The sequence below is a fragment of the Anopheles marshallii genome, chromosome 3 (genome assembly GCF_943734725.1).
Source record: "Anopheles marshallii chromosome 3, idAnoMarsDA_429_01, whole genome shotgun sequence".
In the NCBI taxonomy this organism is placed as follows: domain Eukaryota; kingdom Metazoa; phylum Arthropoda; class Insecta; order Diptera; family Culicidae; genus Anopheles; species Anopheles marshallii.
This window is the reverse complement of record NC_071327.1, coordinates 2,995,729-3,050,666: the sequence shown is the minus strand read 5'-3', so window position 1 is coordinate 3,050,666 and position 54,938 is coordinate 2,995,729. Positions and strand designations below refer to the sequence as shown.

At 46.2% G+C, this 54,938-nt stretch overlaps 12 protein-coding genes across 12 annotated transcripts; 10 read left to right on the top strand and 2 right to left on the bottom strand.

Annotated features, from left to right (window-relative positions):
* Positions 1-2,031: 2,031 nt before the first annotated feature.
* Positions 2,032-4,505, top strand: LOC128714969 (uncharacterized). The gene is made up of 4 exons (XM_053809850.1): positions 2,032-2,116; positions 3,678-3,921; positions 4,005-4,135; positions 4,201-4,505. Exons 1-4 carry the CDS (start codon positions 2,032-2,034, stop codon positions 4,503-4,505), a joined length of 765 nt encoding a protein of 254 aa, XP_053665825.1.
* Positions 4,506-5,935: 1,430 nt separating this feature from the next.
* On the top strand, positions 5,936-6,977 carry LOC128714896 (uncharacterized). Its single transcript, XM_053809777.1, has 4 exons — positions 5,936-6,026; positions 6,119-6,374; positions 6,466-6,596; positions 6,676-6,977. Exons 1-4 carry the CDS (start codon positions 5,936-5,938, stop codon positions 6,975-6,977), a joined length of 780 nt encoding a protein of 259 aa, XP_053665752.1.
* Positions 6,978-10,850: 3,873 nt separating this feature from the next.
* On the top strand, positions 10,851-13,880 carry LOC128716192 (clavesin-1-like). The gene is made up of 4 exons (XM_053811112.1): positions 10,851-11,075; positions 12,188-12,649; positions 13,026-13,205; positions 13,695-13,880. The coding sequence occupies exons 1-4, from the start codon at positions 10,851-10,853 to the stop codon at positions 13,878-13,880; spliced, it is 1,053 nt and encodes a 350-aa protein (XP_053667087.1).
* A 1,212-nt stretch (positions 13,881-15,092) lies between these two features.
* On the top strand, positions 15,093-16,396 carry LOC128711340 (clavesin-1-like). Its single transcript, XM_053806208.1, has 3 exons — positions 15,093-15,326; positions 15,687-16,148; positions 16,211-16,396. The coding sequence occupies exons 1-3, from the start codon at positions 15,093-15,095 to the stop codon at positions 16,394-16,396; spliced, it is 882 nt and encodes a 293-aa protein (XP_053662183.1).
* Positions 16,397-18,580: 2,184 nt separating this feature from the next.
* On the top strand, positions 18,581-19,578 carry LOC128711239 (retinaldehyde-binding protein 1-like). The gene is made up of 3 exons (XM_053806106.1): positions 18,581-18,799; positions 18,865-19,326; positions 19,402-19,578. Exons 1-3 carry the CDS (start codon positions 18,581-18,583, stop codon positions 19,576-19,578), a joined length of 858 nt encoding a protein of 285 aa, XP_053662081.1.
* A 918-nt stretch (positions 19,579-20,496) lies between these two features.
* LOC128714126 (retinaldehyde-binding protein 1-like) lies at positions 20,497-21,541 on the bottom strand. Its single transcript, XM_053809001.1, has 3 exons — positions 21,323-21,541; positions 20,784-21,245; positions 20,497-20,673 (listed from the first exon to the last, which is right to left on the bottom strand). Exons 1-3 carry the CDS (start codon positions 21,539-21,541, stop codon positions 20,497-20,499), a joined length of 858 nt encoding a protein of 285 aa, XP_053664976.1.
* Positions 21,542-24,005: 2,464 nt separating this feature from the next.
* Positions 24,006-27,078, top strand: LOC128714286 (alpha-tocopherol transfer protein-like). The gene is made up of 3 exons (XM_053809162.1): positions 24,006-24,441; positions 26,485-26,940; positions 27,044-27,078. Exons 1-3 carry the CDS (start codon positions 24,006-24,008, stop codon positions 27,076-27,078), a joined length of 927 nt encoding a protein of 308 aa, XP_053665137.1.
* Positions 27,079-28,497: 1,419 nt separating this feature from the next.
* LOC128715085 (retinaldehyde-binding protein 1-like) lies at positions 28,498-29,811 on the bottom strand. Its single transcript, XM_053809968.1, has 6 exons — positions 29,631-29,811; positions 29,439-29,533; positions 29,219-29,372; positions 28,835-29,139; positions 28,608-28,761; positions 28,498-28,541 (listed from the first exon to the last, which is right to left on the bottom strand). The coding sequence occupies exons 1-6, from the start codon at positions 29,809-29,811 to the stop codon at positions 28,498-28,500; spliced, it is 933 nt and encodes a 310-aa protein (XP_053665943.1).
* Positions 29,812-30,955: 1,144 nt separating this feature from the next.
* LOC128712125 (alpha-tocopherol transfer protein-like) lies at positions 30,956-37,267 on the top strand. Its single transcript, XM_053807021.1, has 6 exons — positions 30,956-31,139; positions 33,374-33,468; positions 33,542-33,695; positions 36,629-36,933; positions 37,010-37,160; positions 37,230-37,267. Exons 1-6 carry the CDS (start codon positions 30,956-30,958, stop codon positions 37,265-37,267), a joined length of 927 nt encoding a protein of 308 aa, XP_053662996.1.
* On the top strand, positions 34,560-36,276 carry LOC128712124 (probable cytochrome P450 9f2). The gene has a single exon (XM_053807020.1). The coding sequence runs from the start codon at positions 34,690-34,692 to the stop codon at positions 36,274-36,276; it is 1,587 nt and encodes a 528-aa protein (XP_053662995.1). The 5' UTR covers positions 34,560-34,689.
* Positions 37,268-38,766: 1,499 nt separating the features above from the next.
* On the top strand, positions 38,767-40,362 carry LOC128711894 (probable cytochrome P450 9f2). Its single transcript, XM_053806783.1, has one exon. It carries the CDS (start codon positions 38,767-38,769, stop codon positions 40,360-40,362), a length of 1,596 nt encoding a protein of 531 aa, XP_053662758.1.
* A 13,015-nt stretch (positions 40,363-53,377) lies between these two features.
* On the top strand, positions 53,378-54,190 carry LOC128716191 (uncharacterized). The gene is made up of 2 exons (XM_053811111.1): positions 53,378-53,411; positions 53,472-54,190. The coding sequence occupies exons 1-2, from the start codon at positions 53,378-53,380 to the stop codon at positions 54,188-54,190; spliced, it is 753 nt and encodes a 250-aa protein (XP_053667086.1).
* Positions 54,191-54,938: the final 748 nt, after the last annotated feature.

Genomic DNA, 54,938 nt, shown 5'->3' with positions numbered 1-54,938 from the left:
CAACTACGGTTTATGCCATTCTACTGGAATTAAAATTGTTTAGCTTAATTGCTACACAATTGGTTTATCAGTTCACTGTTACAACATTTTACTGTGAAATTTGAAAGATATATGAATGACTTACCAAGGGATGCATTTTGTTGATCCTTGCACTACAATTCTTTACTTTCTCCATAAACATAACTTTAGAATCCTAAAATTCTAGTGCTTGAACCTCAATTTAATCGAAAAGAGGCCTCTGGTTGTTGGATACTAAACAAGACAGTTGCCTTACCACAGATCTTGGTAAAGTTGAAATGGTACCAACAACATCTTCGACCCTTTTATATCATTAGTTTCTCGTGGTTGATGCTTTATTGTCTTAGATCGGTCTTATCTATGGTATGATTGCCTTTCTCTTGTAGTCTGATATATGATGTTTGAAGATCTTGTGATCTCAGTCATCTTGGAGCCTTGGACGCAGTGTGATAGCTTATTATGAGAGGAACTTTTCATTCAACCAACACGGTTCGATATCTTTTGCTGAAATCCTTGCCAAGATTCCGAAGTCTACAGAAAACAGCATGGGACAAGTTCTTTCTCACTAAATCGCTTCTCATATTGCAAACTTATCTTCACCGGCATTAATATTACTCATTATCCGATAACGTTATTCATTAGTCATAAAGATAAAAATCAAGATAAGTAACAGAACACCGACGAAACGCAATAAATCCAATGATTCACGTTTAATTTTTTAAACCTTGTGTCACGTGCCAGAGCTGCCTGGGAATGATACACGCCGCGTTACCTTCCCAGAAGTCGACACTTTCTTCGAACTGATAAAACGTTCTCCAATTGGGACTGCATCCATCCCTTCCCACCGATAAGATTTCCCCTGTGAGATAATTTAGCGTCACCCTTCCTATTTTAGTGCCTGCACTGCAACTGTTGCATTCACCAACACGACTGCAACTTAAAAGTCACCCCAAGGAAACAAACGATAATGATGCTAGATCGCCCGCCTTTGGCCTTTCGGGCATTGTCTCGAGCGTAACTGTTCCGTGGTGAACCCGTCCCGTCGCATCGCAGCACACGATGGTCCCAGCGGTCAGGAAATGAAAGTCTTCGTGCGGCACGCTTCAACCTCCGGTCGATTCCGGCCGCGGAGGGTGTCATCGTAACAATTTGCACATCAATTTTAATTTGCCCCACGCGTCGCCGTCGAAGCAGTCTGGGGGTGGTGGTGGTGGTGGGAGGAAGGCGTGTGAAGGCGTGGAGAAGAATTTGCCGGGTTCCGTGCTTATCAGCGAGTTGTTGTTTTTTTTTGTTTGGTCTGTCTGACTCATGTTTCCCAGTGTCCCAGGCGGGGTGTCGTTGGAATTCGCTCATGTTTCGTTGCGGTGGAGAGCAGCATAAAGAGAGTTGCCGTGAATTACAGCAGCATCTTTCGCGTGCCAATTCGAGAAGAAAATGGTGCGAAAGCAGAAGAAAGAAAGCACCCACCCACATTCCCACTCGGTTTGGTCGGACAGGGGGCGCTGGGGAAAGCGACGGGTGTGGGGGCCGAGTTGATCGAGTGATCAAGTTGTTCTTTCTCTCCTCGCAGCGGCAAATTCGCGTAGGAAATTGCCTTTTCTCTCCCATTCGCTCTTCTAACAACCATTTTTTTCGCGTTTGGTTGGAATTTATCGTAACATTCTTCTCAATTTCTCTCCCGCTCATAAGGGAGGGTGAAGCTATTTTCCAACCCTCCCGCCAAAGGGGATGGATAGTGGAGTGAAAACATGATATCGCAAAACCGCAGTCCCAGGAGGAAGCCAGGGCGGAAACGGGAAGGAACCGAAAACTAACAACAAACGCAAACTCTCACTCGCTCACGGCTCGGCGCTGAAATGGTCGTTAGTTCTCTTTCCCGTGTGGGTTGTTGCAGTTGGCGGAACGCTCCAGTAGCGGTTAGAACCGAGACCGACAATAGACGATAGCGAAGGTACCGCGATAGGCAGACAGTCAAGGATCGCCTCTGCCGGCAAGAAGATCACACACAAAACCATGGATGACGGTCGTTGGGTACTGCCGTTGACGCTGCTGCTGCTCGTGACCGGTGGCATTCCGGTGTCTGGTGCAAGCTTTAACCGTAAGTGTCCGTACTCGTCGTCTGACCAGTGATCGAAGTGATCGTCCAGCACCCGGAGATTGTCCAATTTCCCAAAGACAAAGGGCTCTCGGCTCGACATGGTGTGAAAAGGGTTATGACCCTGCTTATCCGCAGTACGCGGTGTGTGGTGCGACGAAGTTGCGCGTTCTCGTGTGTGGTGCCACGCTTGCGGTGTTAATTTAATCGCTAAACAAGTTCGCACCGACGGCCCCTTGACCTTGGGTGCCGTTGCTTTGCCAGTACTTCCTGAATGCCTCGAGTGCGCTCAAGATCTCGTCGCGACACCGTAGCAGCACGTGGATTTATGATCCCAACCGACACTTTCAGGTGTTGCTTTTCTCTCCCTGGCTCGAAGTTCGTGGCAAAATGCAGAACAAGCACGGTCGGCAATTTCCGACCGGATTCCGAAACCACTCCCAACGGGGTGAGTTCGGTAGGGTCAACCTGTTCGGGTGAAGGCCGCCAATTTGCGGCTGCAACATAGTGGAAGAATTCCGTCCGCGTGTGCACGAGAGGCGGCGGATGCGAGAAGGTCGAAGAAAGGAGCCGAAGGGGCGGAGAAAGAGACGAGATGTCTCAAAAAGGTGCCCGACGTACGGTGCTGGTATCATCGCGGAAGTATCGCCGTCGGCCACTTCTCGATTCTTACTTGTCGCCTTGCTGACCTTTCAAGAATTCTGCAGCCGAGCAGCCACGTTCTGCCGCATAAGAATGGCACGATTGATGAGGAGAAGCGGTGCCATTCTACCACGCAGTTTAAATATATCCCAAGTGTGTTTTTATTCCTTATCGTGCCAACCAACCAAGGCGTTCATGGAGGCTGTAGTGGAGTAGTGGACGCAAAAATAAAACCTCTGACGTAGTCGCTTCCGGCGCCGTTTGATAAGCGGTTGGAAGACGACACGCATGTTATTAAGCTTGGGTTTAGATGTTTTGTGACCAGAAGTCTAATTGCAACGCAGATTAATGTCTATTGTCTAAGTGTCACTGTGCTGTGCAATGAGCGTCAAATGAGTCGCTAGAACCGTTCCAACGAAGATGTCATCCAACAGCAAACACAACATCTTCCACCGTGCGGTATCGGTATCAAGCGAAGACAACCATCGCGCTCAAGGTTAATTGAAGTGAACGATTAATTGAGCCAGTGGTCGCTGTAATGCGACCGTAAAAATCGGCATCTGCTTGCCGCGCCGGCCTGCCAAGAACATCCAGCTGGAAGCTTCTACTTTCGGCACAACTAATTCAATTAGCCGATCCACCGCACCGCAGAAATGCTCCAAAAGCACCACGAAAATGCGCGAAGATTTACAGTTTCATGCAGGCCAACACCAACGGTCGCGCGCAAAGGGTTTTGCGGTGGTGCGGGATCCGTTAGGTGGCATGATTTATGTGCTGAAGCGACGGCTCGGTTCCGAAAATATAACACCGCACCGGGTAGCGTTTCGAGTGGACTCAGCAAAAATGCTGGCTGAACCGTCGCGGAGTTTGCTGAGTTTCGTTTCCCTTTTTTTGTCTTTTCCGTTTCTTGGTGGACGCTCAGGAATAGGGTACGAAGCGACCGGATGTTCCCGCAACAGTCCCACGCTGAACAAATGTATGGAGCGTGCGATCCAGTACTACATCAGCTACATGTACAGCGGGACGATCAACGATCGGACGACGGTGTCTTCGCTGGATCCGCTTGCCCTGCCCGATGCGACGCTGATCGAAAATGACGATGTCGTGTCTACGTTCACCAACCGCGAAACGACCGGCTTCCGGAACATGTACATCACCGACGTTAGGTAGGGGCAAGGGGTTCTTCTTGGGCGACGGAGCAAAGGGTGGGAAAGGGTCTAAATGAAGGCGAATTTCTCTTCTTTCGCAGATCGGATATAACACGACTAGAGTTCTACTTCAAGTTCCACATCTCCGCCATTGACACGAGGGGTTCCTACCATGCACGGCTCTTGGCGCGTCCCGAAATCGCCGAATGGTCCCAGATGACCTACTCGATACGTACGTTTATCTCTTTAGGCCCGGAATTCTAGAATTTTTCACCACAATTCCACCTTTCCCATCAGGAAACTCCTCGATTCAGCTGCAGCTGAAGGGCTACAACTACGACAGCGACGGTCGGGTGTATCTGAAGGTCAACGTCACCGACTGGAGCCAGCAGATCGGCGACCATACCGTCGGCTTCCGGTGGTTCACGATGAGCGGCAACTACAGCCAGTTTAGCGACCAGTTCGAGCAGATACGCGGCCGCGACATACTGCCCGTGGTCGAGCGGGATCTGATGCACAGCCTGCAGGAACGGTTTCAACGGCTGCTAAACGAGATCTTACGGTTGGCCGCGTTTGAACGGTTCTTCCCCACCGTCTACTAGCGAAAGGCGCACCAGCCCACCTGTGATAAGCTGGACGATATCGTTGTTTTTTTTTTTGTACATACGCTTAGTGGTTACCGGTCGCGGTGTTGAACAATTTTTGTTTTATAATAAACGAACGTAAATACGGACGAACGAGGTGTCGGGATGAAGGTGTCCGTTTGAGAAATTGCGAACGAGCTTGCGCGCAACCGTTACCGTTGTGCAAGCTTTAGTACAAGATCGAGAAGCTGCAAGCAAGATTCCTTTCGTCCATCGAGGGAACTGATTAAATCACGAATATCTTCAACTAAACTGGACCTCATAGAGCTAAAAAAAGGGAAGTTTTAGAAAGCACTCAATATTTCCGACATATTTTTTTAACACTTCTTATCATCCTGCATCTAATTTAGGCACAGCACGCGATCACGCACTTTACACGATCACTTGCACACAACCTGCGTACGCACATTCGCCACATTCGCGTTCTCTTTCACGCATCGTCTGCCACCATCCATGACCTGGGACAATGCGGGTGAAAACGCACGCGCCATCGCTCCACCGCTCCACTCCTCTTCCACATCCTCCCCCTTCTTGCCTTACCGACCGAACACACCGCCAACGGGGCCCGGCTTCATTGAGCCAAATTCTCTCAATGAATTTTGATTGTAAACCGTTCGCTTGGTGCTGAACGTGCGTTTCGGAGCCCCAGACCGGCCAGAACAAAAAATAAAGAAACACCCAAAAACCCGATCCGTGTCCTCGATTGGTGTGAATCGATTGCATTAAACGGAAGATCGATGATCGAACGCTCCCGTGTCCACAGTTGACTGGCAAGTGTGGCAGTGTCAAGTGTAGCTGCAGTGCGGTCCATTGCGTTGCGTCCCAATTGGGCACACGCGGGTATGTCACCGAAGGTTCGCGGCATACTGCGCCATCCCACACAACGCTGCCGACCGTAGCTCGCAGCTCGACCGTGACAGCCCGTGATGCTGCCTGCCTGGCTACACCGCAGGCGCCATTTGTCAAACACAAGTTAATTAAATCAGCGCGAATTTCAATTGATCGAATGTTTCGTTTGTTTTCGTTTCGGGGGTTTTCGCTCGCTGTTGCCGGCTTTCCTCGAATGCCGGACTCGCGGACCTGTCATGGTCGTGGTTGCATGTTTTGCGAGCTGTCACACGACCACGAAAGCCGATCAGCACAGAAAAAAAAACTGGAGCATAAATGTGTGTGTGTGTGCGGGTGGGTGGGTTCGGCAAAAGGAGGCTGCGATGGGTGGCAGTGGAGGATAATTTTTCGCAACAAATTTTAGCGTCGCAACGGTATGTGTCGCGACACTTGTGCTCGATCGATCGTGGCGTGCGGTAGTGCGCAGTCCTCGATCTCTCCGCGGTCAAGATCTCGCGCATCGCACTCGGAACGCATCTCGCCCAGCCAACTCTACCACCATGGTGTCTGCAGTCGAGTACATCTGTACGCTACTTCTACTGACGGCGACCGTTTCCCTCCGGTTGGACGGAGTCGGAGGCGCTCCCATGAGTAAGTAGCGCACGAACAACCACCCGGTCGCCAGTACGATCGCTGATCTATCGGTGAAGATAATCTTAGATCTTCCGCTCTCCGTTGTGCAGGAGCAGGAATTGGCGATGGCGGTGGTACGGAGGGGTGTCGGCGCAATCTGCCCGAGCTGCGGGAGTGTGTCAGCACGGCGGTCCAGCAGTTCGTCAACTTCATGTCCAGTGGGAAGATCTCGCCGAAACACTCGATCACACCGTTCGATCCACTGTATCTGCCCAACATGACCATCTTCCAGGAGAAGCAGGTGAAGGCCGTGTACGTCAACCGATATCTCGTGGGGCTGAAGAATGCCTTCATCCAGGACGTGAGGTGTGTGAGTCTATGTGTTTGAGAAGTGTGTGAGGTGCTTATCAGAAGCAAGACGCCAACTGTATGTACTGCTTCTCCTTCAACATTCTAGCGCCGACTTGGAAAAGCTGGAATTCAACGTGACGACACTCATGCCGGCCCTGGAGATGCTGGGTTTGTTCGCTACGAAAACATTCCAAGACCATCCAGTAACGGAGAACTCCATCCTTACTCTGTCAATCCGTAAGTATCGCTCGTCAAATCTTGCTCGCTTTCTTGTTGCGAAACCTGGTCAACGTGATCACCCTCTCTCTGGAACCAGGCAACACTTTGGTGAACTTCGTGGCCAAAGGTGCACTCTACAGCATGTCGGACGCGAATGGCACGTCCAACAAGTACCTCAGGCTACAGGTCGGCATCAACCAGATCTCGATGGGAAGTTACGTGCTCAGCGGACATCTAGACAACGATCGCCATCTAACCGAGCAGGACAGGTCAGCTGCACCCGCCAAATTTATGCGCTTGATCGGGAAGGACCTTCGAATGCAGTTGGCCAAGCGAATAGAGTACATCGCCAACGAGGCGCTTGCGGTGACACCCTTCGTCAAACTCTTCCCCATCTGACCGATGCTGCGATGGCTGGAGGGGAGGGGGGTTTGGATTGGGGCGCTCCAGTTCGGGTGATGTTGGTGGCTGTTTGGGGATACCATTGGGAGGGACATCAAGACTTGCCTTGTTTTTGCCTGTTTTTATAGCGTTTACGGTGGTGTGTTGAGGGGAGAAATAAATGTTTTAATTGTGAGTACAACATCCCCCCCGTGTGTTCGTGTGCGTGTGGCTATGCGCGTTCGTCTGGTGCTCGAGTGCATGTGTTGGTGTGGTTTTGAATTATAAATCCACCCAGCTCGCTTGCGCAGATTCCTTATCTCTCGCTCGTTCTCCCACCCTTTTGGGCGCTTCACACAAAAGAAGATGACATCGATCAGTAACCGGGCGACATGCTTATTGGATGTCCACACTGACGTTGGAGTATGGCAGCAAGCGTGAATGAAAGAACGGACCCCCTGTCGTGTGCGCGCTGGGTACATCAATTATGACACCCCACACAAAGACCGCGGCAAAGCGAAACAAAAAGGAAAACCCATCGGGCAGATTGTGGGTGCTGACTGTTTGTTGCTGCCTGGGCGGTGGCAGGAGAACGCGAAAGTTTTGATTGAATTCAATCAAAATGGCATTGATGCAGTTCAAAGCCTTTCCAATCGAAGCGCCAGCACTACACCGCCTTCGTCTCCCTTTTTTCCCCCACCCAGCTTTTTACCAGTTGGTTCGGGATTTGATACCCTCGCGGCGGAGGCGATGCGCATTTGCACCAGTGTGCGGCTGTTCTGCAAGTCACAGAAGTGCAACATTCTTCGTCTCCAGGACGGATTTCGGGGTATTCGAAAACGGGCCGTTGGGTTGTCGCTTTCAGCAGCAGACTCCCCTATGCAACGGCGTACTTAAATCACCCTCATCGCGACACGGTGGATGGGTTGGAGGGATACTATTTCCCACCTTTCGATGTGCTTGTGGGCGAACCGGAGAGCGAGATGACCGTGTGCGAACGATGGGTTTTCGGCAGTTCAATGAATCTTCTTGTCGTCTATCGTCGTCTCGACGGCAATTTATGATATGGGCCGGTCGGTGACCTGTGTGTCTACTTGTTTCGAAGCCGCGCGCGTCAAACTCGCTCGATGCTAAATTTGTCTAACATTTGCCCAAATCAACACCAACACTAGCGTGTGCTGACACGGTCCCCGGCAGGACGTGCGGGAACATTATCGCATTAGAGGCACCGCGAATAGGGTAATAGGCTAGTCGACGAACCAGTCCAGTTGTCTCCTATCGTACGGTGGAGGGGTTGTGTTCTTTTTTCTGTCTACTGATGCTAAAATCATCCCCATGCACCGTACCATTGCAAGGTGAGCTGTGCAAAAACCAATCGCTCAACACATTGCGTTGAATAAGCTTCTGTAATTAGCAATTTTCGAGAGTTTTACTTGCAAAACAATTAACGCGACGCCTCTGATTACTTCCGATAACGTAACCGTAGCGAAAAACAATGTTTAAGATAAATTTGGAGGTAAAATAAGCCTTCGAGGTTAAAGCATTAAAAAAGTATTGTTGAATAAAATTAATATTATCAACATTTTTGATGTGCTGAAAAAATGCTGACGTTTTTTAAGGATTACGAAGAGATGAAGGACCCTTTCTTGCATCATCCAACATACTTCTCTTATGCATCTCTCTATGACGCTTGATAACCCACCAAACAGAGCTTAGCTATTACTCAAGAGATTGTCTCATCCATTAAGCCAGAACTTTTAGATATGCAATTGCAACTTTAGGAAGGCAGATTGGACGATTTGTGCTTGATAAAATCTAGCGTGAACGTGTAGAAGGATTATTTTAACTTATCGATTGATATGTCTTTTGAGCCCCTCCTTCATTTAGAGTCACTATATACAGGATGTACGGGGTAATTTTGGCAGTTAAGGAAAGGAAAAAAACTCTTATTTGTACTAATTATACTTCATGGGTTCACATAAAAATATTAAGAAAGGGGGAAACAAAGTGCTCCGGTGGGCTGGTCATGTAATGAGAATGACACCGGACGACACCAGATGCCTTTGTCCAACGAACCACAAATATATGTTTGATAAAGATCAATAAATCAACTGTAGAAGATTGTAGGATATAGATCGGTAGCAGTCACCTATAATACTGCTGATCTAGTAGACAAAGGATGGGTTAAGGTGTATGCAATTGTCAACATAAATTCGTTTTACTTTCAGTAGTCTTCAAGGAGGTTAGTCACTTTATCGTAACACACCTTATGTAACGGAAATAAAATTAGTGGAGAGTGTTAACGTTACTAACGTACCATCCAACGCAAAACACATCCACAAAACACACTTAAGGTTCTGCGCGACGCATTCGATTGTTTTGAACGTGCTGCATTGATTGCATACTTTAGAGCGCACACTTGTTCCTTGTTTGACAGAAGGTCAACGGGAGCTATTTATAGGGTTCCTTTTTTCCCTCCCCAGCTCTGGTTGTTATTGTCGATCATAATACCGATTCGCATCACGCAAACACACACGGAAAGAAGTGTCACTTATTATCACCTCATTTCAAATACTTGCACACCCCCCGAACCGCCATCTTCCGGTTCCACTCGACTGCATAGTGTGCGACGCGGCAACTTCAGAATCCAATCGAGGCAACCATCCTTCTGCGCGCCGTTCAAGCACACTCGAGTGCGGGACCCATTTTACGACCCCAAAACACCTTTTGAACCCGTGCTTGACCGGACGCAAGCAGCCGGAAGGACGGGGGGTGGCTTTGCGTTCTGGGGCAGCTTCCCATCGCGGGAATGACGCATGCGCACGCTTAACCGATACGCACCACTGAAGGGGTTTGTTTTGATCGGTCGGATCGGATGGTTTGAGATGGCGACCGAGTTTTCTAGCAGAGCAAAGAGAAAAGGATACGTAGGATTCCCTCGTTTTGATAAGAGAATGTCAATTAATAACTTAATTAAAAGGCTAAATTCATTAACAATATGAATGGGTTCATCAAACACCTCTATACGATACTGTCATAACAAATCACCGGCACCATGGGGAGCTACGTCAGCTGTGATAATCCAGTTAACGACGCAAAGAAAACTAACGAAGAATACGAGTGGCCCCGACTCGGACAGCTAGGGGCACTAACACGATCGTCCTGGTCACGGGACAGAAAGGGGGGTGGGGGGGTGGATGAAGGGGAACTGCAGTTGCACTCTCCCTTCCCCACCACACCTCTCATTGTAGCAAAAAAAAATGCAATGCGCGTTGCACACTCGTCTAACGAAAGTGATAACGGATCGGGCAGCAGACTCGTTGGCGAAACAAAGGATTCGAACGGGGTTGATGTGTTGCTGTTGCGCGTAACAGGGTGCTAGCACTTGCGGGGGGGAGGTTTTGTAAAAAGTAGTGGGGAAATGAAAAAAAAACACACACCTCGACCTGAAAGTGTACCAGTGAAAATGTAAATAAAACACAAGAAAGCGCACCACTGTACGTCGATTGCGGCTTCGAAGGCTCCCGATTGCGGTGTGATAAAAGCGACTGGATCACTTTTCCCCTCCGGGGATGGTACAAATGGCAAATGGGGAGGGCAGCGAGAAGGGAGGGAGGGGGCACCTTTTGAAGGCAGGAGGCATTAGTCAGAGGAAGTCCTCACGCTTCTTTATGTAATAAAGACTAGAAGCGCACGAGTGTGTCTTCAACGATCATCAGTAGCTGATCGATCGTTCTAGCGGTTGGATGGTGATCCGCTTAAGCCACGACTTAACTATTTCAGGCGTTACGGCTTAATTGCGTGTAAGACACACTTCGTGGGGAGGATAGAAAGTGTGTGTATGCGGATGTGAGCAGAAGTTCAGTGTTAAGTTGCCAAGTGTCGTACAACATGTCGCTCAAACCGTTCGATATTGAGGTGGAACCACCAAGCGAAGATCTGATGGAGATCGCACGCCGGGAACTCAGGGAAACACCGGAAATTCGTAGCTCCGCCGTGGAGGAGTTGAGAGCCCTTCTCAAGGAAGCCAAGGATATGTACTTCAGCGAGGAGGAAGAGTTCCTGCTAATCTTCCTACGCCCTTGCCACTTTTACGCCGAAAGTGCCCTGAAAATGGTGAGTGACGTAGTGGTACCGTTGCGCCCGCAGATGGCAGAAAAACAAAGTGTTAACGATGGACAACAACCGTGCGTTACCAGCGCACTGTCCCCGTGCGAATGGCGATGAGTCAAACGGGGTTTCTTTCTTTGCCCGGGACCGAGGGTTGTGTGACTTATCGATATCGACTAGACGACGAACGTCTCCAGTGTCGCGCCATCACAGCCGATACCCATTGTACTCAGCGCCCGGGGGCCATTGTTTTCATTTCTTTGGCTTGTTTCTCCTCTATAATGGTTTTGTATCACCGAAACGATTTGCTTGCCGGTGGTAGAAACTCTTGTTACCGCTAATGATCTTAGCAATGGGAGAAGTGCAGAGCCAAAAAATAAAAGAGATACATCTTAACATGAGTTTACGTCAGCCAAATTATGAATGTTAATCGACTGAAGGTCAGTGCAATTAGATGAACATTAGGTACGCACCTGCTCAAGAAAGGCTCTTCTCACGACGCGCTTTGACGTATATTGATCAATCTGAACCATTCTCAAAGGTGTGATAATGATTCAATGGGCGAATTCTTTTGAGTAAAATCCCTTCTCTTAGTCCTTATCTCGGTTGCTCTTGGGAGAAAGATGAATTGATTAGATTAGATGTAACATGCCATCGTTGCAAAACTGTTCGGAGTACTCAAGACCTTCGTGAGTTGATTGCCACTATAGAAAATTCGCAAAGAGGTTTCAAACCTCCTCAGCTTTTTTTTTAACATTCTTTCCTCACGTATGGGACTTTGCCTACCAGTAAAGTCCATATCGGCAATTGAACGACGGGGAACGGGCGCAATCAGTTCGTTTGGTTTCACTTTTTAAGATAAGCACTGTGAGTGTTCTCCCCACTGCAGGAGTGGTGCCTCCTGGGAGAAGACTTTGTACGTGTTTTCTTGCTAACTTACGAACCCCCGGTTCTTGAACTTTGGACCAGTGACGTCAGACTAGACGATAGTGATATATCGAGTCCGGGTATGCTTTATGTTCGCCTTTCAATTAATCAATCGCTCAGGCGTTCGCTCTATTGCGTTATCGTGCGCTAGTAGTTGGACTCATTGCACATCTTTTATTCCCCTGAAACAGATGCGTCGTATTGCCGAGTTTAAAAAGACCAACCATCCACTACTACACGCGCTAAAGCCGGAAGAGGAGAAGCTCGCCTTTGTCGACCACAACGTCGTCAACGTCCTGACCAACCGTGACCAAAAGGGTCGCCGTGTGCTGTTGGTAAACTGTGGTGCGGCCTGGGATCCCAAAGCGGTCAGCTCGGAGCAGCTGTTCCGGGTGTTCTTCCTGATACATCTCGTCGCACAGCTCGAACCGGCCACCCAAATCAACGGCATTGTCGTAGTGCTCGACTTTGATGGACTCTCGCTCAAGCAGGTTAAAGCGCTTTCGCCCTCCTTCTCAAGGCGACTGATTACGTTCATTCAGGACGCGATGCCGCTACGCCTGAAAGAGGTACACATCCTCAAGCAGCCGTACATCTTCAATATGGTGTGGGCACTGTTCAAACCATTCATTCGGGAGAAGCTGAAGAGCCGCGTAAGTACTACCACCCTGGGGCTGGGATGCGTCGTAACCTTGCCCGTACTGTTGGTCTCATGACCCAAAATAAAAATACGTTGCCCAACGCATAGTCAGACTTTAGCCGGACAGCAGACAGCTGCGCCATCAGCTGACGATGCTGCCCGTTCCGTTATCATGCAACTTTCGGTTTTATTTTCAATCGGTACCTTCGGCGCGTGTAATCACTGTTAGTAAACACAACCAAATGTTCGATGGCCAACCAATGCGCGGTCATTTTTTGCGTTCTTCCCAAATTTGCATCATCATGCGCATGCTTCCATCACGGGATGTTTCGCAAACCGGAAGATGACCGTTTAATGCTGAACCTACCAATGTTTAACCCGATCTGCAGATCTTCTTCCACGGCATGGACATGCGGAAGCTGCACAAACACATCGATCCGTGCGATCTGCCGGCTAACTATGGTGGTGATCGACCACCGATCAACTACGGTGGCAAGGAATGGTATCCTTGCGTGTACAACTACATCGACCATATAAACGAGTGGAACACGTTCGGGTTTGTGTCGAATGTGCAGTAACTGCTGGAGAGAGACGAAGACACGGTAGAGAAGATGCGATCACTAGGAGTCTAAGCCTGAATAGTACCGATACCCTCCGAATACATTCGAATATTACTAGAGCTACTGAGCATTAATATCTAGGTTAGCGTTTTTGGACAATTCTCCCAACTATACTTAGTGCCTTTACTGACAACTTATTCGCCCAAGTGGTGGAATGATTGGAGGAAGAAGAGCTGCAATGGCTTCAATAGGTTTTGCTTACATTAGGCGTCTTTAATTCCCAAGAGGCCTGCACGCAGAGGTAAGTACCGTCTGTACCTGTGTCTATGTTTCCGTCGTGTGTTGCTGCATGTCATTCACAAGTCTTCGCCTTGCATGTTGCACCGCCGTGCTATCAAATGTGCTACTATCATAATTTGCAATCTAATATGTGTACCCTCCCACCCAAGCGGTCATTACCAGCCGTCTGACCACGTTTCAATCTCGCTTTCTTCGCAGATCTTCTTCCATGGCAACGACTTACACCAGTTCCACCAGTTCATCAGCGTAGATCAACTGCCGGCCGACTACGGTGGTAATATGCCACCGATCGACTACAGCGGACAGGATTGGTATCCGTGCGTGGAAGCACAGATCGATCACATCAACAAGTACCAGCAGTGTGGACTCGTTGAACCACGATGAACCACCCCAGGAGTAGTAGATTTTACATACAGGAGGTTATTTCCAGGTTGTTTGTTTTCTAAATGGGGGAATATTGCACATTGCGAAGGGTTTTGTTTGTAGATTTTAATAAACCTTACGATCACTCTGTTTGACAGTTGACACGCTGACTTTCTTGCGGGTTTTACTAGGTTAAGTGTTAAACGTTCACAAACACAGCTTATTGGTGGTCTTCGAAGGGTTGCAAAACAACTCAATAAATTAAGAGCCCAGTTCCAAAACATCACAACTGTACCGGTGTAAAGGTCAAACGATTGATGTGCTAGCGATAAGGTGGCGGATTAGTGTTAATGTACGGGAGCAGTTAGAACCCCCTTTGCCGCGGGAAATCATTCAGCAGTTCATTGCCATAAGGGCCATGGGCATTTGTTGCTTCCGAGCCGTAAAGAATTCCAATTCCCGTGACGTATCTGATGAGGAAATATTGTGACAAAATCTTACTCAACTACTATTTTGGCCTTGGATCATCTGAGTAGTAGCGATAACGCCGGTATGGCCCACACGGTTAGGGTTGAGCGTAGGAAGTCAACACAACAACATGGCGATGCCGTCAGCAGAGTGGTACAGTTACACCAGCATATCAGCTGTTTCGGTTGACACGTTTCAACAAGCAAACAGCAGCAGGCCTCCACTTATCTTTAAAATACAAATCAAATCGCGAAGAGACTCAGCGCGGCGTCAGGAACACCGGATGGGGTGGATAGAAAAGAACATACAGGAGAAGGGGAAGGGGTATCGGCGATTAAGTAGCCGGCCAGAGGCGATTCTTCCTGTCCGGTTCGATTGTGCCAGCGTAGCGGGTGATGGTGACGCAGAAGCTAAATTTCATTTTTTTTTACTCGAATCAATACCTCCCAAAGACCCCCGAAAAAAAAAACTGCCAACACAAATTGCCAACTTATCGCTGGCTGGGAAGTAGAAATGAGGGGTGATACTGGGAGATACAGCAGGGGGTTTGCAGTGCACGCGCGATTTTGTTGTAATCGATGAGTGTCGGTGCGCAAACACATTCGTGTTGTAGCCGCGGAACGAAGCGGTCCAGATTTTTAGGTGGGCCCGTTGACTGACACCTCGGCGATCAGTTCTTCCCGATCGATTGTGACACTGGAGCACATTGCGTGAAGAAGGATCCGAAAAGTGCCAAACAAAGTGCGCGACACAAACACAAACAGAATGAAGACGATAGCACAGCCACCGTTCGACATAGTCACGGAGCCACCGACCGAGGAGTTGCTGGAAGTGTCCCGGTGTGATTTACGCGAAACGCCTGAGTTGCGGGAGCAGGCGATCCAGCAGTTGCGCGATTTGCTGCACAATGCCACCGACCTGAACTACGCGGACGATGACGACTTCCTGCTAATCTTTCTGCGCCCGTGCCACTTCTATCCGGACAGTGCGCTCAAAATGGTAAGTCAGCGTGTCAGCACACCCGGCCGCGCATTGTTGTTTATGGCTTCACCAGCATTGTAACTCGATCCTTCTTAACGTACTTGTGCGCACTAATCAGTTTCGAAGTCGAGCGATGGCCATGTTCTGCTAGAGCCTTCGCCAGGTTCCAAAAAGGTTATTTTTACCAACCAAAAAAAAACTCCCAGTCCGATAAGCTATTGCATGTTTTGACCGAAAATAAGTGGCTTGATAAGACCTCGGCTGATTAAAGGAAAGGATGGTAAACAGGCCGGCCAGATGCATGCAGTGTCTTATCGAATCGTACGACTGCAGAAACCACGCTAATGGGTGTATTATTTGTCTCGTCCCTCAACACAGATGCGAAGAATAGCCGACTTTAAGAAAACCAACTTCCCTCTGATGCACAACCTGTCGCCGGAGGATGAGAAGCTCTCCTTCCTGGATCACAAGATTGTGAACGTGTTGACGAACCGGGACCGAAAGGGTCGTCGGATATTGATCGTGAGCTGCGGTGCGGTCTGGGACCCGAAGGCCGTCACCGCCGAGAAGCTGTTCCGGATGTTCTATCTGGTGCATCTGGTGGCCCAGCTCGAGCCGGAAACGCAGATTAATGGGGTAGTGATCGTGATGGACTTTGAGGGACTGTCGCTGAAACAGGTGCGTGGTCTATCGCCGTCCTTTTCGAAGCTGTTGCTTACCTTCCTGCAGGAGGCGGTCCCGTTGCGGATGAAGGAGTTCCACATCCTCAAGCAACCGTACATCTTCAACATGGTGTGGACATTGTTCAAACCGTTCATTGGTGATAAGCTCAAGAAGAGGGTAAGTAGACGTCAACCTTGGTTACCTGGAGATCGTTTCTATTGAGCACTTTCCTCACACAGCTCTACTTCCATGGTAATGACATGAAGAAGCTACACAAGCACATCGATCCAGCGGATCTTCCCAAAAACTATGGCGGTACACGACCCGCACTGGACTACAGTTCCCGGGACTGGTATCCTTGCATCGAGAAGTACACCGAGCACATCCACCGATGGAACAACTACGGCTATGCGGCTAGCCCTTGAGCCCCTAAATCCAGCTGATAGACTGCATCTTCATCTGCATCGTTTGTCATCGCATTCCAAAGAGAGGCCAAAAACTACTTACACAAACCCCACCAACACACACACAACCCATCGTGCCATTCGTGGATGGTGGTGCGAAGTTCAATGATTACTGTTCGCGCAGATAAGCAATCGCGCACTTATGTGACGTCGCGACATAAGCCAAGGTGTGATAAGCTCCCTCTTCCTTACCCTAACCAAACTCCCTTTGGAGAGAACCATTCGGTTTTGAAGGACGAATTCGAACAGTCGCCATTTTTTTAACGTTTTAAACGCTTGCCTGATACGTCGGTGTAAGCACATGGGATCAAAACGGGACACTATTAGTGATTAGGAAAAAAACAACATCGGTACGATACGATCGATGCCATCATCGATGCGTGCATGTGGTATTTAGAGCGATTAATCCGGTGCCCCACACATGAACTCGCTTGGCTGTATTTGGGACGGTGTTCTATAGCAATAAAATGGAATCCAATTGTCATCGATTACATAGGCATGAGGTTTTGATTTTTCTTATCACTGCACGGATTAGTTGTGGATCAATGTTTAAATTCCAGTCGGACAACCGAATGGCGGCATTCCATTTCACAATGATGGGGTTTCCCTGCTAAACTGATTGCACTCACTGATACGGTAGGTGGGTGGATTTGATTCACATAAGTTGGCGTCCAGTGTGGTAAATTGCGATCGCATTGAAGGTCTTAATAGGTTTATTTATAACGATATCGAATAAATTCCAAAATTATAATCTTAGCAGAGTTGTTATTACAAACGAATCGGCTTCTGTATGACGTAATGTTATCAAGCTGTATCAATCATTAAAAGCGCCTAAATGTAGGCAATGCGCAATACACCTACATCGAACGTATCGCAATACAGGGTTAGTCACGGTTGTAATATTTTTCCTGCCAACTGATTGAATATTTTATCATTTTAATCACAACACTGCTTATTTCATTGTAAGTAGTGCGAATGATAATATATGAAAAATGAATAATCAATGTACATAGTAACGAATAAACAACATTAAATTAATCAAATATTATGTAGGAAGTATGACATATTTTAGGTGTTTTGCGTTATTTTGAGCAAAACAAGATTTGAATATTTTCTAAACAATAATGTAACTATACTCCACTATAATCTGGTTATGTAACGATCGCATATGTTTTGAGCAAAAGATCGACGAGCACGGTCAGTGCTTATCAGTGTTTCACTCTTTACGTAACTGTAAGTCAGTGTTATACCATGGACTCATTGTTGTGTTTCCTTTTTCTAAACTATAAGCAAAATGAATCTCAATCTGTTTACTTTCAAAGCCATTAACCTAACCGGCAGTAGAACAAAAAGTACTGTTCACAAAACCAAGAATTGGATGCAAAGTGCAATTCTTTGTTGATTTTAGTTCAATCAACAGATGGCATTGTTGAGATTTTTTTCTACCCCTTACTGTGTCAACCAATGCCCCTTCTTCCAGTGAGCGGCATCAGAATGCGTAGAACCTGTGTAGAAGAAACCCCCGTTCAGTCAAAGTCCATTGCTAGCAATTCCTTTCCTGCCGTTCCTCATTGTATTGATCGTCACTGTCACCAAACCGAACTACCAAATAGTCTCAACTACGACCCTGATAAGACGACTGTTCTGACGCTTCGTTTCGCTGTTATCAATCGCAAGAAGCAGTTGACTTCCTTTAAGTGCTAACGGCCTTTCGCGTTCGTTTGTGTGTTTGGATTATGTGAATCCAATCAATGTTTCGGCCATCCCACTACTCCATGCACCGTCCTCGGGGTCGGAGAAGCGTTCCTCATCGTTTATCTCTCCACGGCACCTTGCAGGGGATTGGGCGGCCAAGCTGATAGTGGAAGACGACCCTAGAAGACGCTGCCAAATGTGAGCGCGTCCGATAGAAAGCACCGGACCTAATCTCACGAAACTCCACGAATCGATGCGGCAAGGGTATCAGTGTAAAGGACGAGCACGTAAACAACCGGGCTCTGGATGACTGATAACAGTGTTAGGGCTGAAGCAGCACCAGAATGCATAGTGTGGACAGTCAGAAACGTCCGTGGCTGGGATCTAACAGAAGTCACAGTGTACTGCTGATCATCGTTGTGGACGGAGGTGGGTTAGAATCGAGTGACCATGGGAAAGTTTGAGCTGGAAACAGCGCCCCCGAGCGCGGAGTTGTTGGAGATCGCCAAGCAGGAGCTCCGCGAGACACCGGAAGTCCGGGCAGCTGCCGTCGAGGAGCTGCGCAAGCTGCTGGAAGCGGCAACGGATCTCAACTACCCGAACGATGAGGAGTTCCTGATCATTTTCCTTCGCCCAACCAAGTTCTACCCCGAAAGTGCACTGAAGTTGGTAAGATTGTGCGCCCAGTATTTGCGAAACGCTCCCTCCGCAATGCCTTCTATTTCCCGTTGCAGATGCGCAACATTGCGGAGTTTAACAAAAACTACAAGGAAACGCTGTTCAACTTGATGCCGAGCGATGTGCAGAATGTGTTTATCGAGCATAACATTATCAACATTTTGACGAACCGGGATCAGAACGGGCGGCGCCTGATGTTCGTGAATATGGGTGAGGTCTGGGACCCGAAGGCAGTGTCGGAGGAGCAGGTCTTCCGGGTGCTGTACACGATTCACAAGCTGGCCATGCTGGAACCGGCCACCCAGATCAACGGTGTGGTGGTGATCTACGACTTCAAGGGGATGGGCATGAAGCAGGTCAAGGCGATGTCACCCAGTGGCGCTAAGCGTCTGCTGACGTTCATCCAGGAGGCGAGCCCACTGCGTGTGAAGGGCATCCATTTCATCAACCAGCCCATGGTCTTCAGTATTGTGTGGAAACTGTTCAAGCCATTCGTGAAGGAGAAGCTGAACAAGCGTGTATGTATGAGTCACTGTTGTGGTGGTTGCTATGGAACGCATTTCAAATTGCCAAACGTTTGTTCTCCATTGTAGATGTTCTTCCACGGTGATAAACTGTCGCAGTTGCACGAGCATGTACACAAGGAGTACCTACCGTCGAACTACGGCGGCAGTCTTCCGGCGCTGGATTATGGTGGCAAGGATTGGTACCCGGTGGCGGAACAGCATCTCGAGTTCATCAAGAAATGGAACTCGTGCGGATTTAAGTAAAAACGATGACCTACGGGAGAATTTGAGACACTGCCACTTGCCAATTGCATCGTTATCAACACACCCCGGCAGTCTCATTGACCGTGACCAACCGAACGTTAGACTGAAAGAGAAGGGAAGGAAGATAGAGTAAGAAACGGAGTCGCACGCCGTCTAAGCCGTTATCAATCGGTCGTTGTACGTTCCCAATAGACGTCAAACGATTGTTTCTCCTGCCCACTGCTCTGCCTCCCTCTCTATTGCGATGCTTATCATTCATCTTGCCAACGGATCCAAGTGTTTTATATTTAGTTTCGACTTTTTCCGTGCCCCTGTGTACCAATTCGAGGCACAGTGGGATCGTTGCAGCACCACATTGCATTACTATCGTCAAAAGTCATGCTGCATCTTGTGTTGATTTTTGTTATCAGCTGTTATGAGTTACTTGCATAAATAAAGCTTGTAAATGATTCAATGCGATGAGTTTCATTAAGGAAGATGTACCATGCTGGAGTAGATATCTGCAACGGTTAATTAACTTTTCTATCTTAAAATAATATTGATTACAAATGTATTTTTAGGGCCAGCACATCGATTATCACATAGGAAGTCACTGTAAGCTTGCGACCTGTGATATCTTCCGTTAGCGTAGCAATAAACGTTCCCACCCGATGGCAGGCATCAAATTCATCAACCGTTGGGTTGTAAATCGATTTCTATAGTCAGCGCTTAAGAAAATGCTCCCACACAAAACGTACTCCAGCTTAATCTTATCGCAATTGATCGCGAAGGATTAAATCACCCCCTCGAGCAAAGGTCACCAGTGATAGGGAACGATGTGAACAGTGAAACAGCAAGAATTGAGGTGTTTTGTTTTTGATTTTAAGTAAAAAAAACTTTAATTCATTAAACTGGTCTTAAGGTTTGCATTGGTTGTCTCTATTTGAAACCGCACGAGTTCCACTTTGTGATGAATTCGTTAAACTGCTCAGCAACCGGGTACCACTCCTTGCCGCCGTAGTCCAGTGCTGGAAGAGTTCCGCCGTAGTTGGCTGGCAGATACTCTTTAGGGACGTGTTCGTGCAGTTTAGCCATCTTCTCGCCGTGGAAGAACATCTGTTAACAACACAAAACGTCACCATACCATTAATTAGCTCACGATCCATCCTTAAACTTGCTACACATTGCCGCAACCAATCAAGGTCGCCGCGGGACTTTCTACTTACACGCTTGTTCAGCTTCTCCTTCACGAAGGGCTTGAAAAGCGACCACACCATGTTGAAGATCATCGGCTCGTTAACGAAGTGGACAGCCTTCATGCGCAACGGACAGGCCTCCTGGATGAAGGTCAGCAGACGCTTGGCACCGCTCGTCGACATGGCCTTCACGTGGCCCATGCCCATGCCCTTGAAATCGTAGATCACTACCGCTCCGTTGATCTGCGTGGCCGCTTCAAGGACGGCCAGCTTCTGGATGGTATAGAGCGCCTGGAAGATCTGGTCCTCGGACACCTCCTTCGTGTTCCACTTTTCGCCCATATGCACCACCATAAGGCGGCGACCCTTCTGATCCCGGTTGGTGAAGATGTTGATCAGTCCATGGTCGACAAACACTGACTTCACATCCACGGGCATCAAGTTGTGCAGCAGATCCTTGTAGGTCTTGTTAAACTCGGCTACACTGCGCATCTTGAGAAGACAAACAGCGCGAGGGAAGGGCACGATACAGACTTCCGATTCTATGCAAAACCAATTCTTCAACTTACCAATTTAAGGGCACTTTCGGGATAGAACTTGGTCGGACGCAGGTAGATCAGCAAGAATTCGTCATCGTCCGGGAAGTTTAGGTTGCTAGCTTTAAGCAGCTTGCGCAGCTCCTCAATGGCGGCCGCACGGACTTCGGGCGTCTCCCGTAGCTCCTGTTTTGCAACTTCCAACAACTCAGCGCTCGGTGGCGAACGATCAATCTCAAACGGACCCGGCATCTTGGACAATCGGCAACACAGAAACAAGGAACTCGGAGTCGGGCAGACGCCAGCGAAAGTAGAACCGATGGGTCGTTTGGTGCGATTTAAGTACTCGAACCAGGGATCTGGTCGGTTATCGGTGGATTGGATTACAGATACGATGCACGCTGCAGCGGTAGCAGTACGCCCGATTAGGTTGAAATCCCCCCCGCGGGCTGTCGTGTTATCAGAAAAGGGGTTTACATAACAAATGTTTTGAGCAAATTTTGCGACCAACATGTTGATACAGTCGGTAGTGAGTTTACATTTTTTTGATGGAGACGCTGCCTTGAACCTTCTGCAACCTTTGTTCATTTGGCGAAGAAGATATGTGGATCGTAAAGGTGTGTGTATAGAAAAAAAAGAAAAGTACTGCAGGTGCATTCGAAGTGAGCGACAGATTTCGAACATTTCGGAAGGGAAAATCCGTCGGTTTTAAAATGAAGTAACAAAGGCATGTTTGAGGCTTGTTCATTTTATTCTTCGACCATCCTCGCACTTCACTAATTGAAAACTTTAGAACGATACCGCACACTGTACCAGATTCAACGAACCGTCAAACGTGATCGTCAGCACGACTACTGCACAAAATCATATGCTGCTTACCAAACACACGCAGCGCAGATGGAAAATAATTATCTTTTCATCATTGCGCTTCATCCGGCACACAGAGGGCAACATACTGAGGGTGAGTGTGTACGTGATTGATGGTTACCCGCCGCAAGTTTGTCGTGTCCGGTTCGTACAGTCGTCTTTAATGCGCACTTACCGCTCATTGACAATCTCAAGCAAACAGATACAGTGGCTTTAAACACAATGAATTGAATTAAGTAAATTACATGATTCCAAGGGTTTTTTGGAAAATAAATTACATACTATGAATAATAATTAAGAGCAGAACGCCTTCCAGTATGCAACCCGCATTGCAAAGCTTGCGCAACAATTGCTTTACTTCTGCTTGTTTGGATCTTCACACCAGCTTATTCTGCGCTTTTTCCAATCTTGCAACCACTACGCTTACAATCAACGGTCTCGAGAAGATTGAAAGCGGCTCGATCAAGCAGATGGTGTGTGTTGTTTCACAACCATCTCAATGTTTGCTGTCTGAAGTATCAGGCAAACGTTAAGATGGTACCCATCATAGGGGATGTGGCTATGTATAGCCTCATCAACAGAGCGCCACCTGATGCAAACAAACTGGAATAAAAGCGAGAATGAAAGATTGAAGATGAAGCAAAACGCTCGGTATGAACCATTTGCGTAACGGATCGCAAAAAGGAATAGTTTTGCGGGTACAATACTAATATTTAACGAGTACGATTTGTTGACCAATAAAGCATTTGACCGTATTTTTTAGTTCTGTTAATGTAGTTGAATAAATAAATACCATGCCATTTCCTTTCATTGATAGTCTCATCCGCGCTATGAATATCCTTGAGTGGGGCTTCAGTAGCTTGCGCCCGAATTGCACAGTAAATTCGATTATCACCTCAATCTTCCCCCCAATGTCATGGTCTCGCACGAGCAGCCTCAAAGGCTCGAAGGCCGCAGGTGGAATTTTCTGCATGTGACTGGTGCCAGAAACCCGTGCAACAAGTCGCACGGAAAAATACACCACCAAATTTTCCCATCCAAGCAGCCACAAACGTCGTGCATGTTCCCTTCGGCCACGGGTTCGTCGCTTACCGCCTACCGCCGTGTGTGCAGTCTTTCGTGTTTACCGCGGGCGATGGATGATAGTGAGCTCAATAAACAAATAAAAACGCATACGCAAACAGACGCTAGGTGGCAAAAGGTCACCAACACCACGATCGCCGAACGGCGATTCGCCAGATCGGCTTCAAGCGCCCGTCAGAACGTCACCGCTCCCACGGAAGTCTATAAAGCGAATGGTGAGATGATCGGACGGTTTCATTCATCGCTGAGCTCGGGAACGAACGTAGCTTTGTGGATGTAAAGTTTCGAACAAACAGTCACCGTCGAACCGTTGTGCGGAGTGGATCGTTTGGTTTGTTGTGCAATTTTCACTTTGCTTTATTCAAACTCAACAAAAAAGCCCCTCTAGTTCCGTGCGTGCGTGAGTGCCTTGTCGGTGGTTCGCGCGTTTGTGTATACCCTTCAACCTCCGAGCCGGTTCGGGTCTGTTTTGGAGTCGAGTGGTGTGCTGCGTGTGCTAAAGGCATTTTTTTTAGGAAACAAAACCTGACACAGCGCGAGACTGCGGTAAACACACCATCGGGCTCAAGGTCGCCGGGCTCGAGAGCTGTTAGGTTTGTTGAATTTGGTTTTGGAAGTGGTAATTGGAGGATTGTTCGTGTGGTTGGTGCATGCTGCTAGCGTCCCTGATTCACCATTAATGCCTTCGGTTGGAAAGTGAAAATCCTTGGTAGTATCTAGCGTAACCCGGTGATTAAAGTGAACACAAGTCTGAACCGAACCAAAAATGTCGATCAAATACAACGAGAAAAACTACCCGTACATCGATCTCGGACGGGGCTACATCATCTATCTGCAGGATGATGACTACACCGAGCAGCGTTGGGTCGTGAAGGCAGAACAGGAGCTGAACGAAACGCCGGAAAACAAGGCTCGCTCGCTGGAACAGCTCCGGGAGCTGTTGCGAGGCGAAAAGAAGCTTACCGTACCGCTGGACGATGAAAAGTTCCTGCTCAAGTTCCTGCGCCCGATGGCGTACGATGTGCAGAAGGCGTTCGACTGCATCCGGCATACGTTCGCGATGAAGCGCAGCTACGGCAAGGATTACTACGAAGGTCGTATCAAACCATCGCACATACGGCACATCTACGACTCCGGCATGGTGAACTTCCTGCCGCTGCGTGACGACGACGGATGTGGCATTTGCGTGACCCAGCTCGGACGTAAGTAGTTATGCTGGGGATGCTAACCGGCTATTTGCATGCATAAACAATACACCCAACCGAAACCTCCACGAAGCGTTCGATGACCCTCGTTCAACGTCAAGCGTGAATCGGACTGTGACAGGTTTGTTTTGGGGTTGAAACTCTCCATACTCCCAACAAAACCTGTTTGAAACCTCCATCCTGTTTTGGCCATTGCCGATATTCGTTATCTGTCGTGTGGAGTGGATCGAGCTGTTGGGGTTTTCCTCCTCCAACAGTTCAAAAATTCTACGCCGTTAACGTCAGCAATACTTTTGCAACAGTCTTTGTTTCTTGTTGTTGTTGGCGTTCCATTTCGCGTCTCTCCTTCTGCTAGTGGTATGAAACATGATCATGCTGTCATGCTACTGCAAAGCCATTGGTTTCGTTCCATGGCCTGGTAAATTGGGTACTAATGTTGGCTGATGAAATGGAAGCTGTGGTCGTAGACCTACACCCACCAATAAGTTGGTAAGGGTGAGCATTTTTACCCATTGTGTTCCGATCAACAACACGGGTGTGATCGTGTGCTCATTTTCTATTGTTTTTAAAGCTTGAAAGAGGGTGACTTTAGTTTCAACACAACTCGCTGGTACCGCAAATCGGGTTTCAATGAAATAGTGGAGCAAATGAAACACATGATTACATAATAACCCTATCAGTCAGCTTTCTGTTAGTACCAGGGAAACCCAACAAACAACTAATACTAAGAGTACTCTATTTATACGCTAATAGAACAACCTTAAGTTTCTTCATAAAGTCAAAAAAATCACTGATTTACGGAACAAATCATGATGAAATTGTCAAATTATCTACTCATTTCTTTTCCCGTTCTCATTCCGGAATGGTTGAAAGACTCTTTTTTTTTAGACGATCGTACCATTATCACCGTGGATGCGATCTTGACCCATTTTCTGCCTTTATAGCATCCGCATGTCAGTGCTGTTGCATAAGCGACCCCCACAGCAATCCGTTTCAGAGGCTGTTGTTACTTTCATCGAGAACTGTGACGCACCGGCAACCGGTCACTTTCAGCATTTACCTTGACGGAGGGTTTTTTTTTGTGTTTGATTCTTGCTTTTTGTTTGACGTACCGAGCAGGAGAAGTTCCGTGGAATATTCCTACACGGTGAAATCGCGACCGGATTACAAATCGTTACAATTAAACAGACCGTAGGGATGGAAAGATCGATTGTGACAGTTGGCTTTGTCGTCGGAATCGATAAATACTAATCCGTACCGGTTCGCGGGAGTAGAGAGGAATTAGCATCGGGATAAAAATGAGAGTACTAGCTGACGCTGCTATGACGCAACCCGGAAAAAGTGGTCTATTCTCCATGATGTACGAAGGGGGAATTAATTATTGGAATAGCACTGTAATAGTTCGTGTGTACGCTTGTAAGTCGAGACATTTTATAATTTCATCTCAATTATTGTCGCATTGTATCGTTGCGAGCTCTTCACACATCTTATTGCATACTTCTGGGCGTTTATGAGAACGCAGCAAGAGGAACAAGTAAATTTCGCTCTTTAAATTATAACAAATTAAAATATAAAAAACTTTTCATTCGTAATAACTGAATTTCAATAAAAGTTAGTAAAAGTAGATAAAAATTTCGTCATAATAATGACTTATTCATACGTCTTTATCAATACTTATGCAGCGTGAATGTAGCGTGCTCTATTTACGAAATCAAAATAAGCTTCCCATATGACCCATAGCCTCCACGGATGGTTTCACTTTTACACTCCTAAAAAGGCAAACGATTTCCTGCAAAGCAAATGAATCACTCGGCAACTTTGAATAGCACCCCGAAGAAGCTAACCATAAATGCGGGTCACGCCTGCCTGACTTTCGCGCGCCAGTAAAAGATTCAATCTAATCCGGCAGTAAACAGCTTCCTTCCGGGGTTTTGTTTTGGTTTTGTTCTGCTCCGTAAAGCGAAGCCCGTTTAACCTTTAGGACATTGAGATATTTACAACACTTTGCTCTTCCTGCAATCCTTCTCGCCTATCAACCAGGTAAATGGAACACTTCGAAGGTATCGATGTACGACGTCGTAGCTTTGTTCCGCATCAACATCGAAGCCTCGCTGATGGATCCGCTCGTGCAGGTGAACGGGATTCGTATCATCTTCGACTTTGAGGGCCTTTCGATGTCGCACGTGGCGCAGGCCTCGCCGAAGCACGCGATGGTGAGTCTGCAGTGGATCCAGAAGTGTTGCCCGCTGCAGCTGAAGAGCATCCACATCATCAACAACTCGATGCTGTTCAACGTGCTGTTTACCATCTTCAAGCCGTTCATCTCGAAGGACCTGCGGGACAAGATGCACTTCCACAACCGTGACTTTAGCTCGCTGACCAAATGCATCAGCCCGAAGTGTTTGCCGCCCGCGTACGGTGGTACGCTCGATGCGCCCGAGTGCGAAGGTCAGCTGCTCGGCGACTTTATGCAGCTGTACGATAAGCACTACGAAAGTAAGTCGACGATCAGGTTCACGTACTGCTGACAAACGGTGACTAATGCGTATGTTTTCTTCTTTTTCGCTGTTGGCCTGATTCTCTGAAATGCTCCACGCAGCAATGGACGCGTTTGGGTATGACGAGAGTAACTGAGAATGCCAACAAACACCCTGCCAGAGTTGCTGCCAGAGTTGCTGCCGCCAATCTGTGATCTATGCCGCATCGCAAAAAAGCCGCCGCCCCCCACTCTCTCTCTCTCCCTCTCTCTCTCTATCAGCACCACTCTCCAGTATGTTCGGTTCTATCACAAACAGCTGACCGTCACGTAACAGAACAGATCGAGCTGACCAGATTCGCGATTAGTGTGTAAGCGATTAGGTAAGCGCGGTGGGACACCGTGACATGCTTGAGGGTTAATGGTAAGATGCTTGATGCAGGCCGACCACCACCACCACCACCGACGACGACCGGCCACATTTTGGGCGGATTGGGAGTGTTGACATTGAAACGTCTCGGTCAGCGTCTCGGTTGCGTCCCGTGCCTCAGCGGCCATTATTTCTCACGGGCATAAATTAAAGTTCAAGTACCGCACTGTATTGCGTGTGTTTGCGCGGTGAAGGGCAAGATGAAATGAAGACAAGTTTATTTATTGGTTTTATTAGATACGTGCGGCAATGTATGTTTTTGTGACGATCGAACGCACTTAAGGTCGGACTGGGCAAACGAGTGCAAAATTAACGTGTAAGTGAAGGTACTGTAAACCTGCGTGTTTGTTTTCCGTTTTAGAATATCTTTCACTGTAAGTGGGAGTGAAATAAAATTACAATTATCGACCATCAACAACAATGTTTTTGTATATTCGTTTCTTATTAATTTGTTTTTACTCCTCGACATGGGAAAACTGGAACTGTAAGGCTATTATGTCACGGCACAATCGATCATTTTGTGAACTACTCTCCTCTCCCAACACTTATCATGGTAGTATTGAATATCCAGAATATAGTCAAAGCACTCACATACGCTACTGAGACATAGACTCTGCCGTAGACAAATGGCTGAAATCGCTAAGATTCGAGAGAAGGAAGTCTTGAAGTGTTGTTTTGGGAATCTTGCAAGGAGAGGACAACGTAGACGACGCTTTTATAGTAAACTCTGTACAATGCCCTCAATATTAAGGGCCTTACGGATTAGACTGTTGTGCTCCAGTGGCCTGGTCATGTCATTAGAATGACACCAGACTCCCCAACCCATAAAATCTCGTTAGGCCTTCTAAGTGTATTCCAGAAGAAGATAAAGATCTCGAGATGGTGGGCATCCTTACTGTGTGAGTTATCTGTTTTTTTCACAACATTCCCATTGATTTAATCATAAGCATCTTTTCTCAACGCATGAAGCGGCTGATATAACTACTTATTCTGATTTATTTATTGTCTTTACTTGTTTATTTACCTATTACGTCGCAACATATTGGACAAGCTATGGCATTCCTTTTTCAGTAAACTTCCTGAATGATATTTCGTGATGTAGCAGGTGCACAACTTTTACCCCTTTTTCCACCAAATGTCCTTTTCTTTAAGATTCTTTCACCTCCGGGATGTACCCATGTCTCTCCTCTTCTGTAATGAAATCATGCAAATAAAGTCACTCAGGCCTTTAACGCTTTCTTCGTTTATCACACCCACTCTCGAATTTCTCCTTGTAACAGTCCAACAGCTGTCCGATGACTGCCCCATCATACTCCACCGGCAGCTCGTACGTTCCACCCAGAAACGAGGGCAGACGGTCCGCATCGATGTGTTCGTGCAGCGATTTAAACTCCACACCGTGCAGGAATATCTGAAAGCAAACCGGGGACACTCGACGCGCTTAATATTCAATCAATTGCAAATTCTCTTACATCGGCACCTACCCGCTGGCTCCATTTCTTCCCCAGAAATGGTTTGAATATCTTGAAAAAGATGTTAAACATGCGCGCATTGTTTACGATGTGTATGCCCTTGATGCGATGGGGCGAGTTCTTCTGCCCGTGGTCCACGACCGTCTTCACGAACTTGGGCGGAAACTGGCCGATGTGCGACAGGGACAGCTTGTCGAAGTTGATGACGAACACGATGCCGTGCAGCTGGGTGGTCGGCTCTTGGCCAACCGTCTCCATTAGCATGTTGGTGCAGCGGATCACCTCCAGCGACGGTACTTTCGTGCAGTTCCATTTTGCTGCAAAAAAAACGTGCATAGCCATGCTGGCAATTAGAGGCTGCATGGGACGGACGTGTGTGTGTGTGAGCGTGATTACCCCCCATTTCCATGTACAGTATGCGACGCCCGTGCTGATCGCGCTTCGGTAGAATCTGCACCACACGATCCTCCAGAGCGTTTTTGATCGAGTTCGTCGTCAAGTGATCGGAGATGAAATTCTCTTTCGCTTTCATGCGGTAAAATGCTTTCATCTGAAGCGTCATGAAGGAACACGCGTTAAATCACATGCTCGCGGGAAGCAGTACCCAATCACTCACCATATCAAACGTACTGTCGGGATAATATTTCTTGGGACGCAAGAAACGCCTCATGAACGACTCATCCTCCACCGGAACTCTCAGCTGCTTTTCCTCTGAAACCCAACACAACTCCAACCAATTAACACAAATCAGCTGTTTCACTATTTCACGCCAGCCTGGTTCGATGAACCAGTGACCTCCAACACTTACGCTGCACTAACTCGCGAAGCTTCCGAATGGACGCGTCCGTCACGTCGTTCGTTTCGCGCAACTCTTTAGCTGCCTTTTCCTTCGAAGCCGCATCCGTAAACTCTTCCAAATCGAGCGCCAACCGAACGCCATTTCCAAAATCCACAAACGGCGCTTTCAGCTCATCGTAACGCAAAGCCATCGCAAGCGAACACAGCGACTGCCGGATGTTTCCCGAAAGACACCAACAGGGTACGATGATGGTGCGTGCGTCCTGGACCAGTGCACGCGTCCGAAAGAGAGTTGGCGAGCAAGAACGCCTCCAAGAATGGGGCGAATGCTTTACGCACACAGCTTTAGTTATGGGTAACGAACGAAGAAAAGGGCGAAGAAAACGATCCACGGGCCGGTCGGCATACCCGGCACTAGCGAACATGATCTGGACCGAGGGTGGTAAAGGTGGTTAAGATCAAATTCGTTCCCGAGTTAGCGTTTCGTTCGCTTGGCCTCTTCTCGGGCTAAGTTGTTTTGCAAAACAGGTAACACAGCAAAGCAAAGTGATTTGTTACATGTTGGTTAAGGAAAAAAAACAAGCTTAAAATGAAACAGTCTTAAAAGGTTTACTTCAATCAGCCGTTCTGAACTCTGATAAATATTCCACGAGTGGGAAATAAATTCTTCAAAACTTCCGATTGATTGATTGTATACAATTTTAATGCGTTTTGCATACAAGTTGCATGAAAACATTCGACGAGAGCTTTTGGTTTTCGTATGGAACGCCCACCTAAAGCTGCTTTGATCGCTCTGCAGGGTTTGAATAAGTGAAGCAAAATAGATTAAATATCATTTACAACTTTGTTTGGTTACATACTTTTGTTCAATGTCTAATTGCCCATCGACATTGTCGTCCTAATCACCCACAAAGGGCAGAAGAATATAAAATTAATTATAATATATTTAAAAACATTATAAAATATGCCAACAACGTCTGAGAAAACGATTGTAAACAACGCTATCTGACAAACAAGCAGTACTTCCCAGCAAACCCTTACAAACGAACCCTTTACCACCGTCGAGTAACCCTGCAGTAGACGCGAACAAAATAGAGTTGCGCACTTCCCGTTCGGCTCATTTGCTCGTTGAAATCACTCGGTGATCAAACGCGAATCACCAGCACACACTCGCTGTGCTGAGCCGGTGTTCGTTTGAGGAAGCAAACAACCAAACTACATACGAGTGTTATTGTGGTGATATTTTTGGTGACAGCAAGCGGGAGCAGTAACGCGATCTACGCGACTTTTGCCAACCGCCACCCCTCGATTCAGCAACACGTGGCTCCGCAAAGCATGGCTTCGTTACAGTTTGATGACAAAAACGTACCCTATCTCGACCTCGGCGACGGCTATCGGATCGCGCTGGAAGGCGACGAGTATACAGATGCGAAGGCAAAGGAAAAGGCCGCCCGGGAGTTGCGCGAAACGCCGGACGTGGTGGAGAAGGCAATGCAAGAATTGCGCGCCCTGCTGCAAGGTACGTATGCGATGCGCTTCGAGACCGTAGACCGTGCGTGATTAGAATGCGATCCGACGCGATTGAGGGACCGAAATAGGGACAACCATTGCCTCAGTACAACAAAACGCGGAACATGCATTGAACGGCGCAATTGTGGGTGCTGTGGGTGGAAAACCAATCTCATTGCACCTAATGGGGACATTGTGGGTGCTGCAAACCTAATTCATCGTTAGACATTTCCTCGTATGGTTGGGGTCTTATGGGGTCCCGCAAGTAAAGTTATGCCTGGTGATAAAGTTGTTTAACAACCTTCGACGAAACGGATTTCGCTGCTCAATTTCTTCCTCAAACATTACGCAGATGTTGTAGCATAAAAAAAAAAGAAGTGGCCGTGGCGCACGAGAATAGCAGCTGTAGCAGAACGAGAATATTCTACAGTGCGTGGTGTGCGTAGCCCTGATGTTTTGCCAATCGGGTGAGGTTTTGTTGACGCATCCCGTTGGAGCGATGCGAGCGATATTCAAATGAGGTTACAAAAAACTGGTTCCGAATACCGTTCGGGCATGGTGATATTCGAGGTGATAAATTGCTGTGGTCGAATTTTCGGTACTCATTGGCGGACTTTAGACGATCCTCAAGTTCTACACTGGATTCGTTGCTTTTAATTCCAAAGCACAGCAAATTGAAGCCATTCACCGGACAATCGCCACCACCATCGTGTTAACCTTAGGCCTGTCGGAGAGGATATCGACAAATAAGTCATAAACCGTAAGCCTTCCTCATGCATCGAACTTGAACTTGAGAACTTGCGCGTCTAGTTACTGGTGAGCGTAATTAGTCGTTACAGTCGGAACTATTTCTTACCTACCTTCCGACCCAAACCCAACCACATCCATCACCACATTTCAAGGCGGACGACAACTGTACACACATATCGGGCGGCTCTAATAGCAAACGTTTGCAACCGATTGGTTTTTTTTTGTGTTCTGCAAACAGCGTGCGGGAAAGACAACTCCGCGAACCACGCACAACGCGGACATTGACACGAACTGGTGGCCCAAAATTTGCAATCGAACGCTCAATGACGTCGAAAGGGCGTCCGGATGTTTGTGTTATGTTCAAATGACGTATAAAAAACGAATCCCAGTTTTTCACCGTCTCTTGCTACAACAACGTCTCAGGCAGCTTTCTTCCGGCAGTGAGTCGTAGTGTTTCGTCGATTCCCGCGACTTCGCTTCAGCGTTCTGGCTCGTTATCCGCTGACTACTTCGTTTCGTTTCGATTGCGTGTATCCCCGTGTATTCGGTCGTCGGTGAGGCGTGTTTGGGAGGTGGATGGGGAAGGCAGTTTGCGTGAATCGTTAGGTGCTCTTTTGTTTTCATTGCGATGACGGTGAAATAATAATCGTAAATTACCCACCTTACCGATCGAGTGATGAATCGATCGTGCCGTGCTAGGTGCGTTCTCCATTTTGAAATTAGCTATAAATTATATTATTAGCTGTGGAGCGAAGATTTTCCACTTATCTATTTATAAATTAAAGTGAATGTTATCATGCCTTCAAAATGGTTTCATAGAAATTGTCAACTTCCCAAGAAACTGTGAAGCTATTAAGCCATTCCGGTTGATGTCACCCCATGTCCACTATCAGGAGAGTCGGTAGAGGAGTAATTATCCACTAACGCTCATTACAGCTCCGGCTTGTTAGAACAGAGGTTAGAAACAAGTTGTTCTTAAAAACCGGTACATGAAAAACAAAAAATTGCTTCTGTTCTATTCACTCGGCGAGTTTCTATCACCACCAAAGGCGAGCTTTTAATTTCCATAATCAATAACTCAGGACTATCACAGTTGACCTATGGCGGAGGTAAAGCGTAGGGGCTGATGCCTACGTTTAACCTACTCCCAATGGATCAACACATCCTTAATGTAATCATACAGCTACGGACGATCGAAATTGCCAACCAACCTTCCCATTGAGCCGCACAGCCTAACAGACACAAGGGTCGTGTTCTGCACTTGACACCATCTGACGCTGGCCTCCCCGAGGATGTAGATCACACGGTGCGCGGCGTAGCTATAATTAAACCGACGTACTTTGCTCTTGCAACAATCGCTGCTAATACTGGAGTGTTTATTTTTTTTTTTTGCTCTAGTGCCAAACCGCACGGACAAATAATTGCCCTTCGGCCAATGCTAATAATAATATCCGCTGACGACAAACCGGTTGTTCTAATTCTTTTCCTTTACAGACGAAAAGACTCTCTACGTCCCGATGGATAATGATCCGTTCATGATTAAGTTCCTGCGTCCGTGCAAATACTACGCCCAAAGTGCCTTTGAGCTGGTAAGTCGCGCGCAAACGGTCGAATTTGTGTGTGTTTTTTTAAGCTAATTTGTTCCGCATCCGTTTTCACTAGATTAAGCGCTACTATCGCTTCCGTAGCAAACATCCGGACCTGTGCGATGAGCTGTACCCCGTATCGGTGAAGCATGTCTACGGGGAAGGATTGGTCCATTTTCTCCCACTGCGCGATCAGCATGGTTCCCGCATTTTGGTGCTCGAGTGTGGAAGTAAGTAAATCTGCGACGATTTCAACGTAATCAAAGAACTTCATCAACCGACAAGAGACGAACCTTTTTTTTTTCCTTTGTAACAATTATTTGACTTGTTACCATGTGTGTGTAATAGAGCTTTGTATGTGTGTGATAAAAGCCGGTGCGATGCTCCCGCGCTTTACATTGACGACCTTCAATCGAACAAAAAATGTTTGCCACCCCCCAACCCGCTCGGTCGGTAATGATCATTCCGTAATGATCGTACGGAATCGCCACACGGTGGGAAAATAAAATGCTCATCTAATGGCGATAATCATCATCGCTTGTTTATCTTCCGGCGGTAGGTGGGTTTGCTTTGGAGCCGATAATATCTTTTAACAGCTAGCGTATTTATCTAGCTGGACTGCACAACGATTCCCACTACAAAGGGAATGTATCATGTACCGCGCAAGGTGTGAAACTTTTAAGCGTTGTTTCCTGATTATTTTCAGAATATTGAAGGGATTTGAATCTCCCTTGAACAATTGTCCGGGATGAAGCATATCCGTCTCATGCATTACAGAGATCCTTCCGACATGTACTAATTATCCCCCCAGTGACCCACTAAAGTCACAGTAATGATGCAACTCTAATGCTTTCTTTTACCTTGTATGGAAACACCGCCTGCTATGGTCATAGAGGAAGGTGACACAAAAAAAAATGTGCAAATCATTCCAAACCTACTTCGTGCAACTCATTGTACAAAATTCATCATCACTCAGACACCACAAACACAGTGAAGCAAAAACCGAAGATAATTCACTATCTGCAAAGCCAACCTATACGCACTCTGCTGTGGATTGGTACGGCCACACCAACACCGCGTGCACGATTGTGTGCGTATATTTTCGTGGGACTATGTTATTGCGATGGCGTTCTCTTCAGCGTTAGTTCCGTGTAACGCGTGCATGAAGGAAGTACAACAAATTCGGCGCTCCTTCAAGGTGACTTACGCGAATCCGTGCACAAAATGTTTCTACTGTGGGCGTTGCCGTTGGCCCTTTATCTGTTCTATCGGTGGAGTGTGGCAACGTACGATTACTTTGAGAAGCGCAACATCCCGTACGTGAAGCCGGTTCCGTTTTTCGGTCAGGTGTGGTCATTCTTCACGCAAGGGAAACATGCTGTGGATGTCGCTTCCGAGGGATACTACATGTTCCCGAACACTCGCATCTCGGGTGTGTTTACGCTGCGCACTCCGTCCTACCTGGTGCACGATCCGACCCTGTACAAGCAGATGGCCATTAAGGACTTTGACCACTTTACCGACCACGTGACGGAGTTCTACACGGACACGGATCCAATTCTGGCCCGGTCCCTCTTCTTCACCAATGGCACGCACTGGCGTCAGCATCGGTCCGGTTTGAGTCCGGCCTTCACCGGCAGCAAGATGCGCAGCATGTTCGGGCTCCTGTCCAAGAGTGCCGGCGATGCGATGGACCGGTTGGTGGTGTTCTCCCGCGGCAAACCGTTCACGATGGAGCTGCGAGATCTGTACTCGCGACTCGGCAACGATGTCATGACGTCGATCTCGTTCGGTGTCGAGGTGGACTCGCTGACGGACCGTGACAATGAGTTCTTCCTCAAGGGCAAACGGTTGGCCCAAATCGACGGACTGCCCGGCTTAAAGTTCCTGATGGCAACCACCATCCCGAAAGTGTTCCGCTTCCTGCGGCTCAGCGGCATGTACAAGGATGTGAACGAGTTCTATCTGGACGCGGTATCGCGCAACATTAAGATGCGCGAAGTGAATCGAATTACCCGACCGGACTTTATCCATCTGTTGCTGCAGGCACGCAAGAATACTCTGGGGGCCGAAAAACATGACGATGATACGCTGCAGGATGCTGGCTTCTCCACCGCTCAGACCCATGCAGTGGAGCAGAAGGGTGAACAAGGGTTGAGTTGGGAAGATATTGACATTGCGGGAGCTACGGCTTCCTTCTTTTTTGGAGGCATCGAGACGACCACCACGCTGCTGTGCTTTGCAAGTTACGAGCTTGCGTTGAACCCAACGGTCCAGGATCGGTTGAGAGCGGAAATTGACGCAATACGGGATGAGCTGCCGGACGGGAAAACGCCAACCTACGAGATTCTGCAGAAGATGAAGTACCTGGACATGGTTGTCTCGGAGACACTGCGTCGATGGACGCCACTGGGACTTACCAATCGCAAGTGTACCAAAAACTACACGCTCACCAACACGGACGGCACGCGTATTACGATCGAGCGAGGTCACAACGTGTCGATACCTCTGAAGTCCTTCCATCTGGATGAGAAATTCTACCCCGACCCGCTACGATTTGATCCGGAACGGTTCTCCGATCCCCACAACATCAACCAGGACGCGTACGTGCCATTCGGGACCGGGTTGCGCAACTGCATCGGTTCACGGTTGGCTTTGATGCAGGCGAAATGCATTCTATTCCTCATGCTATCGAACTTCATCATACAACCCGACACGAAACTGACCATCCCCGTAGTGATTGATGAAACGTCAGCCGGGCTCAACGCGAAGCATGGCTTCTGGATGAATTTGGTACCACGGCGCACGTAAACCAGCCTGCTGGAACGCTACTGTGATAAGATAATGGCGTGATAGGAGAGAGGATTTGCTTCAAACTGGTTCAAGCATACTCGTCTCGAAGCCAGCGACAGTGAGCGTGTGGTTGTACGACAACGATTCCGTACCCTTTTTTGGACTAGCGTGAACGCTACCGTAACCGTGTCCTATTTTGGCCAATCAACCAAATGATATGTGATCCAGCATTGCCGAAATAAAAGCACCATTATTCACACTCGGCGTTATCTTCTTTCCTTTACACCGCTCTTATCTTCATTAAGAGAAATCTATTTTCATAAAGGTTAATCTGTAAATTTTCGGATTTTGTTTTTTCTTTCGTCTATAGAGAAATGGAAACCAGCGAAGGTGTCCCTTACCGATCTGTTCCGCGCGGTACAGATCGCACTGGAAGCGGGCATGTATGAGCCGCGCACACAGCTAAACGGTGCCATCGTCATACTGGACATGGAGGGACTGTCGCTGTCCCAGATCATGCAGTTTACGCCCAAGTTCGCGGCGATGGCACTCGACTGGATCCAGCAGTGTACGGCGATGCGTCTCAAGTCGGTACACATCGTGAACAATTCGTATCTGTTCAATATGCTGTTTGCCATCTTCAAACCATTCTTGACGGAAAAGTTACGCAAGCGGGTAAGTTTCGGTGCTGTTGCCACTGGTCATCGATAGAAGTTACATTTTTAACACTCTTTTTTTCCTCTCCCTATAGCTATTCTTCCACCAAAAGGATTGGAACTCACTGATGTCACACATCGATGCCAAATGCTTGCGTCCCAAGTACGGTGGAACACTGGAATGTCTGGAAACGGATGGAAAGCTACTCGGTGAAATGTTCGAGCTGTACCACAAAGAATTTGAACGTAAGATGTGTGTAATATCGTAAATGGCACGGTAATTAATACCACCCCTTTTGTTCACATCCATTCCAGTTGCCAACTCCTTCGGTTACCTCCGGAAACAGGACTAGCGTACGCGTAGATGAACTCTTAGCGAGCTAGAATTTAAGCCTAAAAAACGGGAAAAGATTGTGATATCAAGCATCGAATGACAATCTAGTTCTTGATGTAGATGTAATCGTTGCAGACGAGCCTACTTGTAGCCGGGATCTAAATGGGTATTTCGTTGGGATTGTGTGTGTGTGTACTTATAATCGGTTTTAGTTTAGTGTAATGCCAGCAGTGCGGCGCTTCAAGCCATTCAACAACAGTGCAATGTCTAAGTCCATGGCTTAACTCAAATAAACAACAATAGAAATAGAAAAGCGTTTCATTGTCCAAAAACTTAATCACCTTAAACTTAAATATTATATGAATATAATGAATATATGCGGACGACCCTACGGTGTCTAAAGTTAAGAAGCACTTATGTCTTTCATGTTAGTCTTGTCATCGTCTTTCAATATTCAGTTGACTTTAGCTGAATTAAAAGTAAGGTTTTTCATTTCTCCTAATACTTTAAACAATTTAAAGCAACTTAACGTAAGCTTCCTAATTCTTTCTCAACTAAACCGCTAGACTTGACGAATTATAAGATATTGGTAATTGGGAGACTACTGCAGCACATTCTTAGAACGCTTTAAATCCACAACTTATTTGATACTTCAATTCTGGCTTCATTGTTCCAGCTATGATACACACAACTAGAGAACTGAATATGTCTTATTGCTTTCATCTCAATCACAGCAAAGGTTGTTTAGCGCGCACATGTTTATCCACTTCACTGCCCTGTAAACACACCAGTGCGTCCCAGACACCAGAGAGCTTCCGATAGCCCAAGAAAAAAATACACCGACAACTACAAGCGATGTTTGCCAAACTGGCCAAACATTACCACTAACGGTCACGCTTATCTCGGCAACAACACCACCACACTGCAATCATTACATCATACAATCGTATTACACTGTTTCTCTACTATGTGGATCATATGGTTTCCAAATAGACGTATTAAAGCATAACCCATAACCGGTATGCTCCGGATTGCATATTGTTCCCATATCTTCAAACCAGCCCATTTTGGATTGAAATGTGTTCTACCACTGCTACCACCGTTCGTCCGTTCCTCCGTCCAAGGATCATCACGGTACACAAGCGAACCAAACACGATCAATTACTGCAACCGACAGCACAGCTATCTGACTCTGTGTCGCCCTATCGCGCACACGATTGGAAGTGAATTCTTCCGCTGTTTCCCACTTCCACGCCAGCCAAAATTTGCCTTCCGCAACCGTTTTTTTTTTTTTGTGTACAATCTGTGACGCGTGGATGCGTTAGTGTAGTGGTAGTACACGCAAGATGCGACCACTACGACGATGATGTTGATGGCGTTGTCGACCTTTGTAAGCCCCAAAGATCAGTCGCGAGTCTGTTTCTGGTGCGAGCGGGAGCAAGTCTCGGTCGGGTGTAAATGCACGCGCGCTCGTGCACAAACACGATTCGAAGTGGCAAGGTCTAGGTCTAGGTCAGAATGTTTCTGCTATGGGCGTTGCCCGTGGTGCTGTATCTGGTCTATCGGTGGAGTGTGGCAACGTACGATTACTTCGAGAAGCGCAACATCCCGTACGTGAAGCCGGTTCCGTTTTTCGGTCAGGTGTGGTCATTCTTCACCCAGGAAAAGCACGCAAGTGATGTCGCTTCCGAGGGATACTACATGTTCCCGAACACGCGCATCTCGGGTGTGTTTACGCTGCGTACACCGGGCTATCTCGTGCACGATCCGGAGCTTTTCAAGGACATGGCTATTCGGGATTTCGACCACTTTACGGATCACGTGACGAATCTGTCAATGGAGTACGATCCGCTGCTGGCCCGTTCATTGTTCTTCTCCGTCGGTGCCCAGTGGCGCCATCATCGTACCGGGTTGAGTCCGGCCTTTACCGGGAACAAAATACGCAACATGTTTGTGCTGCTGTCCAAGAGTGCCGGCGATGCTATGAACCGGTTGGTGGTGTTCTCCCGCGGCAAACCGTTCACGATGGAGCTGCGTGATCTGTACTCAAAGCTGGGCAATGATGCGATGACATCTATTTCGTTCGGTGTCGAGGTGGACTCGCTAACCGATCCGGAGAATGAGTTCTTCTTGAAGGGGAAACGCCTAGCGACGGTCGATGGCCTGCCCGGGCTGAAATTACTCATGAACGTGATACTACCCGGGCTGTTCAAATTTCTAAGACTGGGTGTGCTCTACAAGGATGTGAACGAATTCTACCTTGAAGCGGTTTCGACCAACATTCGCTACCGAGAGCAGAACTACATCAATCGGCCAGATTTCATACACCTGCTACTGCAAGCGCGCAAAAACGGGCTGCACGCCGAACAAACGGAGGACGATAAGTTCCAGAGTGCCGGGTTCTCCACGGCCGAAACACACACGGTGGAGTCGCAAAGAGATGCCGCGAATGAGAATCTACAGTGGACGGACATAGACATAACAGCGGCCGCTGCTTCCTTCTTCTTTGGAGGCATCGAAACCACAACTACACTGCTCTGTTTCGCCAGCTACGAGTTGGCTGTGAATCCGGCCATTCAGGCACGTCTGCGAGCCGAAATAGATGGTGCACGTGAGGAGCTAGCAGATGGCAGAACACCAACATACGAGATATTGCAGAAAATGAAGTACCTGGACATGGTGGTGTCGGAAACGCTACGACGTTGGACACCGTTTGGTCTTACCAATCGGCGATGCACCAAGAACTACACGTTCACCAACACTGATGGCACTAAGATCACGATAGAAAAAGGCTTGAACTTATCTATTCCTCTGAAAGCATTCCATCTGGATGAGAAGTTCTTCCCAGATCCGCTCCGTTTCGACCCGGAAAGATTCTCCAACCCGAACAACATCAACCAAGACGCCTATCTACCGTTTGGGACGGGTTTGCGGAACTGCATTGGGTCCCGGCTAGCATTGATGCAGGCTAAATGTTTTCTGTTCTACATGCTGTCTAATTTCACCATTGAACCCGGCATGAAACTAACCATTCCGCTTGAGGTCGACGAAACGTCGGCGGGCATGAACGCGAAACATGGCTTCTGGATGAACCTGGTGCCACGCTATGTTTAGCCAAGCCTTCAAGGCAATGTGATAAGATAAGCAACCGTGCGTTGCGTCGAGAAGATATGTATCGCACGTTTCACACAACGTGGTTCGGTATGTGTTTGTGCGTGATGCAAACTCGGTGCGTAGTGTTCTCAACATCTCGGGGATATCCCAATACAACCCTGTGTCAAAAAAAAAGTTCCTTTTTATCGTATAAACTCCTGCACGAAGTAAGCGAAGCTATTGTTCAACGTATGAGAAATAAAAGCAATGTTTCGTATAGAACGAAAACAACGTGTAGTTTGTTGGTGTCAGTATTCCATTACCGTCTAATGCCACCTGTAGCACGGACCAACACTAACGCACTAGTGCGTTGAGTAGAGCGCATACAAAACAAGGAATTGGGCTGGAATCGAGAGGAAGCTAAAAATAGCGCCGCTGTTGTTGATGCGAAACGACACGCACACAGTCCATCCCCTGCTGTGCCGTTGATTGATCGAGGACATATACATTTTGTGTACATTGTCGAGTGGTCTTTTTTCGTTTTGTAAAACGGAAGACGATTTTTTGTGTGAGATTGTAACAGCAAATCACGTTTGATATGGTTAAATGTTCTTTAATGCGACAGGTAGCTCGCATGGGATTGCAATTTTTTTAGTGTTACTGGTCATTTTGCACACAGAAGTTTAAAATACCAGGTCCGAAAAATGTTGGATCAAAAAGGAATACGGATAAAATCTTGCACACGGTTTTCGAATACTTAAAAATGTTGCTGCCAGTTTGAAAATCTTCTTTTTTGTAAAGATCACAATAGTAGTCAAATAACATTAATTAATAAATCTCACACTCGCTAAAAATGCGCCTTCCCTAACCGTCCGTGACATAAACTTTAAATTACAACGTTGTTGTTGGAAACACAACGGTTGACGATGAAATATTTCAACAACGCGTCGTGAAATGTTTCTAGTACTGCTACCTGTTCCCAGGTGGCGCTAGTAGTTTCTTCAGCTACGTGAAAAATTTAATAAAATATTAACTTCTATCAAATGAATATTTTTTGTTGAGCCAAATCCAAAATCATCTAATTTAAAATAGTTTCCTAACCCTGTACCCCATCCCTGTCCACATTCTGTGAATAAAAACTGATGCCATATTTGGTTACTTTACTCCGCCGTTCTCTTCGTGTTACAGTTCTCTATATTGTTTCTGATGGTTTCCGATGGTGATGAAAGTTCCGCATCTCGCTACGGCAATGCGTCCGAAGCAACAACAAACATTTCTAGACGTTGGCCCCACTAACGAACAGTAAAATCTTTAGAACAGCAAAATCATCTCTCCCAGTGGCTCCGATCACTTGTAATTGCTTGTTGTCCCGGAACCGACGGCGCCTCGGACATTAAGGATCTGCTTCGAGGTGATGATCATTTTCTTTCTCCTACTTTCTATTCGTTCTCGCGCGAGGCTGTGACCAATCGAAAGCAGGGCTAGAAGAATCGGAATTCTAATAAATTATTTCTTCCCGCTTCATCAACCTAACATCATGCGCGTTGAAGTTGATTAAGCTCAACGCTGTTCGGGGCAGCTCGAAAGGGTACTGGCGAGGGAAACAGAACACATTCTCCTATCCATCACTGTAATCCGTGCAACGGTAGCAACGTACGAAACAAAAACAGGAAGAAATCTGATTTTTGAAAGGAACTCAACTCCCGTGAGCTCCAAACACTTCACCAACAGGGGCCACAGGTTATCGCGTTCTTTTCCACTCGTTTCATTCTATCAACCGGACCAACCGGCGAGGATGATGCCATGGAGCTGATGCACGTAATCGAAGAAAGATTAATTGATTTTCTAGTTCACGGATCCGATTTTACTACCTCAAGTAGCACTCCCTTTTTATCTGCATGCCCTGCGTGGTGAACTCGATTGTAAATCCGTATTTTACCGTAGCTCGATCGGATCGGGCTCGCCCTCGTGGTTCGCTACTACCGGAATCGATCGATCGACACACCATCGATTCCACTCACGTTCGACTTGTAAATTAAATGTTTGAAATTGCATTACGGTCACTCTGATCGGACACCTTCTCTGCTCTTCTTCTCCTTCCCCTAATGCGCCCTTTCCACAATTGCATATGCACAAATCCGTGTGGCGTCGCGTCGTTCGCAGCAAAAGAAGTTGATGTTTTGATTTGTCGCTGTTGCAATATTTTCCATATTCTTGCCGGCCGATCAACATGCCCTCGTCATCGGGTATTCTTTATCCTCACGTGATCCCTGCTTACCGTGTCGCACCATGCAGCGTACGAAATTGGTTACACAAACCGACACCGACATTCTTTCTCTTTGCATATTTATTTGTCTAATTGGTCATGTCATCGGAAAGAGTTGGCAGGAAATTTTTACATATCCCGCTCCATCTTCCTTCACGTTCCGTACGCTTTGTCGTCACCGGCTAAGAGGCGACCATTCGATTGGTATGCGCAGAACTTATTTGATTTCGATGTCCGCTTGTGCCGGACAGAACGGACATTTCATATTCCATACTCGTGGCCCAGCGTGGAGTCAATTCTTCATGCAAGTTGCTGGTGTAGTTTTTTGTTTTGCTTCCACTTTGCTTGTTTATGGCGGGCTTGTGACACTTTCCGCCATGGTGGAATCAATCACCCTTGTATTACAAAATGCCGATTGTCGGATTGCAGCCGAATGGACAAGGATTTATTGACATTGAATAACTGTGCGAAGTAATGGGTAAGATGCAGATAAATTCTTGGTTTCAACAATGATGGAAAAACGTGCATACAAACAGGGAAGTTTAGGGGAGATTTATGTAACTCTTTGTTGAGTTACGTAGTCTAGAACAAAGACACTCATGTGTCTATTTTATTAAGACATAATAAACAACGTAGCTCTGATACAGGGTTTTCAAAGAATATACAACAATAATTGATAGTTGTAGAGACAACTTTAAAAACTGAAACCAAATTTCACAAATAAACATATTTTCATTGCGTATTGGACACAATGACAACAAAAGAGGAAACTCCAAAAACTCTAAAATATGTAAAAGACACCCCTGTACATCAACGACAACTCCCACCCTCATTTGCATCCAGCACGAGTCCTAACCATTCGGCCGTTCGGGCGATTGATATATTTTCCTTCCTCTCCGATACATGATTGGTTTCGTTAATTATCCTTAGCTGAATTGATCACCTGTGGAAGCAAAACTGCTCCTTCAGAACCGTAACACTTTCTTGGGATGGGAAACAAAACAAACAAACAGATGGAAAACCAGTGTCGATGGAAGACAAATAACCACCAGCAACATTTGCATACACCCAGTATTATGAGATTTGGTTTCCGTTCCTGGAATAATAACTACTTTATGGTGATTTTGCGCACCGAAGATGCCCAGCCGAAAGACAGATAAAAAAATACAAATACATTCTGCGATTTTTTTTGCCCGAGTGCAATGACATCCGTGGTAGAATTCGATATAATTAATGCGTTTCGTCGATGGATCCCGTGACAGTTCTGGGAAAAGTGAACGATTGATCATTGACTGCATGTTGAGTACGGCAGGAAACGAAACGTCGTCCAATGCCTTACCGTCTAGCCTAGAGCGACCGCATTCCTTCACATTCCCCCGATCGAGGGTCGCGGGAACATTAAAACAAAAGATTACTTCACCCTTGCCACACATTACGACAACTTTCGGCCACTTCCTGTTGAGTAAGCAGGGCCGAGCTGCATTCCGAGGGGAAAATTGTTCCCAGTGGCCGAAAATTCTCAGAATATTTTCCACACGCCGACGATCAGGGGTCCCACGGGAGGTCGTCAGTTAGGCGTAATGGACTGAAATTGTGTATGCAATCACTGTCACTTCCTGTACGTACCAATCGGTATGTCCCGATCTCACCAGAGTTGCCCTGTGGCAGGTGTACAATGAATAATATTCTACTTTCATGCGTACATGTGGCTGCTCGTCCACGAATCAGAAGAAGCGTGTCCAACGGCTGTGTCGCGGTGTTTTATGGCTTTTCGCCAACGACACTACGCTTCTAGCCACGCTTCTCGCAGTTGCGGTGGGAAAGTCAAACAACAGTTCACGTCCCCTGGCGTCACGGCCCAGACAAAAGGACGAGCGGGATTTCCAACCAACCCGGTCCGAAGATGTGCAAATATTCACATAACACCACGTAGAGCTTTAGCGGGTCGATTGGTTTCCGCACGTTTTAGCGCTTTCTTCGTGGTAATGACCTCAGCAGGGTATAAATAAGGTTTAGCATGAGAATAACAAAAGCCTAAGCTAGGGCGAAGTCTTTCTATTAGTAGAACTTGTGGTAAACATAACTGTTTTTAGAGTACAAAATGTCTTCATTCCTACAAATTGAGCTCCAGATCCAATGTTAAAACTATTTAATTATATAATAGTTAGAATGCAACATTCTAATATAAAGATATAGTATAGATCTAAGTGATCTAGAGTGATCATTTCATTGTAGATCATTGATATGTCGACTAGACACACGATCTACTCGTAACATTAGTTGATATAACCTCGATCGACGAACTCACGATCGCACAAGCATATGGAACCGCTCCTCCTGATGATCTGTAAGACAGTTCTTCGTCATATATTCTTACAACCATTCTACAATGCAATAGAACTGTCTCAAAAGTTGTTCTATCCTCGTTCTTGTACCAACCTCTGTACCTCTGTGTATGTCTGTGTACCTCTGCAGATGGGGGATATCTCCAATAATTAACAAGATATTGAATGTTCCAAAAGTACAAGGGCGACAAAGGTGGATAACATAGAAATTACCCATTTGGCAGCATGCTTAACTTGATGCTGTTCATCACAAGTCATATCGTCATCATATCGTTCATATCGTCCACCACTTTTATTGCCAATTATTAACAATTGGCAGGAACGGGACACCCAACGACACATGTGCAGATCGCGCATTTACACCAAATTTCTCGATCGCACTTCGAAAGTGGAGAGAACACTCGCCTACCCGACACCAGCTACACACCAGTTGTGCCGATGATGATTATCTTGTTCGGTATATTTGTTTTAAAATTTATAGTGTTTATTTCGGAACTTGGACCCGTTGCTCACGGGACCGGGCTATTTATTTATCCATCGCATGCCAATATCAGTATTTGTGTGTGTGTGTGTGTGTCGGTTTGTGTGTATGTTCTGGGTGTACCCGTTGGCCTCACTATACCCGCAGATATTAAATATATACACAGAGAGTATTCTAACGGGCCCGAAGTGACGAGCGACCGCGAAAGGAACACAAACATTGCGCACAAACACTATCCACGCGGAGGTCTTTCTTCCTTCGGGTTGTGCCAACACGCGTCTTTAAAAGAATGTCGGAAAAAGGTTTATTCGATTTCCTTATTCAGCATGCGCGTGTGTGTTTTTTTTTTCTCTGTACTCTCTTGTTTTTACTTATTTCAACTTGCCATCATGTTGCCTCTGGTGCGATCGTTATGATGCGCCATCCCTTCCACGTTTTGTTTCTTCCCGGCAATTTTCAGCAGTTTTTCCTAACACTCTTTTGCCCCCGGTACGGTTCTTCAGCGTAGTCTGTTCTTGTTTTCAACCACTTCTCAAATTACCAAGCGAATGTAAACAGCCCGTGAAAGTGATGGGTGGAAGTGAACGGGTGCACATGTGCGGTTGTTGCGATCCATACGTTGCATCCGATGCAACATGCAGCATAACAGTGGATCGCTTTGTTCTACTGATGCTGTTGCGACGTTTCGACGAGATCCAGCGACCGCGAGAGAGAGCGAGAGAGAGGATGGTTCATACACGAAATTCGATGCTCCAATGCTGGACCATTCTAAGGTCGGTTTAACCGCTTCCAGACGCGATCCAGGGAGACGATCGATGGTGTGAAATATGTGCCCGATTGGATAGTGGTCGGAACCTTACGACATAAAAAAACCAGCTGAACCAAGTGCAGTAGCATCGATTCCGGAGCAATGCGCCATTAAAAAGCAAATATGGCTTTTATTTCGGTTTGCGCCCGCGATGATGCATTTGAAGAGTTGGTTCAATTATGATATGGATTGTTATTTGCTGTCGATCTGTTGATAACATCGATGCATTATCGAATAAACATTGGTGCGGGGGCACCTCCTCATAGCAATTCGTTTCTTTCCAGCGTTTGGAAGGAATAGAAAAAGTTTCTTAAATAGTTATTTAGAAATCAACTTTTTAGGTTATCAGTCGGAACACTTAGAAACTATTGATTCTACTAAATTTACAGTAATATTCAACGAAGATCTGGTGCAATATTTATTATTATGATGGTGGGACTCTGATTAGATCGTTTACTACGAGTTACTGCCACGTTATCTGTGGAATAATTTTATATAAAATGATTTTACTTCTACTTCAGCTATTATTCAGCGGTGCTATATCGATGTAAAATCCTCGTTAACTCCAAGTTTTCTACAATCGACGATAGAGTGTTCATCTTGCCGGAAACTTGCTGGAATCTTTTAGTATAAAATTAGTTTTAATGAAACAAATTAAATTTTCATCAATTCATTAATGTTTCCAACAGCTCATACACGTGTCGGTATCTACCTCGGTAGGTATCGATATATCCAGCCATCTCATCCCACCTCTAGCTGCTTCATTACGATCAGTGATCACATCACAAACATCTTCCTCCCTGTACCAATATCGGATGTTTATGTTTTTTTATCATCCTCCCAAAAATCTCCCCCCAACGATGACTGCGCAACCACATCCTGCCACATCGTGTCAGATCAACCGGAAACGTACGGGATCATCTCCACCCCCCAAACAACCCCAACCCATGACAAAAAAACTCCTTGATATGGCTGTCCGGTTGCACACGCTTCAACGTACGACAACGAGTTTTAGAATGGGGAAAAACTCTTTTGAAAATTGCTCCTAGGAAAATGATCACATGCCCCACCCAGACCAAACACACACGACATCCCTTTTGAAATGGACAAATTGAGGCAGCGCTGCATTCTGGCCGGCGCAAACAGATGTGATGATCGCGTGATCACGGATCACATTTCCAGCCATATTTCAGGTTATGAATGTCTTGCTTCAAAACATCATCATCGTCGCGTAGATACTGGGTGGTGGAAAAAAAAAACACCCCCCTAGCTTCTAACAGCTCAACTTTCCTGTTTTCCCAAAGCAACCATGCCTCATTTACATCACAGCAGCAAAGACGAAAGCGATGCTGGAAAACGTATGATTTATGGCGCGAGGCCAGCATGGATGGGATTTCCCGGTAGGAGTACCAACAAAAAATGAAGCTTCGCTGGGGGTGTTTAACTCTATTGCCTTATGAATACAGATCCTTTGCACTTTGGTGCAAGTGTCGTCACAGATCAGGGGTCATAATGCCTCACGAGTCAAAAGGGTTTTATAATGTTGTGGATTAAAACCGAACTTCTTTCATTTCTTTGCGTGCACGTTGAAGATTTCAGCGCCTAGCCTACTCCGAGAAAGAACATCCCGAACTTCAGCAGGAGGGCTTCTTCGGTGTTGTTAGTTGATATTTAATACCTATCATTGGAATTTATGGCAGCGATCGTAGAGAGACAAGTCGAAATAACAACAGATATTTAGAATATTCATCGGGTGGTCTTGTTGGTCAATGAAACTAGTCTTTACATTGAAATAGTTTCAAGTATTATTTATCTCAAATTTGAAAACTAAATACTTTATTGAGATGAATACCACTTGCGGAGTCTTTGCTCAACTTTACCCAAACCATCTCTTCAACATTCTGATGCGCTTCATCACCAATGTGAGTGTGTTCATATGTGTTGATAGCATATTCTCGAAACTCCCGCATAACACATCTGGCTTCATTTCGGCGAGAAGACATTTGCCCCATCCACTGTGGCTTCCTTTTCAGACAGGGAAGAGGAAGAATTTACGCAACGTTAAAGAGATGCACAAATTATGGAAAAAATAAACTTTCAACCACAGACCGATCACCAGACTGATGGCCACAAAATTTGACCCCTTCGAAACGATGATCCATTCCTTCCTGCCGGAGATCATGTCATCTGATTGCAGCACTCCCAAGAACGTGACATATTTTAACGAAACCTTACAACTCCCGGCTTTATAAGCAGACGAAATATTTATACATTTTCAAACCCGTACGCAAGCAAAGCAGCATAATTTTGCATCCCAATTGCATGTGAGGTCACACAAGACGCACCTTCCGCTTTATTGGGGAGAAAACAAAATATTGCAAATGTTCCCTCCATCCGGTTTTGAGGTCATAATTAAGCTGGAAACTTTAACCTGCGGCTTGTTTTCTTCTTCGGCCAGGGATCGACCAGTCCGAAGATCGAGTTACGGTGTGCTTTGGCGATAGCATAAGAATTTCCCTAAAAAAAAACCTTAGCCCAGTTTAGAGAAACGGGAAGCTGGATTGATTATTGACCATAAAGGATCAATTTTTACCCTGTTATGTGTTTATACCGCATTAACACGATACTGAAGCACTAGAAAGGACACTCGTCGAGACCTTTGGGTGACCCTAGCTTAGAAGTACTTTTACAAAAAAAACGTGCTGCTCATCAAAAAACTTTCAATGGCTTCTGTATTCGTGATCGTCCTTGCTCAAAACAAATCACAGGAAAACATCTGGAATCTGGCTACCGGACAGTTAACGGATTTATCATATTAAAAGCTTGTTTTACACAACCGACAAAAAACGGAAAATCTTTTAACATGTTACCCGATCTCAAAACCTAATTTCTCATGCGTGCGTACATTTTTAAGAGTTTTTGTTAGAAAAAAAATCTATTCCTAAACAACAACAGCTATAAGTACCGTTGAAAGACCCTGGCCCAAGAACACACAAGAAGAGTGCCACTTGAAATAACCTTGAAGCACCCAACGATCTCTTCCCGGTACTGTTCACCACCGATCACCTTTCGATAATCTTTCGTACTTAATTGAGGCACGAATTGACCACCATGGGGGTCATATTTTTCCAACATAAAAATCCTGTTTACAAACATCTGACACTCGCCATTGTGCGTTAATCAACAGAAAGAAGGTTGAGGAGTTTCAAGACGAGAAAGAGAAAAAAAACACCAGACTTGCATCTGAAGCTTAAATTTCGCATCCTTAAGGGTGTATTAATTCGAATCGAAATTGGATGCATCAGCCTGCATGTTGGACTTTCCCGGTTGGATGAAATTTGATTTTGGCAAGTTCTCAAGATATTCGTTTCCGCCTTGCCGTTAAGTTTGGGTTGATCTATCTTGTGCGATCTCTTGATCGATTTTGTTTCGCTCCCAGATTCCCGGAAGGTTTCGAGAACGGAACGGTCTGCTGAAATAGAATCCAAAAGATCTTGAGCAGCAGAGGAAAACAAATCCGGTGAAGAAATTGCAACATTCCTCTTTGGTAGTAGAACAGTAGAAAAAAAACAAACTGATGAAAGAGAAACATAAAATTTTGGTCAAGAATGTCCCAATGTCCAGATGAAAGCATACCTACTGCCTGACAAACGACACCGGACGATAAATCAGGCGCACCTTGGGCTAACACCTTCCAATAAAAAAGCAACAGTAGAGAAAGCTGAAAGCATGGTGTCGTTTGTACTTCCTCCCGATTGTTGACGACGTTTGAATAGAAACTAAAATTACACACACTGGGGTTGGAGGGCGATAACGAAGGACAATCGCAAATCCATTAAAAAATCAATTGTTACAATGGAAAACGTTCTGTAAAACGCACCGCTGTAAAAAAAAAGCTATCCCCGAGTACTCCTCGGTATGGGATTGTCTGTAAAATTAATGTAAAAGAATTGAAAAGAACACCACCGACAGGATGTACTCGATCATGTTTTATGGGGAAAGGACACTAAAGGCCCGAAAACATGGCGGACAACATCTTAACTCTGTTCGTGGAACACGAAAGAGTTCCACTGATAACTCCCACTAGAGTTCGAACTGTTCCTTCCACTTGTGTTACATCACATTATCCTTCAAGCTTCAAATGTTTAAGCTTCCTGTAGCAGTGTACCGAGTTCCACAAAATCACTCAACTGTCAACAAAAATGGACGAAACTCCTGGATGCCGCAGCCAAAAAGAAACATCCTTGGGAGAGATCTCCCATGATCATTAATAACGTGAAAGTCTGCAAGGAAGCGTCTGAGGTTTGGTTCGACCGAACAGACCAATGCTAGCGAAACCTCCAACAACACCAGACAGGAAATGGGCTCGAAAGTTCGCCCGAGACATGGATCGTGTCGCTTTTTGACCTGTGTCCCGGTTGGAAATCATTTGCCAAAGATAGCAGAAGATGAAAGCCGAAAAAAACAACAAAATATTCCACTCGAAAAGGAGTCAAATTTCCTAGCAGGGTTTCCCTTTGCCCCATCATGCTCGTTCTCTCGTTTGCATGTGTGCGCATGCAAGAGAACACACAAAAAACAATCGGAAAGTGTGTTGCATTCTACCAGGTCCGTTTGCGTGGTACCGATCCGTCGAGATGCACTGTGGCGCTCTTATGTTTCTCATAATGTTTTCATGTTTCCTACACCCATTTTTCGTCCTGCTGCACCGTGCTCTCGACCATGTATGTAAATCACCATTTCTCAAGTGTGTTGCACACATCGGGCCGTAACCGACACCGACCGTTCGAAACGTTCCTATCGGCGCATCATCCCGATCGGATGGGATACGGTTGCGGGCGCGCCGGGAAATTATCACGATAATAACAAGCCGACTAATAAGCTGAACTAAACCCGATCGGCTAAAATGATGATGGATGAACCAGGCTGCTATGATGACGACCTTTTCTGGTCGGTGTAAGTGGGAGATAATGCCACATTTCCTGGATGCCGATGCGCTCAGGATTCTAAATCACTTCAAGTGGTAAGTGTGAAGAAAAACTGTTCGTGGGAAAAATAATCGTAGCAGAAGCGAGTTGAATTGCTGTTACCGTCTTTATAGTATGGTACAATTTGAAAGAAAACATATTAGCTACAGATTTACACCGAAGTCTATTGGATCTTGATATTAGTTCGTTCGAATTCGTAGCTGTATAAGATTGTTTGAGCAAAATTGAGCTAAAACATGCAACAAAATCCTCAATCTTTCAGATTTGTTCAGAGTTTCAGAGATTTGAAATCGCTAGCTTAAGTTTAACTAATGATTTAAATAATGTACATTAAATGTTAATCACCAAAATCCACCAAAAAAGAAGACTTCCACGACAAATTTCGTTAATTTATGATTCATTGTACTTTTTAAACAATTTGAACCAGCCTGACTAACCTTAATTGAAGCCAGACCTAACCATGCTCCCATTCTTCATCCGCACAACCCAACACCCAACCAAATACGTTAATTAAACATCTCCGGGCACTGCTCGGCATTCATTAGCGACAATCACAAATAATGTAGCAAAGCGATTCAAACCATTTAAGCTAAAACCTCGCGACAGCGGCACCAACCGGGTAAGAAAGCCCAATCGGATACAAATTTCACTGTTTGCATCAATTAAACGACTCGCCTGGCCGTTCTATCTGTTGCTTTTACCCCCTTTACCGCAGCAGCATAAATCCAACCAATGAATTAATGCATTCTATGACGTTCCGGCTTTGGGGGTTCTAGATTTCCTTTCCAATCTGTCAGCCTTCGTCCTATGGGCAACAATTGAAAGTGTGGCTCTAATCGTTCTGGTGCATGATGAAAGCGAATGAAGAGACGGTTATGCATTCGAGAGTAGGATTGGGTACCCTTGTTTCCTACACAAACGACGAGCTATTTGTTAACAATTGCTTCATTGTTTCATGTAAAAGATTTTTAATACGGAAGCCAACGCCAATAGCCGTCCAGTTTTGTTTTCGCTTGTAACATAGTTTTTTAAATTGATAATAACACAATATTATTCAGCCATGAAACAATGCACACTGGCTCAAAGCAGTGCAACCGATACAGTATGGTTGGCTTCCTTTGCATCTTTTTTTGTACTCTCCATGCAGCCATCTGACCACCGGCGATGGTGTTGCTGTGTTTGCTTATCAAGTGTCACCTCGAAAAAGATGGCGGATGTTTGAAATTTGATTTTCCCAATTTCACACCGTCCGCTGGATGACTTCCCTGTTCCCTAGGCCCGAGAACGATCAACACTCTCCTCCTTGTGACAAACATATGACATTCGATGCGACCGGAGGTCTCCAATATGGGCCGAAGGCACATGCATATGCCCTGCTTCATCCCACCAAGTGACCGATAGCAAATGAGTATCAGTTCGTGGTTTGGTTTGCAGTTTTATTGAAGCAACAGCTAACAGCCGGAGCTAACCGAACGGTTGGATATTCCAAAAAAACCAAAAACGCTGCCTCCGAGCTGGCGGCAAAGGAAAAGCCATAAAGTTGTCTGAAAAATTGCACTACCGTTCGGATCGAATTTCATGCTCGGTGATGGAATGTTGGCCGCTTTCGGCCACTGGGTGCTTGGTAAATGCGTTAGCTTGGATCTTTGTTTTTATAGAACTTCTTTGGATATTCTCTTTTTTTTTCTCTGGTTCGCTGTAGCAATTTCCCACGGGTCTGCTTGCAAACGGTTTCGGGGTGGTTTTAACGGATTCTTTCCAAGATTGGCACAGCAACCTGACAGTTTGATGGGCGTTGTGAGGAAGCTAACGTAGCGTGCCATGTCTGCGACCTTCATGTGGACTGTTTTAAATGCGCCCAAAATCGATCCGTCTTGCTTGATCTTCCGACTGGAAGTGAGACGTATTGTGGCGTACACAACTCAAACGTTACTGCTCAACCACCAAACACAGAGTTATGGTTAAATCGCTTATCGTTTTGTTTGTTTTCGCCCTAAGCAGTGGCACTAAGCGCATTACATCGTATAGGACGAATCAATGTTTCGAATTCGATATCGATTTCGAGTCGCAAGCATCAGTTTGTTACTACTTTTATTATAACTGCACACAATTTGCTCACTTCATTCAAGTACACAGCTTAGCACAACTATGGATATTTTCATTGCTTTACTCTTTGTCTTAGGTTGGATAGTTGTAACAAAACAATTTCCAATTCAATTCAAACTATTCCTTAATTTTCCAGGTGTGATGTACCCAGCACCTACCGTCGTGACGGCAAATGATCTTCCAATGCTGGTGCGATTGATTCGGCAGCAAAACAAGTTGCCAGTGGAGAAAATTGAGTCCCAACAATCACAATCTCAAGATTCAGATGATGGTCAATCAGTTCAAGAAATGGTCCAAAACGTGCAATTTACACACCAAGTTCCTATTGTAACCACCACTGCAAAATCAACGAAACCGCCGGTACCTCAAACCCAACACCCTGATCAAACTACCAAACCACCGCCACCGCCACAAACTGGTTCCAATAGCACCAAACCCTTGTTGCCAAATGTGACCAACCCCAACAATAACATGTCCAGCACACTACCTCCAGCTGCACCGGGCCAGCAGAACCCAACAACGCCGACCGTTCCGAACCAAATAGTGCTAAACGTGAACGTACTAATTCACTCTGGTGCAGAAAAACATTCCGCTGCACGAAGCACGCACTGTAATCATCAGACGGAAACATCACACCATAAGTGTCAGAACTCCAAAGCACAGCACGAGCAAGGTACGAACAAACTTAAAAAACCAACCATCAAACCCAGGAATATCCTCAGACAAAACCTCAGACCGTACAAAATAGAAGTTCCAGTGAAGATGACGGCACCATTCGAATTGCAGTTGGGAAATGACCAATATTACGGCACAAAGACACAAGTCGCTAGGGAAAATGATTGTCTGCTTTGTTGAAATCTTAAATAAAGTAAATTCGTCGCTTTAAGAGTATCGTTATACCAAACTTTATTTAAGTGATGAATCCTGCCCAGCACCTTCGAATAGACTTCATTTTCGAGATAATGATTAAATGACTCACCGAGGCAAAATACTCTCAGGTTTTCTATTCTAGAACAATTTCAACTCTTTACCTGGAATTCATTTCATTTTACTTGATGAAGCTGTCCTGGGGATGACGATATACATGAATAAACACAAAACACAGTGACAAATTGATGCTTGCAATATTTGTATCAGTTTATTAAATCATCCTTCCAATTGTTTACTTATCTGAGGAAAATATGTTGCAACTGGTTACATTAGTATCTTATCCGCCTTAACTAAATCCTACATATTCCACATTCTTACAACCGTTTAGAAGCATACAGACTTGCTCGCAGGCATGCATCCGCCAAGCATTTAAAATATATCCTTAAATATTGGCGCTACCACCACATGATTTAACGGTGAGTTTCCGACAGTGAGAAGGATCAATGCAGTCCTTTTTAATCCATAAATTGATTATGCTCGTACAAGAAAATTGTTAGTAAATGTACCTAAAAGTATGAGAAAAAATAAAGAGCATGAAATTAATTCAATTTCTTTATTCTTCTGTCGCTTTACTACGTTTGAAAGCTTCATCTTCCTAAGAAATTATTTTATTATATTCGGCGATAACAACACATCCTCCTGAACATAGTGAAAGTGATACTAGAGCGGTGGC

Bases quoted from the DNA above. Each gene is read 5' to 3' on its own strand.
- LOC128712125 (XM_053807021.1), top strand. From the start codon at position 30,956: ATGGCTTCGTTACAGTTTGATGACAAAAACGTACCCTATCTCGACCTC. The intron at 31,140-33,373 runs GTACGTATGCGA...TTTCCTTTACAG, and splicing joins ATTGCGCGCCCTGCTGCAAG to ACGAAAAGACTCTCTACGTC. The intron at 33,696-36,628 runs GTAAGTAAATCT...TTTCGTCTATAG, and splicing joins TTTGGTGCTCGAGTGTGGAA to AGAAATGGAAACCAGCGAAG.
- LOC128715085 (XM_053809968.1), bottom strand. From the start codon at position 29,811: ATGGCTTTGCGTTACGATGAGCTGAAAGCGCCGTTTGTGGATTTTGGA. The intron at 28,762-28,834 runs GTAGGTGCCGAT...GTTTGCTTTCAG, and splicing joins GGAAGAAATGGAGCCAGCGG to ATATTCCTGCACGGTGTGGA. The intron at 28,542-28,607 runs GTGGGTGTGATA...ATTTCATTACAG, and splicing joins TTACAAGGAGAAATTCGAGA to AAGAGGAGAGACATGGGTAC.
- LOC128711239 (XM_053806106.1), top strand. From the start codon at position 18,581: ATGGGAAAGTTTGAGCTGGAAACAGCGCCCCCGAGCGCGGAGTTGTTG. The intron at 18,800-18,864 runs GTAAGATTGTGC...TTCCCGTTGCAG, and splicing joins CCGAAAGTGCACTGAAGTTG to ATGCGCAACATTGCGGAGTT. The intron at 19,327-19,401 runs GTATGTATGAGT...TCTCCATTGTAG, and splicing joins AGGAGAAGCTGAACAAGCGT to ATGTTCTTCCACGGTGATAA.
- LOC128716191 (XM_053811111.1), top strand. From the start codon at position 53,378: ATGGATATTTTCATTGCTTTACTCTTTGTCTTAG. The intron at 53,412-53,471 runs GTTGGATAGTTG...TTAATTTTCCAG, and splicing joins TGCTTTACTCTTTGTCTTAG to GTGTGATGTACCCAGCACCT.
- LOC128714896 (XM_053809777.1), top strand. From the start codon at position 5,936: ATGGTGTCTGCAGTCGAGTACATCTGTACGCTACTTCTACTGACGGCG. The intron at 6,375-6,465 runs GTGTGTGAGTCT...TCAACATTCTAG, and splicing joins GCCTTCATCCAGGACGTGAG to CGCCGACTTGGAAAAGCTGG. The intron at 6,597-6,675 runs GTAAGTATCGCT...CTCTGGAACCAG, and splicing joins CATCCTTACTCTGTCAATCC to GCAACACTTTGGTGAACTTC.
- LOC128716192 (XM_053811112.1), top strand. From the start codon at position 10,851: ATGTCGCTCAAACCGTTCGATATTGAGGTGGAACCACCAAGCGAAGAT. The intron at 11,076-12,187 runs GTGAGTGACGTA...CCCCTGAAACAG, and splicing joins CCGAAAGTGCCCTGAAAATG to ATGCGTCGTATTGCCGAGTT. The intron at 13,206-13,694 runs GTGCAGTAACTG...CTTTCTTCGCAG, and splicing joins CGTTCGGGTTTGTGTCGAAT to ATCTTCTTCCATGGCAACGA.
- LOC128714286 (XM_053809162.1), top strand. From the start codon at position 24,006: ATGTCGATCAAATACAACGAGAAAAACTACCCGTACATCGATCTCGGA. The intron at 24,442-26,484 runs GTAAGTAGTTAT...CCTATCAACCAG, and splicing joins TTGCGTGACCCAGCTCGGAC to GTAAATGGAACACTTCGAAG. The intron at 26,941-27,043 runs GTAAGTCGACGA...TGCTCCACGCAG, and splicing joins GTACGATAAGCACTACGAAA to CAATGGACGCGTTTGGGTAT.
- LOC128711340 (XM_053806208.1), top strand. From the start codon at position 15,093: ATGAAGACGATAGCACAGCCACCGTTCGACATAGTCACGGAGCCACCG. The intron at 15,327-15,686 runs GTAAGTCAGCGT...CCCTCAACACAG, and splicing joins CGGACAGTGCGCTCAAAATG to ATGCGAAGAATAGCCGACTT. The intron at 16,149-16,210 runs GTAAGTAGACGT...TTCCTCACACAG, and splicing joins GTGATAAGCTCAAGAAGAGG to CTCTACTTCCATGGTAATGA.
- LOC128712124 (XM_053807020.1), top strand. From the start codon at position 34,690: ATGTTTCTACTGTGGGCGTTGCCGTTGGCCCTTTATCTGTTCTATCGG.
- LOC128714969 (XM_053809850.1), top strand. From the start codon at position 2,032: ATGGATGACGGTCGTTGGGTACTGCCGTTGACGCTGCTGCTGCTCGTG. The intron at 2,117-3,677 runs GTAAGTGTCCGT...GTGGACGCTCAG, and splicing joins GTCTGGTGCAAGCTTTAACC to GAATAGGGTACGAAGCGACC. The intron at 4,136-4,200 runs GTACGTTTATCT...CTTTCCCATCAG, and splicing joins CCAGATGACCTACTCGATAC to GAAACTCCTCGATTCAGCTG.
- LOC128714126 (XM_053809001.1), bottom strand. From the start codon at position 21,541: ATGCCGGGTCCGTTTGAGATTGATCGTTCGCCACCGAGCGCTGAGTTG. The intron at 21,246-21,322 runs GTAAGTTGAAGA...TGTCTTCTCAAG, and splicing joins CCGAAAGTGCCCTTAAATTG to ATGCGCAGTGTAGCCGAGTT. The intron at 20,674-20,783 runs GTAAGTAGAAAG...TGTTGTTAACAG, and splicing joins AGGAGAAGCTGAACAAGCGT to ATGTTCTTCCACGGCGAGAA.
- LOC128711894 (XM_053806783.1), top strand. From the start codon at position 38,767: ATGTTTCTGCTATGGGCGTTGCCCGTGGTGCTGTATCTGGTCTATCGG.